The 72,089-nt window shown below is 40.0% G+C and overlaps 2 protein-coding genes across 2 annotated transcripts; one reads left to right on the top strand and one right to left on the bottom strand.

Annotated features, from left to right (window-relative positions):
• Positions 1 to 55,315: 55,315 nt before the first annotated feature.
• On the top strand, positions 55,316 to 61,896 carry LOC131228820 (probable protein phosphatase 2C 78). Its single transcript, XM_058224678.1, has 4 exons — positions 55,316 to 55,783; positions 56,078 to 56,454; positions 60,434 to 60,670; positions 61,158 to 61,896. The coding sequence occupies exons 1-4, from the start codon at positions 55,528 to 55,530 to the stop codon at positions 61,419 to 61,421; spliced, it is 1,134 nt and encodes a 377-aa protein (XP_058080661.1). The 5' UTR covers positions 55,316 to 55,527; the 3' UTR covers positions 61,422 to 61,896.
• A 5,975-nt stretch (positions 61,897 to 67,871) lies between these two features.
• On the bottom strand, positions 67,872 to 70,830 carry LOC131229217 (pentatricopeptide repeat-containing protein At5g02860). The gene has a single exon (XM_058225110.1). It carries the CDS (start codon positions 70,799 to 70,801, stop codon positions 68,351 to 68,353), a length of 2,451 nt encoding a protein of 816 aa, XP_058081093.1. The 5' UTR covers positions 70,802 to 70,830; the 3' UTR covers positions 67,872 to 68,350.
• Positions 70,831 to 72,089: the final 1,259 nt, after the last annotated feature.

The following is a 72,089-nucleotide window of genomic DNA, read 5'->3' as shown; positions in this document are numbered from 1 at the left end:
GGGCCCCACCTTGGATCTCTTTCTTCTCTATTTCTCCTCTTTACTCTCCTTTACTCTCCTTCTCTCTTGGTGGTTGTAGCAAGTGGGAGAGAGAGTTATGAGAGATAGGGTTTATTCCCTAGACTTGGGCCTTTTGGTCCCAAGTTCCCTCAAATTCTCAAAATAGCCTACTAGGTATCCCCTTTAAAGTTGGAGTGGCCCTAACACTCCCTTGGCCACCAAATTCGGTGGGTAGGTGCCCTATGGCCTGATTAGGGCCGCGTAAAATTTGGAAACAAATGGATGGACGGTTGTGGGGTTTGAGTCAACAGTTTCGATCTTTAAACGGCCCTGTGTGGTCCATTCTAGTGATTTGAGTAATTATGGTGGTCCTCAGGCTATGAAATTTCTAGGATGTGTGCTTCATGGCCCGATGAAGGGCCACGCAAAATTTGGGGACGATCGGACCAGAGGTTTGATCGTACGGGTCCGATTTGTGATCGACGGTCACCGACCCACGATCAGGTCCCAGAGTTGGTGGACAGGTGTAGGAAAATCCATTAGACCTCCACGGTAAATATGGAAGAGATCCGATGGTCGGATAACCTGGAATCTTGGTTCCATTTACAAGCGCCAAATTTGGTCCTGGCATGGGTGGGGTGCATTTAGTCAGTGTCAGATCCCACTTCTAGGTGTCTGCCGGGTCCGCGGTCCGCGATGGACCACAAGCTCAGTGAACTCTATAGTTCCCTAAATTATTAGATTTTTCCGACCTTTCGGCGTCGCGGTATAGCCCGTACGGGCTGTTGCTCAGTGTAAATGGTCATCCAGCTTGGCGGCCCGCACTTGGTCTTACCAAGGCTTGTCTGGTTTATTCAGACGGGCTAATTCTAGGTTAATTAGTTTATGGTATCCCTGCCATGAATGTTTTAAACGTTCGGTCCTGCGGAAAATCCTACGTGGACGTCTCAGGACACTGTACCGATTGGACGGGATGTTACAGTTAAGAACTTGAGAAACAAATTAAGTTCAAGTTCTATTGATCGACGATTATTGGATCCTTAGTTATTTTTATTAATTGTTTTACACCCTTTTTATTTCGTTGGATTTAAAATCCAGAAAATTCGATTAGTTTTTATTATGTTCTCACTAATTTTCCTATGATTTAACCTCGGACTCCTGAGTTATTACTGCATCGCAGTCCTTCACTTAGGCTTGTCAACCATTGGGTTTGATCATATATATGGTAAACAATCAAAATTGTCTTTTAAGTTGAAAAAATATGTTAGTAAATGGGTGTTTGATTATATACATTCAGATGTGTGGGACTTGTCACCTATTCTGGAGGGAGTCATCACTTTTTATCTCATTCATATATAACTACTCTAAAAAAGTTTAGGTTTATTTTATGGAGCATAAATCCAATATTTTCACCACCTTCAAGATATGAAAGGCGGTGATATAAAAGTTGAAAATATGGAAGTTGAAAATATTAAGAATAGATAATAATAGATAATTCACTTCAAAGTAATTCAATCAATATTGTAAAAATAAGATGATGGTGCGATATAACATAATTAGGCATACATCATAGCAAAATGGTATGTCGGAATGTACAAATCAGACTCTCTTGGAAAGAGCCCGAAGTATGTCGAGCGATGTTGGATCAGGCAAAAAGCTATGGACTGAGGCGATCAATACGACCTGTTACTTAGTGAATCGATTTCCATTTACGTCCATTAGTTGTAAATTTTCAGAAGAAGTATGGAATGATCATGATGTGGACTACTCAAGGCTGTGAGTATTTGGTTGTGATGTTTATTCTCATGTACCGTCAATTGAGAGAGATAAACTAAACTAAATAGAGAAAAAATGTATCTTTGTAGGCTATAGTGAATGTGTAAAGGGATATAGGATGTATGACCAGATCACATAAAAAATCATGATTAGTTGTGACGTCAAGTTTGATAAGGATTCCTTGTTCCACAAAAATGAACATGAGGAAATAGAAAAATTAGTAACAATTGACATTAAAATTGAAAAAGGTGAGATATTAAAAGAAGCCATGCAGTAAGAAATAGTACATGAGCAAGTGAAATAGCCACCTGTGAGGAGAAATTCACCAAGAGATCCTAGATTACCGACGAAATACAGAGATGACTCGAATGTTACATTCGCTCTCATTACAAATGAAGGGGTTTCATATACCTTTTAAGAAGCATTAGATGACATAAATACTGATAAGTGGATGGCGGTGATACAAGACAAGATGAATTTTTTATACAAGAATGGGACGTAAGAGCTAGTGAAGCTTCCCATTGGATGTAAAGTGATCGATTGTAAATAGACCTATCCAAAAAAACAGGATTGGTATGGGGTAAGATTTGTTATAAATGAGTATGTTCATAAAGAAGTCATCGACTTTAGTGAGATATTTGTATTAGCTATCAAGAAAATATCTATTGTTAATACTGGGATCTAGTCATCCATGCTAGATTGTCGTGTACCTACAAAATCAAGTGACAATGGGGGCCTTGGTTGTAGCCAGGGACCCTTCGATGCCTAAGTCGAAATAAGCACACTCAGGGTCTAGTCAAATTAGAGTAATAGTGCCTACCTTCTACCATTAGTAGGGTTCTTATTTATAACCTTTATAGACCTCTCTCATGTATGGTAATGAGCCGGCCGTGTAGATACGTATCACACAAGGGATCTTCCCATGTGTATGTCGCTCTTATCTCGGCGTGATTCTCGGCAAAGTTCTCGGGAAGGTAATTCATTCCATATACGGAGGGGACATCTCCCAGTGGTCGGCATTCGAGGAGGTCATATTCAATAGTCGAAGCTAACCTCTAAGTCGCTTTGGTCGGGGTCATGCAGGATGATCTTAGTTGATGATCGAGGTCGGGGTTGAGGTCGGTGTCTATAGTTGTTCCTTGGTCACAACAATAAAATGCTGACTAGGCGAGCAAGGCCACCACTCATAGCTAGTGCTTGGATTAGCCATGGAGGTTGTGCTCGGCATTTGGGGTCGAGCTCTTTCCGGATCTCTCATCCAAACTGTCTGCCTTGTTTTCATCGGGTTCAAGGTGTTTGCTCAGTTCAATTTTACCCATGACATCTATTAAATTGATGTTAATGTTGGTTGCCCATTACAACTTAAAACTGAAACAGAAACAATGTAAATTATGATGATAGGACTATCCATGCATGAGGGACCAATGCCGTAATGCATGTAGATGATTTATAGTCTGGATGTCTACAAACAAAAATGATCATTCCTTATCCTCATGCCTGATTTACCCGTGCATAGGAAGTGATGTGGGGTCCGCATATTCCCGTCACAAATCCACCCTGTCCATAAGTTTCTCAATATCAAAATAACACATGAATCCAAAAATCAAGAAGATTGAAAACTCAAATGATCCACACCACACGAAGCAGAGAGTATTGAACGGCCACCATTGGAAACTCCGTGGGCCCCTATAAGTGTTCTATACAGACGATATTTGTGCCTACAGTTTATCTTGATGAACGGTTTGGACGGCATATAAACATTATGATCGGCTCCGACGGTTTCAATGGTTGATGTTTATGTTGATGTTCTCTCTGTTTCGTATATTGCGGCCCACCTAAGTCTTTGATCTGCCTGTCCTACTTTCATATTTAGAAACAGATGAACGGAGTGGATTCGTCCACAGAATCTGTGGACCCCACGTAGCTTCCGACCTCAGTAACTTCCTGTGCACGGCTCGGGCAATTCGCATCCTTTATTGTCAGATACATATGGTGAAGCCATTTCACCACCGTACACTTGGCTGGTGACCGATTCATCTAGTTACCCATTCTATGGATGGATATGGTTCGAACAATACATAGATCCAATAATCCTAGCCATCTGATCATATCCTTTAAAAACAACGGTGGAAAACCAAAATGCTTACCTGTCCCCATTAAACGGGAAACGGATTGGTTACTCCCCTTGCCACCAGCCAATGGCTGATGGTCGGTACTCTGTGGGAGCCACCATGATGTATGTATTTCATCCATGCCGTTCATTTATTTTTGTAGATCATTTTATAGTATTATGCTAAAAATGAGGTATATCCAAATCTCAAGTGGACCACATTACAGGAAACAGTGTTAAATGAACCTCAACCATTAAAAAAATTTTGAGGGCCATAAAAGTTTTGGATCAAGCTTTATCTTTGTTTTTTACCTTCATCTGGGTCTGTATGATCTAAGCAACAGATTGGATGTCAAATAAACAGTACAGTGGACCTTAGGAGGATTTTAATGGTGGATATCCAATCACTATTGTTTTCCTGTGATGTGGTCTACCTGATATTTATATCCCTCTTGTTTTTGGGATCAAGGACTAAAATAATCTGTAAAAATGGATGAACGGAATGGATGAATCACATACATCATGGTGTGGCCCACGGAGCACCGACCATGGCCTGGTGGGAGGGGGAGTAGCCAATCCGTTTCCCATTAAACGAGGTAAGTAAAGAAAAGTAACTGATAAGATTGTTTAATAGGTCTGACTTCTATAAAGTAATCCATCTATGATGAGGACCACTAGATGGATGGCTACAATTGATGTGAAACCCTAACATATACACTGTTTAGAGATGCCTCTACCACACTATGGTTCTACCGACTGTACTGTATCGTCAAAGAGAAAAGCTCTGATACTCTGACTGAGTATGATAGCTGATAAGCAGGCAGTAAGAAATTGTATACATGCATACAATAAACTCAAAACCAAATCACTCAAATTGTGGCCCACATTTCAGATGGATAGTAAACTAAAAATTACACTGATCTGGATTGTTTAAATAAGTGATTGGGAGCAATTAATGGACGGTTAGAATTTTATTTTTTTTAATCCAGTGGTCTGAATTTAACAAACATATGTTCACTAACCAGAGATTACGACTGCTCAACAAATATGATTTTTGGACAACGACCCATTCAAAGTGTGTCAAATTTCAATGGTGTAACTAGACAAAAATACCTTACATATATAACGTATGAGTGCCCGAGTGTCAGGCCCCGTACGCATGAGAGTCCTTGTAGAGGTTCTGTGGGGCCACTATGATGTATGTATTTCATCCACGCCGTTCATCCACTTTTACAAATCATTTTAGAGTATGAACCCAAAAGGGAGGGCGATTGAAGGCTCAAGTGGAGGACACCAGGAAGCAGGGGACAATGATGCCAGTCCGCAGATATGTTTATTTTCCATCCAACCTGTTCATAAGGTCACATAGACCTCGATTAATGTCAAATATAAATATTAGCTTGATCCAAAACTTCAATGACCTCAAGAAGTTTTCAACAATAGCCATTCAATCTCAACTACTTCCTTTGTTGTGGTCTATTTGAGTCTTGGACCTTTCTAATTTTTAAGTTCATACCCTAAAATAATCTTTCAAAATGAATGAACGGTGTTGATAAAACACATACATCACGGTGGGGTTAATACCCAATCCAGATCCTATGTAAAAGAGGCCGAACTCTCTAGTGAAAATGATTAGGACGTGTTCCATTTGTCATTTCATTTTCTTACAAGAAACATAGGAAGAATATTTCTTTTAACTCAAAATGGGTATCTTCTCATTTTATTTTAGATGGGATGCTTGCTTGTGTTGTATTGAAAAAGATAAAGGTATCATAGTCCATACACGGTCCAAACTAAGAAATGGATTTAAAATGGGTCCCATGATTTCCAATGTTTCAATCGTGACCAATCATCAATGTTGAAGGTAGGCTGATGGTACGGTAAAGCCAAAATATCCTGAAAATGATTGGGCCATCTGTCTACAGTAGACTTGGCTGAGAAAGGTGTCAATCCAGACCATCTTTCTAGTGGGCCTTGTTATGGATGGACTATATTTCAAAATTAAGTCACACTTATCAGACAACTACATCCCTTTCTTTTCTTCACTTCCCTGAACTTAATGGGAACCATTAACAGTTTTCTCCGCTGCAATTAATCACACACAAGGCCATTGTTCAAATGAATGGCTAGGATTATCATCAATGTGTATTTTAAACCATTTTCCATCCATAGTATGGCCCACTAGATGGATAATATCGATTCACAAAGCAACTTACTGATTGTACTATAATCAAATAATTTTATCTTAGTTTTTTTTTCTTTTATACATACATCACATAGGCACTCGAACCCATTATTACAGGGAGAGATGCACTTATGTGCTGATTCCTCCAGCTGTACAGGAGTTGAACCCTGTCAAGCATAGCAAAGCAAGACACGGCTGGGCTACTTGCTGACTTGAACTTAGCTCGGCTTGATCCTCGAGCTTGATTGGCCAACTTAGATCAATTCGATCAATAACTTAAGTAAGTTCAAGCTAAGTTCGAGCCAAAATCAAGCATGTGCAACATTTTCTCAAACACATGGAGTGTAACTTCAATTTCCCACGATATGTAAAATAGCAGCAATACTTTATGGGTATTTCATAAAACACTCGGTAGGCAACATCAAAATCAAGATACAAGGGTATTTGTTTCATATCCATACTTACCTCACTATCAACTGACACTTTGTTGAGTCATTTCATCAAACACTTGGTGAGCAACATCAATATCAAAATAACCGAGTCACCGAACTGATTCGATCCAATTTCGATTTGAGTTAGGGTTCAATCCAAGTCAAGTCAAGCTAGGGAAAGCTTGAATTCAGCTTAAAAAATTTTCCAGCCTAAAAACTCATCTCGACTCGGCTCGAAATCAGTTTCGAACCAAGCCAAATCAAGCTTTTTCAAGTTGAGTTGAGCGAGCTAACCGAGCTAACTCAGTTCGTGTACAGCTCTAGCTCATACTGTGGAAATTAAAAAAGTCTTTATGCAAAGCTCATGTACTATCCAAACTGGTTGTGCACTGATCCTCTGTCATGGCGAGTTGACTCAGCTTGCGTCATTAATAAACTTGGTTTTTGGAGTGACTTATATTAACCTATTGAATCAACTCGGCTACCTAGTCAACTCATCCCGACTTGTGATGACATTAGAGGAAGGGATTGTCAAGATGGTTTTAATAAAATCTAAAAGTTGTCGACAACAAGGAGATTCTAGCTATAATTTTAAAAAATAAATAAATAAATAAATTTAGACTTACTATCTAGTCTCTTCAAGTCAGCCTGATCGTGTCGAGTCAGTATAGTTTTTGGGTTTTAAAACTTTGGTCTTGTCTCAATTAGGCAGCAGCCTCATGCCTTGTATCAATAAATAACAGGGATCCTGTCTTACCATGGGCTTAGGTTAGGTAGCAGCTACCAGCTTATGAGAAAAATATATATACTCTGCTGGATCTCAACATTATACACATGCATCTAGGTATTTGGTTTTGTATATGTCATGTTGGAGAAGATTAGGATAATATTTATAAATTAGAATATTTTATTTTTAGTTAAGATGTGCATCTAATAAGATTTCTAAAGATCTCTAATCCTTCGAGGGGTTATTTGATTTTTCTTTTTTTCACTAAAAATGCTAGAGCATTGTTACTCATATGCAAGTTTGATTTTTATGAGTATTTCAGTATTGAAAATGAGAAATTTACGACTGTGGACCCCACCTTTTATCCAGCGGTTTTTATGAAACAATACAAACTTAGAATACGCACTTGGACCTCCTTGTACGGAGTCAGACTTTCAGGACGAAAATACCCCTCCTATCACGGCTGTGGCTTTTCCTCTCCCATTTCCACTGCTCGCTTTTCCTCTCCCTTTCCACCATTGCTTTCACCCTCCTTTCCTCCTTGCGTTTCCCGTATAAAGACCCTAAAAAACTCTTTTTGCGGGCCCCCCTCAATCGCATTTTGTCTTCTTCTGAAAATGGTCGGTAGAGTGAAGAAAGCACGTAGCACAGGTATATTTTAAACTTAGTTGGGCCCACATTTAATGTATGTAGTTTCATTTTTATTTTTGTATTAGAGGAAAAGGTTCTATACGGTCGAGCTTATGGGAACTCCCCATGAGGTTGAGCTGTGTGGGCCCCACCATGATGTATGTCGAACATCAACACCATGAACTTGATGGGTCCCCTTTAAATTATGGGATAGCAGAAAAATCAACCGTATACGGAACTCAGGTGGGCCATACCATCTAAAATCATGTGAAGACATGCCTAAAACATATAAAATTATTTGGTGGGGCCCACCTGAAATTTGGATGTGTCTGAAACTTGGTCTGACCCCTCATCCAAGTGGGACACACATTATGGATGGGCTGGATTTGTGAAACACATCTCGATGGGCCCAAAAAATAAATATGAATGTTTTAGTGGAAGGTAACCCCTCTCAAGTTTTGTACGTGGTGTGGCCTACAAAAGTCACGAATTAACTTGATTTTTAAGCTCTAGGCCCACCATGGAATGGTGCATCTGACTGATGGGGTAGATGTTTGACATACTTCATGATAGGGCCCACACAGCTCGACCTCATGGGTAGTTCACATGAGCTCGACCATATAAAACCTTTTCCCATACACACGTATATATACACTCGACACATGTGCATGCATGCCCGCGTGTCTATATATATACATAAGGCGTTGAGCCCCAAATTGAAGCATATCAAAAGATCAAGTGGACCATACCACGAGAAACAGTGGTCATAATGAATTTCCAGTTTGCCCCACTGAATTTCTAGTTTGCCCTACTAATTATCTAGTTTGCCCCGCTCAATTTCATGCTTGCCCCGCTAATTTTCTAGTTTGCCCCGCTGATTGTCTAGTTTACCCCGCTGAATTGTCTAGTTTGCCCCGCTGATTGTCTAGTTTGCCCCGCTGATTTTTTAGTTTGCCCCGCTGATTTTTCAGTACGCTCCCATTGTACTAAGTAAGCTCAGTTGGGCCCACATTGAATGTATGTAGTATATCCATGCTGTCCATCCGTTTTTCCATCTAATTTTAGCAGTTTAGCCCCAAATTGAAGCATATCAAAAGATCAAGTGGATCATACCACGGGAAGTAGCGGGGCATAATGATTTTCACCGTTGAAACCATAGTGGGCCCAACAGTGATGTTTGTTTGTTATCAAACCTATTCATAAGATCATACAGATATGGATCAATAAAAAAAACAATTATAAGCTTGATCCAAAACTTCTGTGGCCCCTAAGAAATGATCAACATTAGAAGTTCAATTCAAATTTTCATGTGGTGTGGTCCATTTGAACATTGGATACGTTTATATTTATCGGCTCAAGCCATGAAATTATCTGTTAAGTTTGCCCCGCTGAATTTCATGTTTGGCCCGCTGATTTTCTAGTTTCCCCCGCTGATTTTCTAGTTTCCCCCGCTGATTTTTCAGTTTGTCCCGCTGATTTTCCAGTTTGCCCCGCTGATTTTCTAGTTTGCCCTCCTCAATTTGTAGTAGGCCCACGTCTTAACAGCCTTAAAAAAGGGATGAAGAGGGCAACTCTCTTCCATTGAAACACAGAAACAGGTTGATGAAGAAATTGTGACCATTTCATGAAGAGAATGTGGAAATTTTGCTTACATTTTCATAACATCTGTAGAAGATGTTTGCTGGTAGAATCAACCAACATGGAATCTTTTCCAGCCCATAGGGCCAAAAATCTATTATTCTCAGATAGTTCTCTCTCTCTCTCTCTCTCTCTCTCTCTCTCTGAGTATATTGAGAGAGTTCACAATCCAGATGAAATTTACTGGTCTTATTTGTTTGTTGATACCATTTTTTTTAGATGGGCCCACGTCTTAGCAGCCTTAGAAAAGGGATGAAGAGTAAATCCAATATTTAAATCCACAGAGTTTAGGATCCATGTCATGACCTTAGAATTGTTAATGCTCTGTTCAATTGGTCCTTTTTTATCATAAGGTTTAACCAATGAACCATTTAGAAACCCAACCCCTTAGCCTTAATAAAGTGACGAAAACAAAAGGCCCATTGAATAGAATTTTTTGCCATATAATTTAATAAAAATTCTCTCTAATCACTAGCAGCCATTAAAAGAAAAAATCCCAAATGTTGGAGCAGAGAAAAGAAGATTTTCACCTATTGGGAGGAAGATAATTTTAGAAATCCAACCTCTTCAAGAAAAATATAATATAGATCTGAGTTCAACACAAACTAAATCAGTATCTAGTAAAAAAGGAGACTCTATCCACGAGCTAATAAGATCTAGATGTATATCAAGAAAAAATTACGCAGATCACACTATCCACGAGCTGACTAAGATGTGGATTGATATACAACAAAAAGGGACAGCAAATGATGGTACTTAATTAGAGTTCGTGTTTAATAAAATACTTCAAATTTTTCTTTATTTCTTATGGATTCAAGAGCCATTGCACGTTGCAGATTCAAAGTCCATACCTTTAGAGGAGACATTGTTCTTCCTCTTCACTTTCCCAAGCCCTTCCCTGCGTTATACTTGAAGAGAATTCACCACACATTACCCATTTGCAAGGCATTTACGAGGACTTAGAAAATCAAACAGGGCCTTAGATATTCTTAAAGCATATTTTGTCACTTTTTAAATGCACTTAACTATCCAACTCCCCTTATTTCTCCTGTCAATTTATTTATTTTTGAATAACACTATTTTTTCGATATCTATTAATTTCATTCCATTTCTTCCATCTCTTAACGTAAATATCCATGACCATTGACCTATGTTGTGTGGTGAATTCTCTTTAAGTATAACGCAGGGAAGGGTGTGGGAAAGTGAAGAGGAAGAACAATGTCTCCTCTAAAGGTATGGACCTTGAATCTGCAACGTGCAATGGCTCTTGAATCCATAAGAAATAAAGAAAAATTTAAAGTATTTTATTAAACACGAACTCTAATTAAGAATCTCTTTAGCATTCCTAATAGTCTACCACCCAAGCGTAGTAAACATGAAAATGAGCGGGGCAAACTAGAAAAACAGCGGGGCAAACTAAAAAAACAGCGGAGCAAACTGAAATATGAGTGGGGCAAACTGAAATATGAGCGGGACAAACAAGAAAAACAACAGGGCAAACTGAAATATGAGCGGGGCAAATTAGAAAAACAGCAGGGCAAACTGAAATATGAGCGGGGCAAACTAGAAAAACAGTAGGGCAAACTAGAAAAACAATGGGGCAAACTGAAATATGAGCAGGGCAAACTGGAAAAACAGCGGGACGGACTAGAAAAACAGCGAGGTAAACTGAAATATGAGTGGGGCAAGCAAGAAAAACAAAATGGCAAATTGAAATATGAGCGGGGCAAACTATCTGATTTTGCTGATGAATTTAGAACTTTGAACATCTTTTTTTTTAGAGTAATGATCTCCTACAACCAGTTGTTGGATAGCTTACAATACAGTCCATCTAACCTGTAAACCTATCATCTGCTTGGGACATGAGGGTCATGCTAAAGGAGGGACTCACCTTGAAGAATCATTTGGTGAAAAAACCAAGCCATTGTGCATGAAAAAATATCTACATACAATTGATGCAAACGAAAAAATTACAAAAGAAAAATAAGAGATAAGAAGCACAAAAATCTACACGGTTCAATAATATTCCAATATCAGCTATATTGTAAGATAAAACTTACTCTCAACATAACAAGAGTAATTAAGAGTGCAAGACTTGCACCATTCCCGCGGTCTTGCACTGTAGAAGAATATCACATCAAAGAAGACACGCCTCTCTATGGATAATATTCTCCCTCCTACCGTTAACATATATAGATAGAAATCAATTACTCAACGCCGATAAAGTTAGACTCCATAGGTATTAAATAAGATAACTGAAAAGAAGTTTCCTAACATGGAAACACCTTACACATTCTGCACCCGAACACAACCACCACTCTAACAAAAAACAAAAATAAAAATCATTGCCTTTGGAACAAGTATTTGCGGGTAAAAAAAAACTGTCCAAAAGCTAACTACATTGTGTATAGATAGTGCTTGGCTAGAGATTCCCTTCAGTATACTCTCAATTTGCACGAGTTGGTCTAATCAAAATCTTTGATATACTGGGCCCACTTTTGATTTTGGACTTCTACTATTTTCCTTCTTAATTGGCTATCGTAAGTGGCTACAACTTTCTCATATGGATCATACCACGGGGTATTACATATTGTGATGAAAATAGAGGGGTATTACATAATCCGATGAACATGATGTATTACAAATAAAACACATTATGGGGCGTAGCAAGTGTAATCGGATTGCGTACTGAGTTAGTCAATACGCTCCCATTGTACTAAGTAAACTCAGTTGGGCCCACATTGAATGTATGTAGTATATCCACGCCGTCCATCCATTTTTCCATTTATTTTAAGGGGTTTAGCCCCCAAATTGAAGCATATCAAAAGATCAAGTGGATCATACCACGGGAAACAGTGAGAATAATGATTTCCACCGCCGAAACCATAGTCGGCCCAAAGTGATGTCTGTTTGTTATCAAACCTATTCATAAGATCATACAGATATGGATTAATAGAAAACACAATTATAAGCTTAATCCAAAACTTCTATGGCCCCTAAGAAATGATCAACATTAGAAGTTCAATTCAAAATTTCATATGGTGTGGTCCATTTGAACATTGGATATGTTTAGATTTTTTAGCTCAAGCCACGAAATTATATGTTAAGTTTACCCCGCTCGTTTTCATGTTTGCCCCGCTGATTTTTCAGTTTGCTCCGCTGATTTTTTAGTTTCCCCCATTGATTTTCTAGTTTCCCCCGCTGATTTTTCAGTTTGCCCCGCTGATTTTCTAGTTTGCCCCGCTGATTTTTCAGTTTGCCCCGCTGATTTCCTAGTCTGCCTAGCTGATCTTCTAGTTTCCCCCGCTGATTTTCCAATTTGCCCCGCTGAATTTAATGATTTGCCCTGCTGAATCTCATGTTTCCCTCGCTGAATATCAAGTTTGCCCCGATCAATTTCATATTTTCCCCACTGAATTTCATGTTTGTCCTGTTCAATTTCATGTTTGTCCCGTTGAATGTCTAGGTTCCCTCCCTCAATGTCTAGGTTCCCTTCCACATATGAGTTTTGGTGTATACATATTGCGATGAAAATGGAAGGGTATTACATAATCCGATGAACATGATGTATTACAAATAAAACACCATTATGGGGCGTAACAAGCGTAATCGGATTGCGTACTGAGTTAGTCAGTACACTCCCATTGTACTAAGTAAACTCAGTTGGGCCCACATTGAATGTATGTAGTATATCCACGCCGTCCATCCGTTTTTCCATTTATTTTAAGGGGTTTAGCCCCCAAATTGAAGCATAGTTGACCCGCTCATTTTCATGCTTGCCCCGCTAATTTTCTAGTTTGGCCCGCTCATTTTCATGCTTAACCCGCTCATTTTCATGATTGACCCGCTCATTTTCATGCTTGCCCCGCTAATCTTCTAGTTTGCCCCGCTCATTTTCTAGTTTCCCCCCCAATTTTCTAGTTTGCATTGCTCATATTTCATGGGAAATGGGAAATGAGATGTTTTGATCTTTCAATAAAACAGATTTTTTAAAAATGATTTCTTGAAAAATATGATTTCATGGGGTTTACAATGTTTAGACTTCAATTATCCGTTAAAACTCTTCTTCAGGAATTCCAACGAACGAAAGAAGTCTAACCACAACATTTTGTGGCTAAATTAAAGAAGTCTATGCTTTTAGCTAAGCATTCAAAATAGCTCACAAGAACCATCTATTCAAACTCAGTTGTATATTTATCCAAGTCATTGATACGGAGGAAACCATCATGAATGGGTCATGTCTAGTTTACATGTCTTGTTCCTCGTATCCATACCTTATCTGAATTACACAAGCAAGACATCTAGAGCTTGTAGTGCTAGATGAGCCCGCTAAGCATGCATGCAAATATGCCACTATCCAATACCAAGTAAAATAGGACATTTTCGAGTATTTATTGCCGAGAATAGGGCATAACTCACTGATGCATGATTACACCACTCACGTGCCAGTAAAATTATGCATAAACTGGACTTGAGGCCTAACTATTGCACATTATCTATAAACAGGGTTGTATATCGAGCCAAGTCGAGTCGAGGTGGTCAAGCTCGGCTTGACTCGTCCATGCTATACTCGAGTTTAAGCTCGAGCTCGAGCTTGAGGCTTGGCTTGTTTGCCAAAGCTTTCGAGTCGAGTTTGACTCGAGCTAGTGGTTTGAGTCGAGTCGAGTTTATCTTGAGTTTTGAAACTCAATTGAGCCATATATAAACTAAATTGTCTAAAAGTTATGCAACTTGCCTGCAACCTAGGGTTAGATGAATTCCCTATAATCCAAAGAGATGTAGATTGCCCACAACAACTTAGGGTAGGAATTCCTTACTATTGAAAGCTATGTGGGTCTCATGTTAATTCATTTTGACTACTCTCGTTATGATATAAGACAAAAAATGAGACAAATCTAAAAAAATGAATTGATTACTCTCATTATGAGATAAGAAAAAAAATTAGACAAATCTAAAAAAACAAGAGGGCAAGACAACCAACCCGGTCGACCGGGTCCCAACCCGGTCGACCCCAACTAGCTGACCCAGTTTATCAAGTCCCTGGACCAAGGTACCTATGGCTACGGATTCGTGGTACCTATGGCTACGGTTATAATCCGTAGCCATAGAGGCCGCTAAATCTGTAGCCATAGGTTGCCTTACTTAAAAATAAAACCAGCGAGTTGGGGTCGACCGGGTCAGAGCTTGGCCTATCACTACGGATTATAACCGTAGCCATAACTATAGTGCTATGCACTTTTTTCTCTTTTCTCTTTTTATTTTTTTATTTTTATTCTTTACATGGAGAACATTTTCCCCCTTACATTTTTCTATAATACATAATTATGTATATATGTATATATAAGTATGTAAAAATATTTTTCTATCTTTTAATTCATTTCTTTGTCTATTTATTTAACAAGCATATCTCCTAAACTAGAATGATTTACTTAACTTACCACATATGATTTTGGGGTAGGAGAAGCTAATTTAGCCAACCAACCTAGTTATTTTCCAAGATTCCATCTGGTCGACAATGGTCATAAGGTTTGTGATCATCCTATTTGTATTTTTCCGAGCATGGATCATCTAAATGGAGCCCATCTGGCTAACATTCTAGATCATAAGACCATAGCCTCCACTTATACGAGCTCATGACACAAGGATACTACTGTGAAGGAGATTTTGCTAACAACATTTCATGGGTCTCCTTTGATTCTCATTTGGATGTTCTATTGAAATACAGAAACAACTTGATGTTCATTAGGATATTTATGTTAAAAGATGCCGTAAGAATGCATATTCATTTAGAGTGTATTATTCCAAACCTTACTCATTTTCTAAACCCATACCTAAAGACATATATTACCCAAAACCATGTACATTGAATATGGGGCCCACCAAAACTAAATTTCATGAGTATGGGGCATACACAAACCATGTGCATTGATTGTGGGGCCCATTGAAATTAGGCGGCCCACTTAAAATGTGGTCCGGCTGTAGTGCCGCCGCTGTTTGGAGGTCCGGGCGGTAGTGCCTTGGCAGCTGGTGGCCCACCTCCTCCACTTGGAATCCTTCACCAAAACATGATTGCGACCCTTTATCTTTGAATCAATGGAGTAACATACCTCCAGTACATTACCATTTCCTTCTGCCCATTCAAAAAAATCAAGATTCTTGATTAATGGAATAACATACCCTTTAAATCACTACCGTCTCCTCCCCCTTCATGTAAATAGAGATTCTCAATTGGAAGATGGTGGCCCACCTCCTCCACTTCAGATCCTCCAGCAGATGATGAAACTAACTCTTTCTCTATTGATGAAAATGATGTCTCTAAATTCGCTTCAAAATAAGAAGCTCAAGTTAAGCCTCAATTCAAATTTAAAAATCCCAGGATTTGGACCTATTAATAACTCGGTGGGGTCTGCATTCTCGACCAGACAAAGGGGAAATAAAAAATAAAGAAAAGGGAGGGTTTTACTGGAAGGAGGACAATCACAGAGGGGGAGAAGTAATCGGAGAATCAGATCTGGTCGGATAGGATGAAGGAGCAGGGAGAGGAGAGAAGAAATAATTAGATTTTTGGTGGAGATGGGGCTGGCAACATTGGAAGGGGCATCTGTTTTAGAGCAGGGGCATTTTCATCATGTACAAGGGCGTCCGTACGTCTGGGGAGTATTCTTGGCAACTAAAAAGAAATGGGCTTTAAAAGGTTGTGGGCCATATACTGGTCGTACAGTTAGAAAATTCTCTTTATGTTTTTCACTTGGTTAGGTATGTATGGGAACAATGGACTAACTCAGATTATCAATGAAAGTGTTTCTGCTTTAGTTTATGATGTGCAGTAGTGTATGGATGTTCTCATTTTATTACTCTCAATCTCCTTCATCATGCATCTCAGATTGATTCTGTCATTCCTCATCCCAAGCATGAAAATGAGTTAGGCAACCATGAAAACAGCGGGGCAAACTAAAATATGAGCGGGGCAAACTAGAAAAACAGCGGGGCAAACTGAAATATGAGCGGAGCAAACTAAATTATGAGCGGGGCAAACTAGAAAAATAGCGAAGCAAATTGAAATATGAGCCCAACAGCGGGGCATAATAATTTCCACCGTTGAAACCATAGTGGGCCCAACAGTGATGTTTGTTTGTTATCAAACCTATTTATAAGATCATAAAGATATGGATCAATAGAAAAAATAATTATAAGCTTGATCCAAAACTTTTGTGGCCCCTAAAAAATATTCAACATTAGAAGTTCAATTCAAATTTTTATTTGGTGTGGTCCATTTAAACATTGGATATGTTTATATTTATCGGTTCAAGCCATGAAATTATATGTTAAGTTTGCCCCGCTGAATTTCATGTTTGCCCTGCTTATTTTCATGTTTGCCCCGCTGATTTTCTAGTTTCCCCCGCTGATTTTATAGTTTCCCCCGCTGATTTTTCTGTTTGTCCTGCTGATTTTCCAGTTTGCCCCACTGATTTTTCTGTTTGTCCTGCTGATTTTCCAGTTTGCCCCACTGATTTTTTAGTTTGCCCCGCTCAATTTGTAGTTTGCTCCACTGAATTTGTAGTTTGCCCCGCTGATTTTCCAGTTTGCCCTCCTCAATTTGTAATGGGCCCACGTCTTAACAGCCTTAGAAAAGGGATGAAGAGGGCAACTCTCTTCCATTGAAACATAGAAACAGGTTGATGAAGAAATTGTGACCATTTCATGAAGAAAATGTGAAAATTTTGCTTGCATTTCCATAACATCTGTAGAAGATGTTTGCTGGTAAAATCAACCAACATGGAATCTTTTCCAGCCCATAGGGCCAAAAATCCATTTTTCTCAAATAGTTTTCTCTCTCTCTCTCTGAGTATATTGAGAGAGTTCACAATCCAGATGAAATTTACTGGTCTTATTTGTTTGTTGATACCATTTTTTTTAAGATGGGCCCACGTCTTAGCAGCCTTAGAAAAAGGATGAAGAGTAAATCCAATATTTAAATTCACAAAGTTTAGGATCCATGTCATGACCTTAGAATTGTTAATGCTCTGTTCAATTGGTCCTTTTTTTTATCAGAAGGTTTAACCAATGAACCATCTAGAAACCCAACCCCTTAGCCTTAATAAAGTGACGAAAACAGAAGGCCCATTGAATAGAATTTTTTGCCATAGAATTTAATAGAAATTCTCTCTAATCACTAGCAGCCATTAAAAGAAAAAATCCCAAATGTTGGAGCAGAGAAAAGAAGATTTTCACCTGTTGGGAGGAAGATAATTTAAGAGATTCAACCTCTTCAAGAAAAATGTAATACAGATCTGAGTTCAACACAATCTAAATCAGTATCCAGTATAAAAGGAGACTCTATCCACGAGTTAACAAGATCTAGATCTATATCAAGGAGACTCTTTCCACCGTTGAAACCATATTAGGCCCAACGGTGATGTTTGTTTGTGATCAAACATGTTCATAAAATGATTAAAACGTTGAGTCCCTGTTAAATTCAAGAGCAACTAATCAAATAATAAGCCTTTCTTGTTACATGATAATATGGAGGAATGTTACTGAAAATTCAAAATAACTTGAAAGAGTTATGGTGTAATATGCATACTTTGGCATATCACATCTCAACTTGATAGGTATCATTTTTACATTAATTAGTGGATATTGTTAATACTTCTCAACTTGATTCGGAATTTTTTAAAAGAATTTTGCAATGGAATTGGATGGAATGTGTTGTTTGGAATTGGATTGAGTCCACTATCTAAATCAGTCCTATATGCATGCGTAATTTCATTTTGAAATTACATTGATTCATGAGGTGTAGTGGGTTTTTACTTTACATCGTATCCTACACTATTGCTACTGAAATGATGTCTTGGGTTTGTTGCAATTTTAAAAATAAATTGAGGACTTTTTCTCTTTCATGGCAAGTGATAGGTCTTAGGTGGCCATGATTGTTGGCTATGAAAAAGATGGACTTCTCCGGAATTTCAAGAATTGCATTGTGTGATCGCCATATACAATCAAAACTGCATGCCTGTATTTGTATCTGTATGTGCATATGCATATCTATATATTTCTATAAGTATGTATGTTTGTATATGTGTATGAATTTACAAATGCATCATCATCACCATTATTATCTTAGTCTTCTCCTAAGAATTTGGGTTGGCTTTTAGGAAGTACATGGCTGAGGTTTCTACATGGAGCACTCTTTATAACCAACTCCAACCATGTGAACTACCAAAGCAACCAGAGCAACATTCATCACATTGGGCATTTATTGAAGCCAGGCAAATGGAAGTTCGAAACTGAGCTATTTCGAGCATGATTCAAAACATTCTTCAGAAAATCCATAAAGTATTCTTTTGGGACACCTCCATAGTTTAGTAGTAAAATTAAAGTCTTATTTAGGTACGTTTTCCTTGGTATCGATCCCTAGTGGGGGTGGCTAACATAGAGGGTGTGTACTGGCATGGGTGTTTACTAGCAAGCTAACCCACATTTTCATGCATTTCATGGTCAATTTGCTTCACTTTCTGATCATTTCCATGCATTTCATGCTTGCCCCGCTCAATTTCATGTTTCCCCTGCTGATTTTATAGTTTGCCCTGCTCAATTTCTAGTTTGCCCCGCTCAATTCCATGTTTGCCCCACTCAATTTCATGTTTCCCCCGCTGATTTTCATGTTTGCCCCGCTGATTTTCTAGTTTGCCCCGTTCATTTTCATGCTTACCCCGTTGTTTTTCTAGTTTGCCCCGCTCATAATTCAGTTTGCCCCGCTCATATTTCAGTTTGCCCCGCTGATTTTCTACTTTGCCCCGTTCATTTTCATACTTGACCCGCTCATTTTCATTATTGACCCGCTCATTTTCATGCTTGCCCCGCTGATTTTCTAGTTTGGTCCACTCATTTTCATGCTTGACCCGCTCATTTTCATGCTTGCCCCGGCGATCTTCTAGTTTGCCCCGCTCATTTTCTAGTTTCCCCCACTGATTTTCTAGTTTGTCTTGCTCATATTTCATGGGAAATGGGAAATGAGAAATGAGATGTTTTGATCTTTCAATAAAATAGATTTTTTTAAAATGATTTCTTGAAAAATCTGATTTCATGGGGTTTACAATGTTTAAACTTCAGTTATCCATTAAAACTCTTCTTCAGGAATTCCAACGAACGAAAGAAATCTAACAACAACATTTTGTGGCTAAGTTAAAGAAGCCTATGCTTTTAGCTAAGCATTCAAAATAGCTCACAAGAACCATCTATTCAAACTCAGTTATATATTTATCCAAGTCATTGATACGGAGGAAACCATCATGAATGGGTCATGTCTAGTTTACATGTCTTGTTTCTCGTATCCATACCTTATCTGAATTACACAAGCAGGACATCTAGAGCTTGTAGTGCTAGATGAGCCCGCTAAGCATGCATGCAAATATGCCACTATCCAATACCGAGTGAAATAAGACATGTTCGAGTATTTATTGCCGAGAATAGGGCATAGCTCACTGATGCATGATTACACCACTCACATGTCAGCAAAATCATGCCTAAACTGGACTTGAGGCCTAACTATTGCACATTATCTGTAAATAGGGTTGTACATCAAGCCGAGTCGAGTCAAGGTGAGCCAAGCTCGTCTTAACTCGTCCATGCTATACTCGAGTTTGAGCTCGAGCTCGAGCTTGCCCTCGAGCTTAACGTTGAGGCTTGGCTTGTTTGCCAAAGCTTTCGACTCGAGCTAGTGGTTCGAGTCGAGTCGAGTTTATCTTGAGTTTTAAAACTCAATTGAGCCATATGCAAACTAAATTGTCTAAAAGTTATGCAACTTGCCTGTAACCTAGGGTTAGATGAATTCCTTATAATCCAAAGGGATGCAGATTGCCCACGACAACTTAGGGTAGGAATCCCTTACTATTGAAAGCTATGTGGGTCTCATGTCAATTCATTTTGACTACTCTCGTTATGATATAAGATAAAAAATGAGATAAATCTAAAAAAAATGAATTGACTACTCTCATTATGATATAAGACAAAAAATGAGACAAATCTAAAAAACACAAGTGGGCAAGACAACCGACCCGGTCGACCCCAACTAGCTGACCCAGTTTATCAGGTCCCTGGACCAAGGTACCTATGGCTACGGATTCGCGCTACCTATGGCTACGGTTATAATCCGTAGCTATAGAGGCCTCTAAATCCGTAGCCATAGGCCGGCTTACTTAAAAACAAAACCAGTGAGTTGGGGTCGACCGGGTTAGAGCTTGGCCTATCGCTACGGATTATAACCGTAGCCATAGCTGTAGTGTTATGCACTTTTTTTTTTCTCTTTTTATTTTTTATTTTTTATTTTTTACATGGAGAACATTTTTCCCATTACATTTTTCTATAGTACATAATTATGTAAATATGTATATATAAGTATATAAAAATATTTTTCTATCTTTTAATTCATTTCTTTGTCTATTTATTTAACAAGCATATCTCCTAAACTTGAATGATTTACTTAACTTACCACATATGATTTTGGGGTAAGAGAATCAAATTTAGCCAACCAACCTAGTTATTTTCTAAGATTTCATCGGGTCGATGGTCGAAAATCCATTTAATTCAGTTCGTGGTCAATTTCAATCACTTCGCGGCCAAACTAAAAATTTGATGGGGCAAACATGAAATTAAGCAGGGCAAACATGAAATTAAGCAGGGCAAACATGAAATTAGTGTTGAAAGTCGGGCGGGTTGGTTCGGGTTGGTGCTCAAGCCTAACCCAACCCAACCTAAGTTTTATCGGGTTGGTGTTTGTATAGCCCAAGCTGGAGATCGGGCCCAATATATCCTACCCGAGCCTAACCCAATGTCGGGTCGGTCGGGTTGAACTCGCTCAACTTTCAGCCATATATGAAATTGAGCAGGGCAAACTACAAATTCAGCGGGGCAAACATGAAAATGAGTTAGGCAACCATGAAAACAGCGGGGCAAACTGAAATATGAGCAAGGCAAACTAGAAAAACATTGGGGCAAACTGAAATATGAGCGGGGCAAACTAGAAAAACAGCGGGGCAAACTAGAAAAACAGCGGGGCAAATTGAAATATGAGCGAAGCAAATTAGAAAAACAGCGGGGCAAACTGAAATATGAGCGGGGCAAACTGAATTATGAGCGGGGCAAACTAGAAAAACAGCGGGGCAAAATGAAATATGAGCGGGGCAAACTGAATATATGAGCGGGGCAAACTAGAAAAACAGCGGAGCAAATTGAAATATGAGCGGGTCAAACTAGAAAAACAGTGGGGCAAATTGAAATATGAGCCGGGCAAACTAGAAAAATAGCGGGGCAAATTGAAATATGAGCAGGGCAAACTGAAAAAGTAGCGGGGCAAACTGAAATATGAGCGGGGCAAACTAGAAAAACAGCGGGGCAAACTGAAATATGAGCGGGGCAAACTGAAACATGAGCGGGGTAAATTAGAAAAACAGCGGGGCAAATTGAAATATGAGCGGGACAAACTAGAAAAACAGCGGGGCAAACTGAAATATGAGCGGGGCAAACTAGAAAAATAGCGGAGCAAACAAGAAAAACAGCGGGGCAAACTAGAAAAATAGCGAGACAAAATGAAATATGAGCGGGGCAAATAAGAAAAACAACGGGGCAAATGTCGGGTCTCATTTGTCCACGTCATTTCTAAGGACTCAAGCTAACAAGATATGCCGGATTTCTCTCTCCCAAATAGACTGTGTGCTATGCTACATGACTTTTTAAAGGAGTAGTCCTATATTTTAGCTTAGTTTTTTAAAGAAAAAAATGAAGTTCTTTATGATGAATAATCACGATATAATTAATAAAATCATAAATAACAAAAATAACTCCTATATTGAAATATAATAAACTAATGTAATAACAAAAATATTAGCACGTAATGGATTGGCACGTAATTGAAATAACAAACTAATGTAATAACAAAAATATTAGCACGTAATTGAAATATAATAAACTAATGTAATAAGTCCTATATTGAAATATAATAAAAATGAAGTTCTTTCTAGTTTTCCCCGCTCAATTTCATGTTTGCCTTGATCAATTTCATGTTTGCCCCGCTGAATTTCTAGTTTGACCACGAAGTGATTCAAATTGATCATGAACTGAATGAAATGGATTTTCGACCAATGACCCAATGAAATCTTGGAAAATAACTAGGTTGATTGGCTAAATTAGCTTCTCCTACCCCAAAATCATATGTGGTAAGTTAAGTAAATCATTCTAGTTTAGGAGATATGCTTGTTAAATAAATAGACAAAGAAATGAATTAAAAGATAGAAAAATATTTCTATATACTTATATATACATATTTACATAATTATGTATTATAGAAAAATGTAAGGGGGAAAACGTTCTCCATGTAAAAAATAAAAATAAAAAAAATAAAAAGAAAAAAAAAGAAAAAAGTGCATAGCACTACAGTTTTAGCTACGGTTATAATCCGTAGCGAAAGACCCAGCTCTGACCCGGTCGACCGGGTCCCAACCCGGTCGAGCCCAACTCGCTGTCTTCCTTTTTCTTTTCATTTTTTTTTTCCTTCTTTTTCCCTGTTGTAATCCCCTCCGATTTTTGTGGGTTCCATTATGAGCTATGTGTTATATCCAAACCGTCCATCTATTTGGCAAACTCGAATTAAGGCTTGAGGTGAAAAATAAGACAGATCTAGCTATCACGTGGACCACACTGCAAAAGGTAGTGGGGAATTGAACGTCTACCATTGCAACCCTTTTAGGGGTTACACAAGTTTTGGATCATTATGAAATTTGTTTTTCCTATTCATCCAGGTCTTTGTGACCCTATGAATGAACTTAGACGAGGAGGATTTCTCACAAACATCACAGTGGGCTCCACCTGAGTTTCTAATGGTTGACGCTCATTCAAAATTGTTTCCTGTAATGTGGTACAGTTGAGATTTGGATATACCTAATTTTGGTCTCATACCATAAAATGATCTGGAAAAATATATGGACGGCATGGATGAAAAGTATACATCATGGTGGGGTCCACAGACCACCGACCGTCCGCCATTAGCTGGTGGCAGGGGGAGTACCGAATCCGTTTCTGTCAAAAGGAGGGGTATTATCGTCCTGAAATTCCGACTCCATACGAGGAGGTCCAAGTGCGTATTCTAAGTTTGTATTGCTTCGTAAAAACCGCTGGATAAAAGGTGGGGTCCACAGTCGTAAATTTCTCATTGAAAATTGGTCTAAAAAGGATTGTCTTAAATTTGTGAGCCCCACCATGATATATGTGAGATATCCTCTCAAGTGGCCCACACTATAAGAAACATTGACAGTAGAACTGCTATCCCTGAAATATTTTTTCTTCTTAAGGTCTGGAAGATTGTTTATATATCATCTAATATGTTCACAAGGTTATACAAATATGGATAATGGGAAAAACGCAAATATAAGTTTGATCCAAAACTTATGAGGCCTTAAAAAGTTTTTAATAGTAGACCTTCATTTTCCACTATTTCATATATGTGGTCCACTTGAGTTTTAGATCTAAATTATTTTTGAATTCATGCCATAAAATCAGCTAGCAGGAATGGATGGCCGGCGTGGATAAATCATATAGATCACTTGCTACTCTTCGCTCTTGCCGGGCACAAGAAGGAATCGGTATCCATGATATTTAAAGAGGCCGGATTATTCATTGTAACTGGCATGGAACTTTCCTTTAATGCACTGTACCTGCCCGTGGTTGATTTATCCAAGCCATTGACTTCACCGAACCTATCGTGGATGGACAATACACCTCAAATCTCCCAAATTAGAAAATCCCATCCATTGAATCTGGTCCTTGGTCTATTGAATGGGGCTTGTTGATGCGTCTCTTCCTAAGCATGTATTTGCAATCCTGAAAGTGGAAAGATTAAGGTTGATTTTTCAGGACATTGCTGTCCATGGTATAGGCCATCGGATCAACGGCGCACCGCTCAAAAGCTCCTTTTCGTTACTAACAGGGAATTCAACTTCATATCCACTGCATTAATTACAAAATATCTTCAACTGTGTTGCCTTCTCGGAAACTGCGCGGATTTTGGAACTCTCGAAAAATAACTATATATATTATATTTATTAGGGTTTGAATTTAATTCTTAAATTAACTTTAACATCTCTGGTTAGTGCCCATAGGTAGTGTTTGATATAGTGGTTTTAATAAGCCCGTTAAATATATATTTTGCACCAAACGATGAAATTCCAAGTCTCTTGGATGAGCCATAAGCACAAAATCACATTTGAGTAACTAATCAACTATTTTTAACCATTAATTTACATGAACAATGTTTAGAAGGCATAGATTATCATGTTGAAGTAATTATAGTGATGTAATTGATAATCTAAGGGCAGGTTTATGCGGTGGGATTAGAACGTATTAGGTGGGATGGCATTCATCTGATTCCGTACCAACTTCACTTCATGTTTGAAAAGAATGGAAAAGCTTGGAATTACATTAAACGGAATTGCACGGGTCTTGTGCCAATTTCACTCAATGTTAGCAAGTTGTGTAGGTCACACTATGATGTGCGGGCTATATCTACACCGTTCACCCATTTATTGAGATTATTTTAGAGCATGGGCCAAAAAATCAGGTAATTCTAAAGCTCAAGTGAACCCTACCATAGAAAGCGACAGGGATTGAATACGTACCGTTGAAAACTTCTTTAGGGCCACATAAGTTTTGGATCTACCTCATTTTCAGGCTTATGCAATAAAATGAGGTTGCAAAACAAATGAACGGTTTAGACATAACGCATGTATGTTATTCTCAATAATTTCAATGTACCACCATATTACGAACATGCATGGCATTAATCTTATCACATGGCAACAGGGGACAATCCATGCCAGGGGTTATGATTATGTTTTTTAATCTCATCCCACCTAATCCCTTCTAATCCCACCGCACAAACAGATTAATGTCATGCTTTGTTGGTAATATAGTGGTACATTGAATAGATATACTAGGTGAGGCTGGTGGGGACGCAACTAATCCTCTCCCCTCTAGAACGTGCCATCTCATGCGTTTGTGGACGTGATAAAGGAGTCCCTTAGCTTTGAAGCAGTTTGGATTGCCGGTTAAGAAATACGTTTCCCAAAATGGATTAAATTGTCAGATCCGAGTCATCAAATGAAAATGACTCATACTCCTAACGATATTTGCGTGTTTACCCAGAATGGATTTTCTACGGGGAAGGAGATAAGAAAAGTATAATAAAGGAAAAGAGATTTCTTTACATTTATTTTTGGAACGTTGACTTCTTTGTTCGTTTCATTTACGTCGAAAACATGAAAATCAAAGAAAAAAGACAAAAGCGGAAAATGTTCAAGTGCCCCCATTGCATCTATAGCTTAGACAATCAAATCCTTTGATCTGAACCGTTTATCAAGTCCAGAACACATTTTTACTGGGGACCATTAAAAAAACACACTGACTGCATGATCCAGTCCATTCCTAATTTTTACTCTTTTGTGTCCATCCCTTTTCTGACCCATGGACGAGACGGTTAGGATTTCTTGAAAAAATTTATTCTATAGAATCATAGTCATGCCATGATGGGATTCAACAAATAGAGAGATCAAAATGTTTATTAGACTTATTTTTGTGTAAATGATCTGGACCGTCCAAATTAAAGGCTAACGATTGGATGGTTAGGATTGTCTTATTGGTGTGATATTTGTATGGTGGGCCAAAAAATCTGCTTTGGACCTAATGTACAGTCGAGATCAAGAGCTTGTAATGTCTCTATGTCTTAGTGCAACTAGGAGCACTATAACTTATACTGCTTGAGAGCACCGGAGTATTTGTTTGGTGACCAGGACGCGGATTGGCTTTTGAAAGTAGAAACGCGGGCCGCCTAATGAAGACCTAATCGATTGGGGGAGGACGACGCCCGGTCTTGTAGCCCGCGGAATATGGAACTGAATACTCAGTATTCGGACGGTTAGGATCATCTTCACAAGTGGGCCACAAAAGTCTTATTCATTGTGGGCCCACTTGCCCAAGTGGTCTTATTTTAATATACATGGCCCAGATGCGATCTATGTTTTCGCCTCGAATGAGATCCTGAACGTTCATTAAGGTAAGCTGTATCCTATAGGATTCACAGCTCTAAACTTGACCATGATTGGACGATCTTGTTCATCCATTCAGAAGAAAGCCTTTCCCATGAAGTTCCTGCGCTGGAAACCTAGTTAGGGCCCACCGTGATGTTTTTGAGAAATCCACACCGTCCATTCGTTTGTGAGCTCATTTTAAGGATTTAAGGCCAAAAGTTAGAAGAATCCAGGACTCAAGTAAGCCGTACTAAAGTAAAGGGTGGTTAAGGAAATTCTTACCGTTGAAACCTCCTGGGTGAACAGTAATGTTTACATGACATCCACACCGTTCATAATGTTTACATGACATCCACACCGTTCATAACGTCATTCCTACTGGTATGATCTGAAAACACAAATATTAGCATGATTCAAAACTTCTGGGCACCTTGAATATTTCAACTGTAAGCGTTCAATTCTCACGTTTTCGGCCCACTTGCGTATTGGATCCAGCTCATTTTTGGTCTCATAAACTAACATGAATTCAGAAAACGTATGAACGGTATGGATTTCTCACAAACATCACAATGGGCCCCACCTAGGTTTCCAGTGCAGGAAATCCGCGTCTCATCGTAACGGTTTGGATTTCATACACGTGTGCCACATTCGCAACCACGAGAAGGAGGGGAGGGAGCAAATTATCCAGTAGGCCAGGTGCTTGGTAACCTTTCCATAAACCTAGCTGTAGACTCGTTGGCATATACATCACCTACCTGGATCGTCTACTATTTTCAGTCCACACGTCCTAGGCCTCCTTGAAAAATGACCAATCCAATAATCTAGACCATACAATCAGTGGCATGCAAAAAAACGGACGTAGGAGATTGTTCGTATTAATACATGCTTAAGACTATCCGATTGTTGTGATTTTTAAACGGTAGTGGAAGAAGAGTGAAATGAATCTAATGAACGGTACGGATAGGTGATGTGAATGCCAAAGAGTTCAAAAATCACATCACCCTTAAATTGTACATGTTACATATATCAGCTCATACACCGCCGTGCCAGTTAATTTATCAAAAATGGATTTTATAAAACACTCCCTACTTTATAGAATTTATTTCTGATACTTTTTTCTAAAAATAATTTCATTAAGCTACGTCACTAAATTAAGTTTCATTATGCTACCTTCCCTAATATTTTTCTAACATGAGTTGATATATGTCACATGTACAATTTAAGGGTGCCTGTGTATCATTCCTTGTGCCACGAAGTAACTAATAACAGAGAAAAAAAAAAGGTTAATTTCCCCTCTTACGTAGAGTTGGGCATCAGCCCGAGTCGGATCGGATTGGGCTCAACTCGACTCGGACTGGATTCTATGTGGCCTGATCCGAACTCGATTCAATCCGGAACTGAGTTCAGGTCATCTGACTCGATCTGATCTGATGCACTGATAGCCTAACCCGAACCGAGTCCGACTCGATCAGGAAAACTGAATTGAATCGGGTTGGGTATCGTTCGGATTGGAAGAGAGAAGAGGGTGATACAAACCGGAAGTGAATGGGCTGGTGGTGTATCGACGTCAGCAAGTTCTTTAGGTCAAACTGTGAGGTATGTGTTATATCCAAATTGTCCATCCATTTGGAGAGCTTGTCTTAAGGCTTTAGTCAAAAAATAAGACGGATCTAAAGATCAGTTGGACCACACTGCAAAAAACAGTAGGGCATTGATCGTTTACCATTGAAACCTTTTTTCAGATCATAGAAGTTTCGGATCAACATGAAATTTGTTTTTCCACTTTATCCAAGTATTTTTAACATTAGTAACAAATTAGATGGAAAATAAACGTTATGGTGGGACCATCTAACTTTGATCTCATTAGAACCGTTCGTACAACTTGGAGCTCGAGGTGCATACACGCTCGTCTTCGCACGACACGCATCTACACCAGCCTATCATGGATGTGTAGCTTGCGTGGGATGCGGATTAGCTACTGACAGGTTGAGTACCTAGACTCCCTACTAAAGTGACGTGACCAAGTTCTATGAGACCCGCTATGATATATGTGTTGTATCCGCACCATCCATTCATTTGGAGATATCAATTTAGGGCAGGAACCAAAGAATGAGTCAGATCCAAAGTTCAAATGGACCCCACCATAGAAAACAATGGAGAGAGTGACGCCCACCATTAAAATTTTTTAAGGCCCATGAAAGTTTTTGATCAAACTGAAATATGTGTTTTCCCTTCTTTCATGTTTGTCTTAACTTGTGAACATGTTGGATCTCAGATAAACATCATAGTGGACCTTAGGAAGGTTTCAACGATAGGAGTCCTCTTCCCCACTGTTTTCTGTGGTGGGGTCCACTTCAAATCTAAATTTGACTCATTGTTTGACTCATTGCCTAAAATGATCTCTACAAATTGATGGACGGTGTGGATACAACACATACATCATGGTGGGTCCCACAGAACCTAGTGACGTCACTTCAGTAGGTGGTCTTACTAGCTACTCAACTTGTCACTCGTCAACAAGTATCTTGCGTGTGATACAAGCCAATTTGAAGTTTATCCATCTACACATGCTAGTATAGTTGGCGTGTGATGGAGCTTGAATGCACGTGGGCCCACCGTGAATTCATGTGGTTGATCCACATCGTCCATTCGTTTGTTCAGATCATTTTAGGGGTTGAACCCAAAATTTATGCATATCCAAAGCTCAAGTAAACCATACCATCAGAAAAAGTAGAAGTACTAATGATGCAAACATCCAATGGCTCTATTTTAATCTCAGCCATTTATTTCTCAACAGTTAATGATGAAAACATCTAATGGCTCTATTTTAACTTCATACTATATGACCGGATCGAATTTGATCGGATTGAATCCAATCGGATCGAATTCTGGATCGGATTGGTCCAGATTAGCATTAATCCGAACTCAATCCGATGAACGGTCGGATCAGCCTAACCCTACTCAAATCGCACCAATCTAGGCCGTCGGGTCGAATCTGGTCGGATCTACCGGATCGGGTCAGATATGCCCAGCCCTACTCTTACACCATGGTACCTAGATCCTCTTCATCACTTATTTTAAAATATGTAAAAGAATTTTGATCTTCTGCTTGCCACGAGTAGAAAAATCATATTTTTTTACATTTTGATTGGTCCACATATTCACTAACATTGTCAGAACTTCTACATTAAATGTAGTTCGTGATGATGTAGCACAATTAGATTGGAACAAGTATGATTTCCTAGTTGTGGCAAGCAGAGGACCAAATTCTATGTGAAATACTTAAGCTCATAGGGCTCACCATGTTGTAAAATGTAAAATCAACTATATTCATAAGTTTAAAAGCATTAGAATTCTTCAATATATTCATAGAAATATATGTGATATTCCAATAAAGTGTACATATGTGAAATTTGATAGAATTAATGTTATATCATATGTTCATTGGAATGTATATTTTAACTTAAAATGAGGAAATTTCAAGCATCAAATGAGCCACAAATGTAAAGATCACAAACAATCAAGTTACCAACATTTTTTAACCATCTTTTTAGATGACTAACCTTTAGACACTATGGATTATTTTATTAGTATAATTTTAGTGATATAGCCTATAATTGAATCGTTTCGGAGTATCATTAGTGGGTCACATGTACAATGGATATGTTTGTAACGACATCTTTATTAACTTATGTCATTCTCCGAAGGAGCCCAAAAAGGCATTCCATGCATTTATTCTAATTCAAATACACCTCAAAGACCATTTACCCCTATGTACTCCTAATTACCTCTGTTTGCTCCAATCCAAACGGCCTTTGCAAGAAATATATCACTTATTTAAAGAGGTAGTTTAATAAAAATATTTTTAAAAAGGGCACCAGAATATAAATTTCGTAAACAGTAGTGTTTGTTTTATTAAATTCCCAAAAAAAGAGGTTTTCCGCGATGTCCAATGTCCGTAAATTCACTGATGGGTCTTCGCCAATGGTATTTCGTCAATTCAAAGCCATTTCGGTCAATTCAACGAATTCGCTTTCTAAACCATCGGGTCTTCGTCAACGGCCGTTACTGTCCCACGAAGAAAATAAAGTGGTGAGGCAGGTGAAAAGCGCGGGAGTATAAATTAAGGTGGCCACCTGTAAATGAGTGGGCCCATTCTTTTTTTTATTTTTAAGCATTTTTCTTGCGTGGACCTATTGACGAATACAGGTGGGCCCTACGGTTTTCACATTTCACCAATCGGAGCCTGAGTTTCTCTGGAATTGGTAGTCCGGTAGACTACCATGATAAAATAGGAATGAGAAATGAAATTGTTGGCCCGGAATTTGTGGAAACGATGGGGCCCACCATGTATGATTGCGTGTAAGGTGGGCCATCTTTTCTACTTCCCATAGCCCAAGGTACCAACTACTAACTACTTTGGTGGTCCGGACCAGGAAAGGGTATTATTTGAAATCTGAGCAGATTATGGCCGTCCATACCACTGTGCATCTCGCATATATTCACCACAATCAAAACCGTCCATTTCGTGGGCCTCGCTGCAGATTGGTCATATCTGCAAAATATGGCTGATTGGACGATCTTAACCTCATATTGGATACTTCTTTACCATTGATTTTTTTTAAATTTTTTTTTGGTTTGCAAACGGTCCAAATTTTGGGTGGTGACCTATTTGTAGTGGGCCTTTACTTTTGTACGGTTTGGATTGGTACGCCGCATGTACGGCTATCTTCTGCCTATGGATGATCATACCCTGCCAGAGTATAATTAAGGAGAGGGAAGATGGTGTACGGATTCCCATTGCATGAAGCCATCGTGTTCTTATTTTGAATGTTGAAGCCATGCAAATCAAAGGTCAGGAACGTTGCTTCAGCCAAAGTGTTATTTCAATGGAAAATTAGGTCATTTGAGGTCGACCAAAGAAAAGTAGTTCTCAGATTCCATTGGATGAAGCGATGGGCCCCACAACACCGTAACTAACTCGTGTATCTTTTTTGACTGGGGTGAAAACTGGGCAACGCATATCTACATCATGCCAATATGTTAAGGGCCTGATTTAGCGTGGCCCACCTGATGGCCTAAGATCAAATCCATTTTGTTTTTATGGCCAAAACTCAGACCTGTATCCTACCGTCCATCCGTTTTGCCAGCTCATTTTAGGGAATGGGCCCAAAAATGAAGAGGATCTAAATTTCAGGTGGACCACACCACAAGAAACAGTGATCATTGAATGCCCATCATTAAAGACTTCACAGGGTCCACTGTAATGTTTATTTGCTATCCAGCCTATTTATAATGTATAGCAGACCTGGACGAAGGGAAAACACAAATTTTAATTTTGCGCCCGTGAGAAGTTTTTAATGGTTATTCACTATTGTTTGCTGTGGTGTGGTCCACCTGAGATTTGGATTTACTTCATTTTTTTTGTCATACCATAAAATGAGCTGACAAAATGGATGGACAGTGTAGATATATAACATATAGTTTTTAATGGTTAATCACTATTGTTTGCTGTGGTGTGGTCCACCGGAGATTTGGATTTACTTCATTTTTTTGTCATAGCATAAAATGAGCTGACAAAATGGATTGACGGTGTAGATATATAACATATAGACAGAGGTGGGCTCCACAGAAAAGTCCTACCGGCACTTGGGAGTGCTCTAGGCCATTTATCTCCTGGACCCAAGCCTCTGTCCTGAAATTGTCCTGGTTAGGAAACCTTTCGTTTTTTTTACTTGGAATTCTACGGTTGAGAGAGAAAGCAAATGCCTGCTTTTTGGTGATTAAGATCATTCCACCTTGGAGATTCGTCCGGTCTGTAGAGTTATATATATATATATATATATATATATATATATATATATATATATATAGAGAGAGAGAGAGAGAGAGAGAGAGAGAGAGAGAGTCATGCTCCCCTGCGCACCTATACACGTGCGTACCTTTGCACACATGTCATGGGTGTCTAATATGAACGGTCCATGTGATGCAGAATCCCATGAAAACCCCTGTGACAAATTTTCACCCTGATATAAAATTCTGGTGGGCCATAGCAAAGAGAAATGCAAATCAAGGGAGGAAACTGTTTTTGTAAAACCCATATCTTAACCGTACCGTTCCGTAAGCTTCCGCGGTCCTCCCGGTCGAATTCTGGAGACTCACGATCTGTTATCGGTGTTTGCGTGTAACCCTGAGTCGAATCCCGTATTCTAGAGTCGGATCAACCCAAGACTTATACCCTTGTGACCGCGCCGTCGCCGCGGCTCCGATGTCGCGTATTACGCGCCGAGGCGATACCCGGGCCAGAAAATGTGGGCCCGCATTCAGTTCAAGAAAAACGCCGCGCGTTGCGAATTCCAAGAGAATCTCTACAATATGTCCCATCAATCACCTCAATCATAAGTCAAGTACATCCCATCACAAGCCATCACTCACCCTTACCTCTCCTTACCCAAAGTCAAGGCAACCCATGCTTAGCCTTCCTTTCTTACCAACAAGTCAAAAGAGCCAATGCCTTCCATCCCATCTCCCTTACATCTCCTCCCTCTTTCTCATTTTCTCATTTCAAGCAACCATGAGATCCCAACGTCCATGGCTTCCATGGAGGAGCTAGTATGGCCCACCTTCCTACCACCCGATCCCATCATCGTAAGCCCATCTCAACCGTCGAAATTGTCCCTTTGGAGCTCTATCATGCATTGGCGGAAGAAGGAAGAAGAGATCAAAGGTGGGTGTATCTTTTTGAGTTGATTTGTGGAATTTAGGGCCCACATGGTGGGACCCATCTTGATGTATGTATTGTACAGAGGGGCCCATAGTGGCGGGGCCCCTCCTCCATCCGTCCCTCTCTCTCTTTCTTTCTCTCTCTCTCTCTTCCACCCTTTCTCTATTTTTTTTTTCCTTTTGATGGATGGCCCGCATGATATCCACACCATCCATCACGTTGGGCCCACTTTGATGAGTGTAGTGTGTCCACACCGTCTAGCAACTTGGACGGTGAGACCCTCCGTGGCACATATGTATCATCCATACCGTCCATTCACGGTGGAGGCCACTGTGATGTGGATTTCATCCACGCCATGCGTCTGTTTTGCCGCAACAGCAGCTGCTGCTGACATCAGCAGCCCTGAGGGTCTGATCGTGAGGTATGTGTTATAATACAGACCGTCCACTCATGTGGACTCCACCTTGATGTATGGACTTGAACCACACCATCCATGTGTATGGGATGGTGGGCCACACTGTGATGTATATGTTTACATCCATTCATCCATTTGTGGCCCCCACTCGTTGCACGTGTGCGACCTCTAGGCCGTCCGTCATGCACTTCTGGACGCTGGACGATGGCTTTATATCTATAAATGTAGATATATACATATTATAGATATTATTTAATATCATCATATCATGTGGGCCCCACGTGGGACCCACCTGGATGTATTTTTCATCCACACCGTTAGGCCCCTTAGACGCACGTATTCTATATTCATGCCATCCGTCCATCTCAGGGCGTAGGGCCCACCTTACATGCGTTATCCAGGCCGTCCGCCATCTGGACAGTCCAAACCGTCCGTCCCTCTTGCTGACGGTAGGGCCTACCTCCACACGTGTGAACCCACCTACTCTGACGTGTGCATTTCATCCATGCAGTCCACCGTCCACACGTGGACGGTGGGACCCATGTGATGTATGCGATTTATATCCTGGTCGTCCGTCCACTGTTGGGACGTGAGGCCACCTTGATACATGTGCTGTGGGTCTCCATGATGCGTGTGTTGCGCCTGAACCGTCCATCTGCTAACCTTAGCTGGTCCATGGGACCCCTGACCATGATGTTTGTGTTTCAAATCTACACCGTCCATCAGATTGTGACGGTGGGAACCCACGAGCAGTAGTTATACTGCTGTGTACATCAGCAAGCTCGGTGGGTCTGATCTGCGGTGTGCCCGATCTTGTCCATCCATATGTGGCCCCACCAACAGCAGATAGCTGCTAGTCTTAACGTCAGTAATTCTGTGGGCCACCCGTGATGCATGTATTCATCCAGGCCATTCGGCCATGCACCCCACCTGGTGTGTGCTGTTCACACACGTGGATTGCACGTGATGCTTGTGAGATAATCCACACCATCAAATCTCTGGACGCGTGGACAGCACCATGATGTATGTGTTCTCCAAGCCGTTCATTTGTTTTACTAGCATGGGACCGCGGTGATGTATTTATTTCATCCCCACCGTCCAGATGGTGCTGGACCGTGCTGGATCATGTTTGACAATACAGAATTACATGTCCAATGTTTGGACAATGCTGATCATCAGTAGTGGCCATGCGTCCCATGGATTGATGTGTACAGTGATACTCATGTTGCACTTGCAACTATTGAAATAATTTTGATGTAATCCGAGCTCACATATGTGAGGCCCATCTTGATGTATTTTTATGGCCCATTTGTAAGGCCCACTTTGATATACTTGTGGTCCATTAGTGCGGCCCCTCGATACAGCCCATTATGATGTATATACAGCCATGTTTGGGGCCCAATGAGATGCATTCGAGGCCCATATATGAGGCCTAGTGTGATGTATTCATGACCCGTATGATGGGGCCCATCTGCTTGTATTCGAGGCCCATGTGCAGGGCCCACCTGTGGCTTATGATGAGGCCCATTGATGCGGCACACTTGTTGTATTTGAGGCCCATGAGTTGTGGCATGTATGATGTATCTGAGGCCTATGCGTGGGGCCCACCTGTTGTGTATATGTGACCCTTGAGTAAGACTCATTGTGTTGTATATTAGACCTTTGTGTGAGGCCGTGGGTCCATTATATGTTTGGCTCTATGTGGGCCACTCCTTGGGAGCAATGTTGGTTAAATGGCCACATTATTGGGCAATGATGGTTTAATGTCCACGTTGTCATGACCGATTCCCGATTCCGATCGATGTGACCGATTTACCGATTCTGATTATCGATTGATTTCGATTGTCGTGACTGATTTGTCGACTCAGATTATCGATTGATTCCGATTGTCGTGACCGATTTGCCGATTTGATTATCGATCGATTCGATTGTCGTGACCGAATTGTCGACTCTGATTATCGATTGATTCTGATTGTCGTGACCGATTTGCCGATTTGATCATCGATCGATTCGATTGTCGTGACCGAATTGCCGACTCTGATTATCGATTGATTCCGATTGTCGTGACCGATTTGCCGATTTGATTATCGATCAATTCGATTGTCGTGACCGAATTGCCGACTCTGATTATCGATTGATTCCGATTGTCGTGACCGATTTTCCGATTTGATTATCCATCGATTCGATTGTTGTGACCGATTTGCCGACTCTGATTATCGATCGATTCAATTGTTGTGACCGATTTGCCGACTCTGATTATCGATCGATTCCGATTATCGTGACGATTTGCCGATTTTGATTATCGATCGATCCGATTATCGTGACCGATTTGCCGATTCTGATTATTGATCGATCCGATTGTCGTGACCGATTTGTCGACTCAGATTATCGATCGATTCCGATTGTCGTGATCGATTTGCCGATCTGATTATCGATCTATCCGATTATCGTGACCGATTTACTGACTCTGATTATCGATCGATTCCGATTGTCGTGACCGATTTGCCAATTTTGATTATTGATCGATCCGATTTGCCGATTCTGATTATTGATCGATTCGATTGTCATGACCGATTTGCTGATTCTGATTATCGATCGATCCCGATTATCGTGACCAATTTTGCCGATTCTGATTATCGATCGATTTCAATTGTCGTGACTGATTGGCGATTGACATGACCGATTTGCTGATTCTGACTATCGTTCGACCTCGATTGTTGTGACCGATTGCCAATTGACGTGACCGATTTGTCGATTTTGATTATTGATCGATTCCGATTTGCCGAGGCCAATTGTATTGGCCGATTCTGATTACCGAGGCCGAGTATCAAGGCCGGTTCCGAGTGTCGAACCTGATTGCCAAGGCCGATTTCGATTGCCAAGGCCTATTGTTGATGCCTACATGATGCATATGCAACCCGTAGTTTAGGCCCATTGTGATGTATTTAAGGCTCATGGGTAAGGCCCATTGTAATGTATTCGAGCTCCGTGGGCGTGGCCCATTGTGATACATTCGAGGCCCTTGTATGGAGTTAGATGTGATGTATGTGAGGCCCATGAGCAGGGCTCGCCTGTTGTGTATATGTGTCCCTTGAGTAAGGCTCACTGTGTTGTATATCGGGCCTTTGTGTGAGACCGTGGACCCATTATATGTTTGGCTCTATGTGGGCCATTCCTTGGGGGCAATGTTGGTTAAATGTCCACATTGTCGAGGTCGATTGTCGATGCCGGTTGTGGATACCGGTTATGAGTATGTGACAACATGGCATCATGATACATGCCCATACGCATCATCTGCATGTTTGTTATGAGAGGTGGTTGATCATTGCATATGTCATTGAGCATGTTGTGTTATGAGTCTCCCTGATAGGTGGAGCTTATCTCACATGAGCACGCGGTATGTGCAGGACTGATGCATGACTGGATTGTATGACTCATGCATCTCGCATTATGATTCTGTATGCCCTAACGACATCAGGGCCGTAGCCTCCACAAGCATGTCGTGGATGGCCAAATAGGACACCGGAAATGTTTGATTCTAGCATACGGGCGCCATAGATGTCCCTGGGTGAAAATTCCTAAACCTCCGTGGCCAGGAGACGCCCCAACGTCGAGACCGAGTGGATACATGAGCGCCGTAGTGCCGAATACCAGGAGGCCGCGTCTCCCACTGTGTCGTGGTCGGTTGGGAGGGGGTGTGGCCTTACTCGCCCGAGGGTAGGGGGCAATACTAGGCTGAGTTTGACTAGCTCGTGAATGGGTCCGCTATCGACGTGCCGGATAGGTATTGGCAGACTATTGGCAAGGCGGGTAGTGAGGTTTCTTATGCTCACTTGGACTGTGCGGCTGGGAGAGCGACAGTGTCATTTGGAGTGTACTAAACCCCGGTGATGATCCTAAAGATAAACTGTACTGATATGTGGATTTAGTAAGTAGGAGTTGCATACTCATTCATGCATTCATTCATTCACTATCCACTCGGGTTGGTGGTGCGCAACTATTTGTTACGTGTGCTTTCGCAATGGCCAGGATTTTGGTTAGGGCGCGCGACTAACCTGAGATAGGAGTTTACCACATTGAGTCTAACTATCCAAATTTAGGTATGAGACTGGTTTGGATAGAAGTCCCTTGTGATGGACCCCATAGCCTGCGATACTACGTACTATCATCCCGACTTCACACTCCAGTATGGTCATTCCATTTGCACCGCATATTGCATAACATTCGCGGTATACGGCATTTTTGGGCTACTGTGTCTCTGCATTTATATGGTTTAGGTACGGCTGATGCTATTTGTGTTACTCATCAGGAATATATATTGTATTGCATCCTCTGCATCTGATATTTGGCTATCTATAATTCCTCATTTGCATAGTAGTTCTATATTGCGTATTCTGACATTGATTGATTCATGGACTTGTCCGTATTTTCGCTTACTCTGTTATCGTATGATCTTGTTAATATTCCTGCTTACTCTGATAATTCATGATCTTATCAATATTTCTGCTCATTCCGATATTGTATGATTTATGGATTACCGGTATTTCTGGTCTTATATGATGATGTCATTATGTTGAATACTTGACACTTACCCTATACACACACTTACACCACCTTCTAAGCTCTCTATAAGCTTATGCACGATAGATGCGTGCAGGTGTGTTAGATTGCAGCAGTGTTGAGCTTGGAACGTGCAGCGATCTTCTGGAGCTTGGTTTTTTATTTATGTATTTCCTTTCAACATTGTACTCAAATGATTATATTAGTGGATATGTGATGATGATGTTGCATTTGTAAATTGGGTAATCTTGTGGTTATGCTTATTACGAGTTAAATGTATATATATATATATATATATATATATATATATATATATATATATATATATAAAAACCTCCTTGTAGGACCCCAGGATCGGAATCTGGCGTATGGACGCTAGGAGCCGAGAATGGGGTACTACGGAGGCTGTCAGCACTGGATTCGGCAATCGGGATTCCTGTGAATTCGATTTTCGAGTTTGGGGCGTGACAGTTTTCATTTTTCATGGCTCATCGAAGTTTTAGATCAAAGTAAAACTTGGTCTTAGGGGGTTTCACGAGGTGCTTCTTCACATGAAGAGTTCAGATTTTGGATCCACATCATGTATGATGGGTTCTCAAAAAAGTTTGTATGTAGTACGTACGAATTGGTTCGCAAGTGAGCGTTTCCGTGTGTATATATATATCCACTCAAAGGTAGAGTGGGACCTTCTGTGCTGTTAATGTAAAATCCACTCTGACCATCATGTGTGTCACATCATGTTAGACTTATGGATAGAAAAAAAAAAAACTCCATTGGTGGTTCAGATGAAACACAAAATTGGAAACATTATGCTAAAAAAGCTCACCCTCCAAAATGATTGTTTGATGAGGCCCACTTGAATCACATATGAATATTATTTTTAAGTCCCATTACCTAGCCTTTAATTTCGCATCTAATGGTTGGAGTGGATTTCACATGCTCATAATTAGGGTCTGCAAAAATCAAAGGTGAATGTCTATCCCTCAAATATTCTATTGGTGTGGCTCACCTTAATTACAAACCTACCTTATATTTTCTCTCTTAACCTACGATGAGATTGCGGTTGAAGTGGATCTTGCGTACATGATACAGTGAACATATATGAAAATCGAGGTAAGCTTTCTCTCGTACCATTAAACTTCTTCATGCTCCCGGAGAGGAAAGGTCCCTATTCCCAAAAAAGTGGGAGTACATTGGGTGCAGCCAATCCTCATGCAGTGCATCCCTGATCCTAGGCCTACCTTGATAAAGGTAATGCATATCCATTCTCTACATCTATATTTTTAGCTCATGATAGGATAGGATTCAAAAAATGAAATAGAACATATTTAAGGCCGACCACACCACAAAAATAGTGGTGATTGGCCATTAAAAACTTTTTGTGAGCCAAAAGCTTTGGATTAAGTTGAAATTTATTTTTATTTTTATTTTCCTTCATCAAGGTCTTTGTGACCTTATCAATAAGTTGGGTGGCAAGCAAAAAATCACAGTGGATCCTAGGAAATTTTAATGGTAAAAGTTCAATTTTCATTATTTTCTATTTAGTGTGGACCACTTGAGATTTATTGATTGCTTGCCTCCAAGTGCAGAGGTTCATAAGTAATATCCTATGAATACAGGGTCGATCCCACAGGGAGATGAATTGCAAGAAGAAAAAAAAAATCAAATGCAAAACAAACTAAGTAATAAAAATTAATCTGATGATTTGATTTTGGGATTTTTGAATGGATGTAATTCAACTGAATAAAAAACACCCAAGCTTCAAAGTTCCACACATAGGTTAATGTTCTAAAATCATGATGACTTGGATAACACAACTAGGATCTGAGCACTATGGTCAGCCTAATCGGAAAATAAAACACTTTAAATATTTTAATAAATGATATAAAAGATTAAAAAATAATGGATTTGCACCATTGACATATATTCTCAAGCGCCAATGATTTTAAGTATTCAATATCTATAGGATAATGAATATCAAAGAAATATAACAGGTTGAAAACATCTCATATCTAGGAAATCTGATTAATCTAGGGTAAGCCTATCCATCAATGTGGATCTCATATGATGGAAACATATGGATCTTACAAGAGGATAAAAAATAAAACATAAATAATAGATAACATGCATACACCATTCTTCTCGTCATTAAAACAATCAATCATCATAACTTAAAAAAATATTAAACCCATGTGCTTCCCTTCTAGTTTGGGCTAGAAAGAACTTAGAAAAACATAATTAAATTGCAGAAATAAAAAGCAACAAGAAAAAAAGAAGAAAAAAATACAAATAGAAAGGATCTAAAATAAAAAAAACAACTTATAAAGCTTTAATAAAACTAAAAACTCTTAAAAAACCTTAAATATTGCTCTTGAATGCTTCTAATGATGTTTTAGAATGCCCTAGGAGGCCTTATTTATAAGTAGGGAACTCCAATTTTCGTATAAAGTTGAAAACCCTAGAAAACGCCTCAAATATACGTATTTTCTCAAAATAGACTTCTTGCTGCATAGTTCGTTTAAAACAGACTTCCTGCTGCGCAGTTTTTCAAAATATACTTCACAGCGTCAGAATATACTTTTTTAGGACGATTTCAGGATTATTCACTTCAAATCTTCGATTCTCTTCATTCCTTGCTTAGTTTTCTTGGATCTTTAGCATGTGAATTCTTTAATCTTGATCTCCTAAGATCCATCCCTTGCCTTGGTGATTTTTTAGCATTAAATTCTTACTTTTTAACACTTTTTTTTCAATCCAAGCTCTTAAATTCACCTTACAACACATACATGAGTAAAATAGAATATTAAGATGATTTGTGTTCATAAAACCAAAATATAAATGGGAAAAATTATGCAATATTTGAGTCTCAACATTTATAATTGCTTATTTTTTCGATCAATGTTCTAAAATGAGCTGAAAAAATCAATGGACCGCATGGATATACAATACATACATGAAGGTGGGCAGCATGGTTAGGGACAAACTGTGTTGCATAAGCAATGGATCGCACTTAATCCACTCTTTATATTTTTACTAACATGGCTCTTTTTATCCTATAAGTAAGCTGGAAGAAGCTCAACGGTGGAAGAGGAAAGTCTAACCTTATTTTTATTAGGCCCACCATGATGTCTTGATGTGCATGTGAGATCGATTCACTGTGACCATCATATGTGTAATCTTATTCTACATTTAGAGACAAAATTTAGGTTGACTTTTGATTTATGTAAGACACACCAATAGAACAGTAGAGGAAGATACATCTACTTTTGATTTTTACAGGACCCACGATCATAAGTAAGTAAAATCCATTCCAACCATTAGATGCCACATCAAAAGCTAGGCATAGAACTCAAAAATCAGGTCCATACTTGATTTAAGTGTGCCTCATGAAAGGAATTATTTTAAAAGGTGAGCTTTTTTTTAACACTATTTCCAATTGTGCAGTCTACTTGAACCATGGATGGAGTTGATTTTCGGTTCTTAGATGTAACATGGGGTGACACATGTGATGGTCAAGGTGGATTTTACATTAACACCATAGTGGGGCCCACCCAAGTCAGAGATCATTTTCAAAAAATCTCTTAAAAGGCTAACGTGAAGCAAACGGCCCCCTCCCTCTCAACATTAATTAGCATTAGAGATTTTATTTTATTTTTCATTAAATGCCCAGCTCGTTTGACCAAAATATACGGTCCAACTAGTTGTGTGTGAGCATCTCTCTCTCTCTCTCTCTCTCTCTCTCTCTCTCTCTATATATATATATATATATATAAGTTTAAATTTTTTATTTCCCATTAAATAAAAAAATGGGGTTTCTTTAGGGCCAGTTTGGGAGCATAGATATGACACCCCCTGATTTAAAATCCTCCTATTGGGTTTGGCACCCTGGACTGGGAATCAACTTTAATCCAAAAGTAGTTATGCATTATATATTTGCAAGGGTTTGAATTTATTAGTAAATCAACTTAATATCTCTAATTAGTGAACGTGTGTAATGTTTGACACAATGGTTGTAATAAGCCCTCTAGAATATATACTTTAACCGAAAATGATGAAATTTCAAATCTTAGATGGGCCACAAGCACAAGATTATGTCTGAGTGACTAACCAATGATTTTTAACCATTGATTTAAATGGAAAATGTTTGGATGGTGCTAATCATCATATTAAAGTAATTATAGTGATGCAATTGATAATTTAGTTGTTTTGGGATATCATTAGTGGGTCATGTACCCAATAGCTTAATAGTCTGGTGACATATTTTACGTGCAACTCTTGAAAGGATTTTAGATATAATCTAAGCTCTCACTTTAGATTTCAAACCCCTTCTTTGAGCGCCCCCAATTACTTTATTGTGTCAAACAATCAAAGGATTTGAAATCCCTCTAATCCCCCCAAATCCATGGTGCCAAACGACCCTTAGTCTCATGTCGAATAGATTGGAAGAATAATTTTGATTTATAAGCTAGCTATTGAATATTGAGTATTCTTACTTGGGGAAATAGAGAGAGATGTTCGATTTGCTACGCACTAGAACACACGCGTGCGCTCAGTCAGAGGCGAGGGCATGGGTAGGGCTGTACATGAACCGGGTTTGCTCGGTTAACTCGCCTAACTCGGCCCAAAAAAGCTCAACTCGGCCAGACCCGGAACTGAGTTCGGGCCGGGACGGGACATTTTCTTCAACCCGAAACTGAGTTCGGGTCAAGTTCAAACATGTCCTAGTTCGGCCCGACTCGCCCGTTTATATATATATATATATATATATATATCCTAAATCCTTATCCTAATCATTTGAGACAGAGAAGTGAGAACGCCTTCCATCCCTTTGTAGATGGAGCAGGCTCAAAATTGGCCCGAACTTGCCCGATTGCTAACCGGGCCAGGCTGGATGTGGCTGGTGACCGAGTCGGGCCAGGTTGAGCCCAGTTCGACTCAGATCGACTCGTGTACACCCTTAGGCATAGGCAGTGTGACTCTAGTAGGAAATCTAAATACATAAATCTGAGACATGATTATGTAAAACAATTGATTTAAGATGGAATCATTACAAACTCATATGTGAAGTTAAGTAATATCTTGACTAATCCTTTTACTAAACCTCTAACAAGAGAAATAGTAAGGACAACATCTAGAGAAATGGAGTTGAAACTCTTCAACCAAAGTTCTATCAATGATGGACACCCAATCTAAAATTAGAAAATCTATCAAGTTTGGGTTTAATGGGTAAAAATAAATCAGGGATATGTAAAATATTTCAGTACTAAAACTATGAATGACCTCATATATGATGAAGAGTACTAGTCGTTACAGATAGAGAATTGAGTCTTGAAACTCTTAATGAAATTCAGTTTACAGGACAAGTGTTTTAAATAACAAAGAAAATACTTGAAGAATCTCACCTATATGAACATATAAGTAGTACCGCCTCTCATGAGAGTTAGAGTTTCTCTCATGAGAGGCGGTACTATGTGTGTAGTATATTTGATTGTGTTATTAAAGAATAATTGGTTTAAAGCCGCATCTACCATAAAATTCTACAAAACTTTAAAATACTTATATTAAGGAAAGATTCGAATCGTAAAAATATCTTTCTCTATATATAAAAGCTGTCTTTTATCTCTAGCAAAAAAAAAAAAATTTACTATTTATTTTAAAACCAAGTAGGAGATTGTTGAGTTTTTTATTTAAAAAAATATAAATAAAAGTTTGAAAAATTCATTTCCATACGGGACAATTTTGAAAAACCAAAGGAAAAAAGAGGTCTTCCTTAGTCCCACATTGAATAAAGTGGGAGAAATTTTTTGGTTTATAAGCTATCAAGTATTGAGTGTTCTTACTTGGGAAAATGGAGAGAGATGTTCGGTTTGCGTGGAACACATGCACGTGCCCACTATAACTCGGGCATGGGCAGTGTGACCATAATAGCACAGTTTGCATTTTACACGTGCAGAGTGGTTGCTAAACGTCTGAAAACGAACAACCCTTTATAATCTAACGATTTGAAATGTACGGAATTTAGTGTCAACGGTAAGAAAAGTTTCACAAATACTCTAAACCATTGATAACCACCTAGCAACAGTCCACACCCCACATGCTATATAAATTGGACCCTCTAGGTCTAAAATCATCAAAGTCCAATAAATCCAATTAAAATTTGATCTTTTTTCTTTAAATAATTTTTTCCTTTTAAGACTACTCAAGAACTTTTGTTTGAGTCATTGAGGTCGAGCACTCAACAAATATATTAAAAAAATGAATTGCGTTAACCAAGTCCTCGTGTAGATCCTTCCGTGATTGCTGCATATAGGACCTTACAAAAGGCTTGTCTTCCTTCCATAAGCAATTTACCTATAACCTACCATCAATCTCGATTCAAAGGGAGAATGAGTGAATTAAGCTTTAAGAATAGCTTGTTACATAGGTGATTAAGCCTGGTATTAATTTTATTTTTTATAGTTTTCAATAGCGTCCAATCCATCCAACGGTGGCATGCAATCTATCAACAGCCTGGATTTTTTAGTGGATTATGATGCTGTAAATCCTTTGCAGTCGGTTAGCCTGTAATCCATACGCACCTGGACCGCATTAGTTAGATCACCTACGGTGTTTTCTTTTTGTAAAGCTAATAGTAGCCATTTAAAAAAGTGGATTTGACAATCCATGGATTGAATGGTTAAGGACTTTTGTTGAAATGGCCTCTTCATAGTGGGACCTACTCCTCGAACGGTTCCGATCATCCAAACAAGCGAAAAGGGCGGCTACCTATCAACTTCAGTTTGATTCTGCCTCATTTTTTAGCTGATGCCCTAAAATGATCTGAAAAATGGATAGACGGCGTGGATAAAACAAATACATCATGGTGGGCCCCACATAATTGGAGGGGCCACTACCGAATCCGAGTCGAGAAATTTCAGCCGAAATAATCGCCTTTACAGCCGAACTAGTTCTCGAAACTTAACGAGAAAGAAATGCTTTTATTACATTTTGACCCGGATTATTCTTAATCACCCGTTTGCACGCAGCGCGTTTAACAGCTGAGTTAAGTGGGGGCCACCATATTAAATTTGTAATATCCAAACCATTGAATCTACGGTCCAATTTATTTACACCGCATATATTAAAAATAAACTAAATCCAAAGATCAAATGGGCCACAACATTGGGAACAACGTACAAATCACGTTTAAAACCTTTAATTTTATGCAGTGTGGCCCACATAAGTTTTTTCTAGAATGGTTTTATAATTTCACTTAATTATGATGAGGATGACCAGATGAACGTCTTGGATGGAATATAGACACCATGTTGGCCTCACATACGAACCTATGGTTGGCGTCCCCTCCACATTGTTCCCTGTCGTGTGGCCCACCTGAGTTATGTATCCATCTGATTATTTTTTTGTGATATATCATCGGGATTTGAACCTTATGAACGGAGTGAATGTCTAAAAAACAACACGGTGGATCCCACAGAGCTAGAATGTTGTACTCGCTGCGTGCAACAGGTGTTGCTGATGATGCCGGTCCGCTGAAAACGCGCCCTTGGGCCATTCGAGCGCTGTACTTTTCCAGCGCACTTTAGCATACAGAAAAGCACACGTTAGCACTTACCAAAAGCAACTAACGCGCTAAGACCAAAACGATTTAAAGAGAGAAATTATCCAGTGCGCTCTAAATGCAGTCAGACGCGTGAAGCGGATTGCGTCCGACCTTCAGTCGTACCTTCAACCGTCCAACCAGATCTGTGTGAGGCCCACCATGATGTATCTGCTTATCTAGACCGTCCATTCCTTTTTTCGGATTATATCAAAGTATGGGTCCAAAAAACAAGGTTGATCCAACGAATTAGGATTGCGCCCTACGCTCACCTATACATATTACTATCCAGGCAGATCTATGGAGGGGCCTACTGTGATGTATCTGTTTATCCATGCCGTTCATCCTTTTTCCCAAGTCATTTTAAGGTAATGAGTTAGATCCAACGCTCGTGTGTACCATACTAAACTGGGGATTTGGATTACATTAAATGCATGGAGCGCATTAAATGCAAGAGTAATCTGACTCATGGAAACGGATTGGCTACTCCCCTGCCACCATCCAGGTGACGGTCGGTGCTCTGTGGGACCTTCCATGATGTATTTGTTTCATCCATGCCGTCCATCTTATTTTCTAGATCATTTTATGGTATGGGACAAAAAACGAGATGTATGCTAATCTCATGTCGATCACATTACAGGAAACAGTGTTGAATGAACGTTGACCATTAAAATTTTTTTGGGGGCCATAAAAGTTTTGGATCGAGCTGATATTTGTTTTTTAGCTTCATCTGGGTCTGTATGACCTAATCAACGGATTAGATGTCAAATAAACAGTACAGTGGGCCTTAGGAGGATTTTAATGGTGGATATTCAGTCGCTACTGTTTTCCTGTTGTGTGGTCCACATGAGATTTATATCCGAGAAAGTGATGTACGACGTGGATGTACATATACATGATGGTGGACCCCTCGATAGATCTGCCTGGACGGCAGGCATGATGCAAATATGCAATACCCGTTCAATCCAAGTCCCAAGTCGACCTTACCAAATATGACTATTGCATTTAATGATTTGTGTATTTAATGTAACCAAGTATACTATTTGGTGTGGTCCACTAGATCATCTGATTTGCCTCATTTTTGGACCGATAATTTAACATGATCTGAAAAACGGAATGGACCGTGTGGATATAAAGATATATCACGGTAGCCCCATATACATTCGGACGGATGCTTAAAGGTTTCACAGGAAGTCAGACGCAGTCCGTTTCCGTCCGATCAAGCTTCTATAACCATCCGTTGATTCAAGAACATTTTTTTAAGCCACAATGCAGAATTATGCTGATGGGACGATCCTAGCCATCTGATCAAATGGTATAAAAATGGATGGCTAATATCATTTATGAAAAATAGGTCTAATCAACAATTTCAGCCATCAATTTCCTGTTGATCATTATGAGTGGGCAATTGCTCGTAAACACCCGGACCTACCTAGAGATGGACGGTCATGTCAGGGGCTTTGATGGGCCACAATAATATGTGTTTTATCCATATCATCCATCCATTTTGATAAATCATTTTAGGTAATGAGCCCAAAAATACAGTAGATCCAATGCTCAAGTGGACCACACTATAGGAAACAGTGGTATTGAATTTTAGCAGATGATCCTAATCATTCCATAATGGCTAAAAGAGGAAGTCCACGTTACCGATCTAACGGATCGCTCCAACCAGTGTGTATTTTACATGGTAGCTCATGGAACGTGTGTTGGATCTAATGGACGGTCAGGATCAATTATTTGGACTGTCCAAGTGTCCAGAGGCAAGTACGACCCACTCTAACTTAGGTGTCTTGAAATTGCACTCCTCGGCAGCTTGGGGGAGTGTGTACGGTGACAGGAACAGAGCAGGATGTGGGCCCCACCATGGATAGGCTGCGTGTCGAAATTTGCACCACAAAGATCAAAAGAATTCTGTCCGCTGAATGTGAGCCATTGGTCGGTTGATGGGTTAGTTGGGACCATTCGAGCCGAAATTGGAGACTTTCAGCTCGCTGAGATCTATGGTGGGCCATGTGTTGACCCTGTTACCCAGATGCGGATGGCTTCCGGCACCCCGTTTGCTGGGGACGAGGGTTTCGTGCAAGAACCTCTAGGAGGAAGCTCTTCACTGGGATGCTAGGTGGGGTACATCATGATGTTTGTGAGAAATCTGCCCGTTCATCCGTTTTGCTAAGTCACTTTCTGACATCCAACTAAAAATGAAGGGAATTTAAAACTTCGAGTGTGGTACATGAGAGAAAACAGTGGGGATTTATAACCCGGGTTGAAACATTCATTGGGCCACAAAATCTTTGCTTTTAAATAAGTTTTTGGTGATTTCACTGCGTGCCAATGATGACACATAACATATAAACATCTAAGAAAGTTTTAATGGTAGGAAACTTTTTCTACAATTTTTCCTCTAGAATAGCTTACTTAAGATTTAGATTTGCCTCATTTTTGATAGCATGTTTTATAATAATTTTGTAAAACATATGCAGGAAGTGAATTTCTAAGAAACATCATCGTGGCCCCCACCTAGCATCCAGTTCTTCTTGTGAAAGCCTTTAAAAAGAAATCTGCCTCCATTTGCGGGAAGAATCAGGGCGCTTTGCTTGCCACAACCACTTTTTATCTATACCGCGATTGGTCCACATCATTACCGACAATGTCAGCAATGCTGCATTAAATGCAATGACGTGGCTAATTACATTGCAGCAAACATGTTTTTTCTTTTTGTGGCAAGGATCCATATTCTTACGAGGAATCCATGGTTTTGCCTACTCAGGATCGTAGCAAAAATATGAGCCAATCCAAAACTCCAACAGGCCACTTAACAGGAAAAAGATGAGTAGAAAATCCCATGATAGAAACCTTCTTGGGTATTGTGATGTTTATAAGCTATCCAAACCAATCATAAAGTCATTCCTATTGGGATGAGTTGGAAAACATAAATATTAGCATGATCCAAAATTTCATTAGCACTACAATTTGTTTCAATGGTGGACATTCAATCCTTACTGTTACCTATAGTGTGGCCCACTTGAGTTTTGGATATGCTTCATTTGTGGGCTCGTGTCTTAATATGGGCTGGAAAAATATCAATTTAATATGGGCTGGAAAAATGGATTGACAGGGTGAATTTCTCACAAACATCACGGGGGTCCTACGAAGCTTCTGAATGACATGGTGTAGCAGGCAATCCGCGTCCTACCTATTGTGCATGCCTACCGACATTGAATGTCTTGACACTAGAGCTATACATGAGTTGAGTTAGCTAGGTCAGCTTAGTCAACTCGGAAAAGGTCAACTAATCTTAGTTTGAAATTGGCTTCAAACTGAGTTGAGTTGGTTTTTGAAGCTCGAATGAATTTTAAACCGAGTTTCGAGATTACCCGAGCTCAACTTGACTCGGATCCAACCAGCTCGGTGATTCGGTTATTTTGATATTGATATTGCTCACCGAGTGTATGATGAATGACTCAACAAAGTGTTGTTTCGGGTGCATACACTCTCCACGGGATCAATCGGTGGTGAAGAAGGAATTAATACAAAACAAATCCGTACAAAAACTTTACATCATGAGGCTACTCTCATATTTTGATTTTGATATTGCTCACTAAGTGTTTAATGAAATGCCTATAAAGTATTGTTACCGTTTTGTATTATGTGAGAAATTGAAAATGCATTTTATGTGCTTAAAAAAATGTCATACAGGCTCGAACTTGGCTCAAATTGGCTTGAGTTGTTGACCAAACTAAGCTGAACTGGACGGACATACTGGAGGACCGAGTTTGAGCTTAGCTATTGGCCAAGCCGAGCCGAGCTATGCCAAGCTCGACTCAGATCAACTCATGTACAAGTCTACATGACACGGATTTAGGGTCAAAGGCACACAAAGTTCCTTTAGCAGAAAGTTGTGTGGGGTCACAAATCCACTACGTCCATCAGTTTTGCAAGACTGATATGAAAGGAACTTGCACAATTAGGCAAATTCAAAATTCATAAGGGTCACAACATAGGAAACAATGGGATTGAACGCACACCATTGGAAACTTTGTGGGGCCAAAAAAGTATTGTATCAGATGATATTTGTTCATACAGTTAAATCACCCAATGAACGGTTTGGATGGCATACAAACATCGTGGTCGGCTCCAGGAGGGTTTGTACGATGGACATTTCTATTCTCACGATATCGTGTGGTGGGGCCACATGAGTTATGGATCTGCCTAATTTTTAGAATTTTGTCCTACTATTGTCTTAAAAAATTGATGGACGGAGTGATTTGTGATGGGTATCTCTATGGACCCCACGGAACTTCCACTGCATGAACTTCCTGTGCCGGGTGCATGGCAACCCACTCTACATGGCTTTGAGTGAGTACCATTTAAGGTGATCCGAAGTGTACATAATGTCTTGTTAGAGTGACTAGGATTTTACACGAACTGAGCGAGCTCGGTTAGCTCGCTCGACTCGACTCGAAAAAGCTTGATTTGACTCGGTTCGAAGCTCAGTTCGAGTTGAGTCGAGCTGATTTTTTGAGCTTGAAAATGAATTCGAGCCGAGTTCAAGCTGCCCCAGCTCAACTCTACTCAAATCGAATCCAGCTCGAATCGAACTCGGATCAAACCAATTCGGTGACTCAATTATTTTGCTATTGATGTTGCTCACCAAGTGTTTGATGAAATGGCTCAACGAAGTGTGGCCGGTGGCAAGGAAGGTATGTATATGAAACAAATACCCTTTTTTTTATTGGTTTTTATGTTGCTTAGAAGGTGTTCGATAAAATACTTGTAAAACCATTGCTTTTGTTTTATATTAAGTGGGATTTTGAAGTTGCAGCTCAGGTGTTTGTGAAAAATACTGCAATGGTGAACTCGGCTCGATCTAAGCTTGAATTGACTTGAGCTGCTGATCGAACCAAGCTGAGGCCAGTCAAGCTCGAGGAGTGAGCCTAGCTGAGTTCGAGCTATGGTCAGTTAGTGGCCGAGCCGAGTCGAGTTAAGGCCAGCTCGACCTGGTTCTAGTTCTATGTACACCCTCAAGAGGGGCATGAGAGTATCTAAATCCCAACCCTTCCATAGGTGTCCAACAAACAGAAGGTCCACCGAGAAAATGCATCAACGTTTAGGGGTCGTTTGGCACCTTGGATTGGAGGGGATTGGAGAGGATTAGAGGGGGTTTCAAATCCCCATGGTTGTTTGGCAGCATAAAGGAACTGGGGATTGCCAATCCAGGGGGTTTCCAATCCCCTCTTTGAGGGGGTTTGTAATCCAAGGTGAGAGCTTGGATTACACCTAAAATCATTTGAATAGTTGCATGTATAAATGTATGTCACTGTACACTATCGTTCTACTAGGCACATGGCCCACTAACGATGATCAGCACCGTCCAAACATTGTTCATGTAGATTAGCACCGTCCAAATATTGTTCAGCACCGTCCAAACATTGTTCATGTAGATTAGCACCGTCCAAATATTGTTCAGCACCGTCCAAACATTGTCCATATCAATCAACGATTAAAAATCGTTGGTTAGTCACTCAGACATGATCTTGTGCTTGCGGTCCATCTAAGACTTGGAATTTCATCACTTATAGACAGAACATATATTTTAGTGGGCTTATCACAACCATAGTATCAAAAATTATATATCTCACTAATTGGGGATATTAAAGTTGATTTAGTAATTAAAGTCAAACCCCCGTGAATATACCATGTATAGGTATTTTTGAATTAAGGTTGATTCACACTCAAGGGTACCAAACACACCGAGAGGATTGCCAATCCAGGGGGTTTCCAATCCTGGGGGTTGCGAATCCAGGGGGTTCCAAATCCACGCTCCCAAACAGGCCCTTAACATTGTACTAAAGTGAAACCGTGGTATGCCAGCTGGACCATGTGGATAGCGTGAGACACATTTCAGGAGGGGGAGCCATCATGGATATATCACCAAGAGTCCTCTTTTCTGTGAAGATGATTCTACTAGCTGAACCGTTGATCATTTTGTAACTTTTATCGTCCATCGATCGAACGGACAGGATTGTTCATTTTCTCATGACCTCTCCAAAATGGTACCTACCTCTGGAGCACTTCTGCCGATCCATAGCAGTGGACCACGAATTAATCGTAGTAATCCATGGACTACGGGACTAGTCCTCTCGCGTGACGGGGAATCATACAACGGACGCGGCCAAATCATTTCAGTGCAGTAGACTGACATTTTAGTTTTGCACCATTAGAACTGACAAGGAATCATACAACGCACGCGGCCATAACTTTTACAGCGATCCAGACCATCAAAGTGGTGGATACGCCACTGTCGATAGAGCATATCTCTAAAATCACATTGATCAAGCAATCTTAACCACTCAATTAATAGCTATCAAATGAATGATTAAGAACAAAAATTGTAATCGGTCCATGTTCGAAGAGCAAAAGTAGATAGCATGGGACGCGGATTGCGTCATACCCGTCTGTAGCCACGAAAGGGCACTTCTGTGGGTGGGCCACCATCATGTATCTGTTTATCCAAACCGTCCATCCCTTCTCTCGTATCATTTTAAGGTATGCGTAAAAATGAGTTAGATCCGACATTCAAGTGGTCCACGCCACAGATAAATCTTGCATTTAATGCAACAATTTTTTTGTGCAGGTAATGCAACCCAAGATTATTATTTGCTGTGGTCCACTTTATTGTTGGATATGACTCATTTTTGTAAACATACATTAAGAAGATATGAGAAAAGGGATGGATGGGGTGGATAAGAAGATACGTCATGGTGGACCCGCCCACAGAACTGCGCGTCCGTGGCTAGAGACGGACGGGGTAGGACGCAATCCGCGTCCGATAGCATCGTAGTCGCAGTGCCATTTTTAGGCGCGTCCCATCCGGAAATGGATTGGCTACTCCCCTGCCACCCGCCAATGGCTGATGGTCGGTGCTCTGTGGGCCCCACCATGATGTATATTTTTCATCCATTCCATCCATCTATTGTTATATATCATTTTATGAACTAAGACCTAAAATGAGATATATCCAAGTCTCAAGTCGACCACATTATAGGAAACAGTGTTGCATGAACTTAGACTATTAAAAACTGTTTTGGGGCCATAAAAGTTTTGGATTAAGCTGATCTTTGTTTTTTCCCTTCGTCTGGGTCTGTATGACCTAATTAACAGATTGGATGTCAAATAAACAGTACAATGGGCCTTAGGAGGATTTTAATGGTGGATATCTAGTCACAATTGTTTTACTGTGGTGTGGTCCACCAGAGAATTATATCCCTCTCATTTTTTATATCAAGCTCTAAAATGTTCTTTAAAAATTGATGAACGGAATGGTTGAAACACATACATCATGGTGGGGCCCGCAGAGCACCGACCACCAACCAGGGCTGTTGGCAGGGGAGTAGCCAATCCGTTTCCATCCGTCCCATCTAGGCCAGATATTTGGACAGTCCCGATTAGATGGCTGAAAATGCCAGTACTAACGTCGAGTCTAGCTCCTTTTTCGTTCTTAGTACCATTCGAGATTTTGGTACCGTCGTTCATGATTAGATGGGCCTCATCGTTGTGGCAGCAGGGGTGTACACGAACTGAGCTAACTCGGTTAGCTCACTCGACTCGGCTCAAAAAGATTGATTCAACTTGATTTGAGTTCGAGCCGAGTCAAGCTGATTTTTTGAGCTCGAAAATGAGTTCAAGCAGGCCTAGCTCGACTTGACTCAAATCGAATTCAGCTTGAATCGATCTAGTTCGGTGACTTAATTACTTTGCCATTGATGTTGCTCATGAACTGTTTGATAAAATGACTTAATGAAATGTGGCCGGTGGCAAGGAAGGTATATACATGAAATAAATATTTTTTTCTCTTTGTTTTTGTTTTTTTTTTTTTTTTTTTTTATGACTTTTATGTTCCTTAGAAGTTGTTTGAGAAAATATATGTAAAACCATTGCTGCTATTTGTATAAAGTGAGATTTTGAAGTTGCAATTCACGTGTTTGCGGAAATGCCTCAACGACGAATTCGGCTCGATTTTGGCTTGAAGCTGAGCCGAGTTGAGGTTAGCTCAACTTGATTCAACTTGATGTACACCCCTAGTTGTGGGACATGAATTGAACCTATCCTATGAAAACATCTCAACCCTTCATTAAGTAGGCCAAAAAATTAAAAGATGAAGAAATAAAAAAATACTGCAAAGATTGGCATCCAAATCCAACCAACGAAGAATCCAAATATTTTATAGATGGGATCTTTCAATTTAGATCGTTCTCGGTGAATCTGCAATCTAGTGTAGGGCTCATCTTCGCATGGAGCGGATTAGGTGCGGTCAAGGTGGTGTGGCCCTTACTATGGGCCCCACCTTGATGTATGTATTCTATATCCACACCATTCATCAGTTTTTCCAAGCGTTTTAGGGTATGAGCCAAACATTAAGGTAGATCCAATTCTCAGGTGGACCATACCATAGTAAACTATAGTGATTGACCATTAATGAGACAAAAGTTTTGGAGCAAAGTGATATTTGTGTTTTTTTTTTAAAAAAAAACTTCATCCAGGTTCATCTGACCTTATCAATCAGATGGATGGCAAATAAACATTACGGTGGGCCCTAAGAAATTTTAAATGGCAGGGCGTTCAATCACCACTTTTTCCTGTAGTGTGGTCAACCTGAGAACTGGATCTGCTTCATTTTTTGAATCATACACTAAAGTGTTCTGAAAAAACGAATGGACGGCATGGATACAAAATAGTTGCATCAAAGTGGGCCCCACGGAAAGGGCTGCACCGTTTTGGTGAGGCGGGCGTTTCACCTAATCTGCTCCCCTCAAAGCGCCAGTAAAATGGTCAATTCCTCCAGCCGAGCATTGTCTAACCGTCCGTCGATTCATCATGTCGTGGCAATGGATTGGCTCCAATCGGTTTTCGGCAAGGTCAAGCCCGAATCCTGCGCTTAGCTGGGCAAGAATCCGATATCTGACACATACCTAGCCAAAATGGATGTGGATTGCGTACTGGCCCCACCATATAAGTATATACATCTTATCCATGCCGTCCATCTGTTTTCCAGCTCATTTTAATGACATTAGCCCAAAATTGAAGCAATCCAAAGCTCAAATGGACCACACCACAGGAAACAGTGGGATAATGACATTTACCGTTGAAACTTTCCTAGAATCAACGGTGATGATTTTAATCCCATTTGTCACATTAAAACAGATAAAATAATCTAAATTGTCGCACCATAACTTGCTCCCGGTGGGGGTTGGACCGAAGTTAGCCCGTGCCAGACCCGTTTTCTGACAGTGGACCCGAAACGAGACCAGTAAACTACGCCCGAACCCGATTCTCATCAGATCCACCAGCGCGATCCATATAATATATTGTGTAATCCGGCGGAGCACTAAACGATGTGAGAGAGAGAGAAAGAGGGAGAGTGGGAAAGAGAGGAGAGAGAAAGAGACGCGCATTGGCCACCGTATTCTTCTCTTACGCGGCATCAGCACGACTTTCTTCATCAAAAACCCCTTTCCTCTCTTTCTCCTCTCTCTGTCTCTCCCTCTCTCGCTTTCTCTACCCAACACTTACCTCTCTTTCTTCCTTCTCTCTTCACAACAGCAGCAGCAGAGAATCAAAAGAGAGAGAGAAGACGAAGATATTACAGAGAAGAGAAGATGTTGCATTCATGTTTGAGGCCGCTGACCAGGTGCTTCGGCCGCAGAGGAGGAGATACGCTCCTCTGGCATATGGACTTGAAGCCTCATGCCTCTGGAGATTTCTCCATCGCCGTAGTACAAGCCAATTCCTCGCTCGAGGACCAATCCCAGGTCTTCACTTCTCCCGTCGCTACCTACATCGGCATCTACGATGGCCATGGTGGCCCTGAAGCCTCTCGTTTCATCAACGGTCATCTTTTCCCATACCTTCACAGTAATTTTCTTCTTACCCTTCCCTCTCTCCTTCTCTCTTCTTCAATTCCTCCGGCAGAATTTTTAACGTTATGATGCGGTGGATGATGATCGTTAGGCCTGATTTCTGATGATCGGAAGATCCTGACCGTTTGATCTGTGGCCAACAAAGGGTATACAGTAAGGGAGCAGGATTATGCCCGAGATTGGACGGTCAAGATCTTCCATCCTGGGATTGTGAACCATGGGCCCCACAGGCTGCATCTGGACCGGATAGTTCCTCTCCTTCTCCTTCTTATTTTCTTTTGTTTTGTAGAGTTTGTTTCTGAGCAAGGGGGTTTATCGGTGGATGTTATCAAGAAGGCGTTCGATGCGACGGAGGAGGAATTCTTGCATTTGGTTAAAAGATCGTGGCCTACCCGGCCACAGATTGCCTTGGTTGGGTCTTGTTGCTTGGTGGGGGCGATAACTAAAGATGTTTTGTATGTGGCCAATTTGGGTGACTCGCGGGCGGTTCTAGGGAGGCAGGCCATGGATGGCGGCCATAGTCAACATGTGGTAGCGGAGCGGCTTTCAAGGGATCATAACGTTGCTGAGGAGGACGTGAGGAAGGAGCTTGAAGAGTTGCATCCAGACGATGCGCATATTGTTGTACATACACGGGGGGTTTGGCGAATTAAGGGGATAATTCAGGTATAAACCCACACATTTTGCTTTAAAATTTCTATTTTTTGTTGAAAATGATTTCTTTTTATGTATTTGTTACATGAAATGCATAATGGTTTCATTTTTATTGGATCCTGAAAATGGGCTAATTGGAATAGAGAGGAGTAGAAAAGGAGGCCAATTAATCAAGAGATAGATGTCCTGTTATGAATATGAATTATTTAGGCTGTGTTTGGAATTGCAATTGCAATTGAATTGTGGTAATTAGTTCAATAGAGTAGAAATTACCGGATATTCTTACTGAGGACTAGATTCCAAATTGCAGTTGTTTTACTTTCAAGTTGGATTTGAAAGGGAATGTAATGGCAATCGGAGGGCTATATCCTCAATTCCTTATGATTGATAATTAACTAATTACAATCTGGTCATTTCCTCTCCATCAAACTAATTATTGCACTTCAATTTAATAGTGTATACAATTGCATGCTTAATTGAGAATGACGTAACTTGTATGGATCAGCTCAAAATGTTGTTTGTAGAAGTAAGGCGTGTGAGAGTTATATTGTGGTGTCTTTGGAGTTACCCTTAATCCACAGCACCAACTGGGGGGACCGTGGCAAGAAGAGCGATCATGATCTCCGCCTTGCAAAGTACTTTCTCTTAGTAGAATATGTTTTTCACTTTGTTGGTTGAACCCTCTACCGAGGGGTCAATCCCACTTCGAAGTCACCTTCAGACTTGTGTTCTGGCTTCTTGCTCCCTTGCGATTTATACTTGCAAAATTGTGAAACAGATGCTTTCGTGGTCCTGCACCCACTCAAATCTGCTGCTGCTTCTCTTTACGCTTTGTTACTCTATGTAACTATAGTTTTTCTAGTTGGCCTAGCATAAGAAAAGAAAAATGATCCTCTCTCTTTTCTTGGATGACTGCCTCATTGTTTTGTTGGAATGCATTACCTTTGCTGTTTTCACCCAAATTCCATTTCAATATCTTTTGCCAACTTAGTACAGTGTGGAAACAGCCCTTTTGAAAAACAATTGAATTAGCCTGTTGGATGCTCAAAATGGATGCCTGGGGCACAATGATGAGCTCTGTGTGTGTGTATGATCTGAAGCATGGTTCCAGTTCTATTATACCTGCGTAATGTTTTTTAGAGTATATGATGTGAATGTAAAGTCAGTTTATTTTGCACATCCCACCCAGAGTAATTCAAGTCATTCACAAATATACCATGCAAACAGTGGACTTGTATTGTATGTTCAGGCTCTCAATTGCACGATTACTTCTGGCTTTGAATTTTCATCTCCTTATTATTATTATTATTTTTTTATTGGAAAACCATTTTCATCTCCTTATTTGACCGACCCCCCAAAAAAGGGCTAGAAACTTTCTTTCTTTCCTTTTTTTTTTTGGGTTAGGGGTGGGGGGAAGATTATCTATTCTAAACATATTGGCAACATAAATATGTTCATTTTCATTTGCATTAAACATATGAAGTGTTTGAACTGGCAAACATTTGCAGTTCTTTTTTCTAGTTGCTATCGCCATTACTGCCGAAACAATGCCTTCATAGCCTTGTGAGTACCTTGCTTGAGAGAAATTTTGTATGGGGTTCTTGGAAGCTAAATTTTCATTGTCATGTAAGCCTTATCCCAAGGGTTGGCTCTTGGAAGCTAAAATTTTATGGTACTAATAAAAGAGGTTGGATTACATTGTGGCTTAATGATTTTGTGTGATGTCCATCACTCCATGTTCTCCTGTTTTGTTAGTGAGTATCTTGAGTGATAAAGTCGATCATTGTTGAGGGTTGGGTGCATTACAAAAGATCGATCCATGTCAAATATAAAGCCATATATCTATTCCCATCTTTTTCTTTCCTTCTTCCTTCCTTTTTTTCCTTTTCCTTTCTCTTTTTCTACCTTCCTTTCTTTGTTTCTTCCCCCCCCTCCTTTTTCTTTTCCTTCATTAGGAAGATTTCCGAATGCAGAGTACTTTTAATGTTCAGTTTCAATTTGGTTTGGTGTAGCCCTTATGACTTCCGGCCATTTTGTAAGGGTGAAGATGTCTTTTGGTGAATTTAATGGTTTGGAACCATACGAAATAGTATGGTGCATGGGAAGGTCCAAACGTCTCTGTCAAAGGAGCTGCATGTTTCTTATCATGTGTTAGGAAGAAATTGGTTTCTTTTTTCCCCTCTGATTTTATGAAATCACTTCTTTTCTTTTTTGGCAATATTTTTCGTTCTTCTCTTGGTTTCTACAAGTTCCTATGTCTCTACATCTGGTTGGCCATTTTTTCGGCTGATTGGATCAACTCGAGCACAAGCATATGCTGTTAGGTAGCTGACTAGCTTAGGACACGTTTGGATGTACCCCCAGATTGTAGCCTGTTTGGTAATTTAGGTGGAAGAGCTCTGCTTGCTTTTGGGGCATACTCTAGAAAGTGGCAACATGATGCGCAGGCCACCATTTCCCCATTTTGCCACCCCATGATTTGGATAGAGCGTATCTCGTCTGCAGCCCAAAGCAGGATGCAAAAATGTACCCTTATAAAGTGGTTTATGAGGTTTTGAAGTTTGAACAGATTTTGCTTAAGCAAAATTTGTCTTCATATATAAAGTCAATTATGGACATTGCATCATAATACCTAACCTTTACTGTAACTAAAGGCAATATTCTGTCACTGACAAGCTGTTTAATAAAAAAAAGACAAGAAAAAGAAAACTCTGTATGTGAGCATAGAGAATAGTTGGCAGCCCTCAGTTTAAACATATATATATATATATATATATATATATATTCACCTTTAGTTATGAAGCTTTTAGCATGTGAACTAGAATTCTACTTTTCCAAAAGCAAACATCTACAAATCATGCTTGAAGGAATATGATACCTTATCCAAGAAGGGAGCTATAAAACTTGCAGAAAATGTTTCCTTTTTTCTTTATTTCTTTCTATGATTCTAATCAAGCACAAAATCCACGTATTGTTCACGTAAAGTCTTCATCTATGTATTCTGTCTCCTTTTTTTCCCTTGTTTTCTGTTCTTTTCCCTTTCTTTGTCCCCCGCTTTCTTCTGCGTTGAGGCATGTCCTCTTTGTTTTTTTTTGTAATTCTTTGTCTGTCGCCCTTGGTTTACAATAATAGTGTTTTTACCATTCAGAGAGAAAAAAAAAAGGGTCTTCATCTTTGGTTATCCTCGTGACATTTAGTAAAAGTTTCGACCATATTTTCCCTATCTATCTCTTCAACATTTCTCTTAATGATCGCTTCTCCCACCTCTGGGGCAACATCTTCTTTCAACTTATTTAAGGGGGAAAAAACAAAGAAAGAAGAAAAGGATCGAAAATGAAAGCTTAATAAAAAAAAGAAAAAGAAAAGAAAAGGAATGAAAATGAAAGGAAAAGAATTTAGATGCATGCAAAACTTTTTCTTGCAACATTGTGTTTTTCTTTTTGCATCTTCTGCATTTCTGTGTCCACCATCCATATCTTCACATATCTGTACCTGTGAAATAGAATAAAATAAAATCTGTTTGTTTGTTTTATCTTGTAATTTACCAGTATTTATGTAGTTCTAATATGTTTTGGTTTATTATAGAACATTCTTCTATGTTTTATGCATTTAAAATTTACAGAATATTTCTTTTCAATATAAATATATATTCATGGGCACAGAGTTTTGCACCATTGGGTTTTCCAATGCATGTGCCGAGAACCCTTAAACCTTGTCTCATAAGAAGTTGCAGATAACGCTAACTTGGCTGCTGTAAACTCCAATAGATATTGCATTTCTCAACTAAGAAAACTACTGAAAGGCAATTCCTTTCTCTTCACTTTATTATCACAATGGTGATACCTTACGAGTTCCCTTTGCCTATGAAAGATGACCTTTTCCAGTTAATATCTATAATTTTCCATTTTACTTCAAGGTTTCAAGAATAAGTACCCCAGACCCTGATCCTATCATGTCTGAAACATTTCATTCTGATGTTTTCCTATTTTAGGTGTCGAGATCTATTGGAGATGTATATCTGAAGAAGCCAGAGTTCAGTAGGGACCCACTATTCCAGCAGTTCGGCTCTCCCGTCCCTCTGAAGCGGCCGGTGATGACTGCAGAGCCATCAATAATAGTCCGAAAGCTCAGGCCTCAAGACCTATTTTTGATATTCGCATCTGATGGCCTATGGGAGCAACTAAGTGATGAAGCGGCGGTAGAGATTGTCTTCAAGAACCCAAGAGCGGTAATCACATCCTTCACATCTTTCTATTTATGTAGTCTATAAGGTTTATCATATTAACCTTGGGTCCTCATTTTTTACCAGTGAGGCCTGTGGTTTAGTGATCTAGACCATTGATCCAACGGACTGACAATGGATTGATCGTGGCCCAAAATCTCTCAGATCGGATGTTTTCTATTATCTTACCTGTCTATTTTCAGGCCATGGATTAAAAGGTTAAGGTTGCTCCTTTCTGGAGATTTGATTCGTGGTCCAACCACTGTGGAGCCCATAATATCAATAGCCTGATACTTAAAACATGGGCCCCACTTGTGGAAACTACAAGCGGGTACCTGATGCATATTCTCAGGGGATCAATCATATAATTACTCAAATCTTTCAGTTGATTTCTTTCATTGGGTTTCTATCTGAATTCTGAACATTATCAATGATCAAATTGTCATTTGGCTTTCTTTTCATTTCTTTTCTTTTCCTTTTTATTTTATTGCAGGGAATAGCAAAGCGTTTGGTACGAGCTGCTCTCAATGAGGCCGCAAAGAAAAGGGAAATGAGATACGATGACATCAAGAGGATCGAGAAGGGTATACGGCGACATTTCCATGATGACATCACCGTGATTGTTATCTATCTTGATCACCACCAAGGGTCCTCTAGATTCAAGGGGAATAGCACTTTTGACTGCACGAGTGCACCTGTAGACATCTTCTCCTACAATGCAGATGAATCGGAGGACGCTCTTCACCCCATGTCCTAAAATGGTTGCCTTGTGCTGAGGGCACGCCTGAGTCCCCGACTACTTGTGAATAAAAAAAAAGAAAAAGAATGTGTTAGTGATATTTACACGTATATAGATCAAATGTGTCAGTGATATGTAAGAAGACATGAAGCTCCATGCGAGGAGATGGGTTTTGAATAATGATCTGCGAGATGATGGTGTAAATACATGGGGCGTAGAGGGATGATGCTGATTCATGGAGGCTTTGCCATGAGTACCCTTTTTCGGACCATCAAAAAAGAGTTACCTTTGGTCCCTTTGAAGTGTAGTTTCTCTTTATTTTTTTTCCTTAAATTTTTTTTTTTTTTTTCACTTTCCTTTTAGTCAAACAGGTTCTTCGATCTGATGTTCGTGTGTCAAAGACAGGTATTAGCATGGAAAAATGATGAATTGCAATCCCCAAGGGTACCATTTTTCTAGTTTTCATATACAGGGATGTGAAGGTGGTTGTTTCGTTTCTTTGTTGAAATCTATAATCGCACACATTGTTTTGAGGGCAATTATAGTGCAAATATCCTCTAGCCGAGATGGGTCCACCTGTAGTTATGGGCCGTTGGATTAGTGGGTTGCAAGTTACCTATAGCTTGGATGATTGAAAGATGATCTGGATCCCAGAATGTCTTTAAACTATACCTGTAATGAATGGGAACTGCTCACACTTACTGGTGTCGTTTGTGATTTACTTTTTTTATGATGGTCCACTAAATGGACTTGGTAAGCAGGCCAGGCCGGTCCATTCATCATGGCCCTTGGTCTGGCCTGGACAGTGGGTCTATATTTTAATTTGGGTCTGACCCTTGGGCTAAGTTTAGGGCCCAGTGGAACCTTCCCATCCAACGGCCACTAGTGATCGTTGGGGAACCTACTTGGCTGACCTACAGTATTTTGCATGATGAAATAGTAGTAGATCATTTCTCTGTTCTCTGGATTCAAATGATTTTGGTATCTTGATCATTTGGTTAGTAAAATAGGATGTTTACATCATGCCCCGTCTTTACCGTACATGTTTCTCCAAATGTCGTGATTAATGCTGTCCATCTTTAATGGTCACCTGTACCATTCAAACACGATTTCCCGTCATGAATATCACCCATCTTCAAAATCAGATTGATCCTCTCACTAGGTCGGTCTCTCCTGTATGTTGAGTCAGACCGTTAGTTGTGCGAGAATTCCAACTGTGGCCCCACCTGATGACCAGAATGGCCTGTTTTTGTGGCAGGTGATCTTCTCATGGTGTGGGCCCACCACTTGCATGGTACGACAGTTTCTGCACAAGTGGCATGTTGGCAAGTTGGTATATAGTCGGCTGTAGATTATCAGCTTGTTCCACTCTTTTGTTTATAGCCGTTGGATACCAGGCCGTCCAACCAGATAGGGCTGTCAGTGGGCCTGGCTCGGTCTTCAAAATCAAAGTTCTGAATACCGGCCTAAACAGTTCAAAATCCCCGGTCCGTTGACAGCTCTGCAAACCATTCAAAGTCCATGGATGCAAGTGCCCTCTTAATAAAGAGATGGACCAAAAAGATTTGCATGTTGGACACATGTCCAAGACCTGCGCCTTTCATTAAGTGGGACCAGTCCAATCAGCAAATGGCTGCACGGAAACATTGAATATCTACCTCTTTGAAAGGCCCACTTGTCCAAGTCTCAAATATCTTTGAAACCTATCCATCGAAACTCAATTTGGATTGAAAAATCTAAGTAAAATGAAATCAAAATTCTCCTCACCACCACCCATTGAATAAAGAGATACTCCCTCACTTCCTTGGCCTCTTTACACATAAAGCATCACAAAGCCGACCATCATGACTCAATCCTCACCAACTAGCTTCTCATTTGTACATAGAGACACGGAGAACTTTAGAAAATTTTATAGTAGTGTAGACATGTTTGAAAATTTCACAGTTTTCTATTAGTGTTTTAGAGAATGATATATATTATTCTACAAGGTTTCTAGACTGCTCTTGACCGTTAGATGATCGCCATCCTAGGCATCCATAAGGTTTTTCGGTCTATACAAGAAAGGGTTTGCATTTTAACCATTCAAGAAAAAGTCTTGTATAGTACATAAGCTTCATCCATTATACTGTGCTCCTATTGCACTTGATGTATGCACTTCGGGAAAGTGCTCACTCGTTCACAACGGAACTTTTGAGTTGAGCGTAGAGCTGAACACGAGCTGATCCGAGCGAAGCTATGCCGAGCTTGACTCGGTTCAGTCAGCAGCTCGCCTTAGCTCGAATTCAGCTCGGCTCGGTCCTCATGCCATACCAACCAGCTTGGCTCGGTTCGGTCGGCAGGTCGGGCCAAGTTCGAGTTCTAAAAGGGGCCGTTTTTTTTTTTAAAAAAATTATTATTACAAAAAGAATATACACACACACACCCGAGCCAAATTGAGGCCAGCTCAAGCTCCACTCAAAATTTTTTCAAGCTCAATTAAACAGCTCAGCTCGCCTGAATACAACTTTTGAGCCAAGCTAAGTCGAGCTTATCGGAGACAAGTCGAGAGTTAACTGATCTAGCTCGATCTAGCTCGGTTCGTGTCCAGCTCTAGTTGAGTGCCAATGCTTGGGGAAGCACTCGGCTGTAACACTATGATTCTTTATGTTATTGACCAAAAGCTACCTAGTGTGTTATTTATTTATTTATTTATTATTATTTTTTTAAAAGGTTCAACCTTCTTTGGAGACCAAAATCAACCAGATAAAATGTTACAAAATCAGTTAGGATTCGAGGGTGAATTCTACTTGCGACTGATTTCTAATTCCATTGCTCTTTTATTCAGGTTTCATAGCACCTTACCGCCAACACCAGCATCTGCAACTGCTTTCAGACAAAGTGAACCTAAGACATCTTGACTACTCAACATTTTCAGCAAATTTCACTTTAATTGAATTTGAGTGGTGTTTTAGGATTTTCAAGGGAGAAATTGAATTTTTTTTTAAGGTTTGGGTTATCTTCCACGATCCTTAGAATCAATTTAAGGCCCCATTTGTTAAATCTAAAGTCTAAAGACCGAATCTGAAATCTAAAGCCTGAATCTGAAATCTAAATGGCTGAAGTCTAAAAATTTAGTACTGGATTTGAAACAAACTGTTTGTTAACAAACATCTTAAATGTTTGAAATATGTTAATTTGACACATTTGCCCCCATCTCTCGTTTGGAAATGTTTTACATTATAAAGAAATTATTTTTTATTAATAAAAATAAAATCATTATATTTAATTCAAATAAACTAAAATACTTAATAAAAAACTAAAATATCATTATAAGCCCTCAATTCCTCTTAGTGGAAAGATTGTCACTATGTGTTGTATAGGATTGAACACCAGTAGCAACAAAACCTTCAAATAAGGCCCACCTTATATTTATATGCTATCCAAACCGTTTATAAGGTCATTCCCAATTGGATGAAGTGAAAACATATTGATCCAAAACTTCCGTGGCCTATTTAAATTTATTTTTCATTTAATATGTTCATAAAGTCACAAATACCTGTATGAAGAGGAAAATAAAAAATAAAAAATCATATTGATCTAAAACTTCTGTGACCCTAAAAAGGGTTTCAATAGTAGACGTTCAATCCCCCGCTGCTTTTTGCAGCTTATTTTTTGTCTCAAGCTTTAATACGAGCTCGCCAAAGGGATGAATGGTTTGGATATAACACATACCTCATGATGGGACCCACAGAACTTGCTGATATCAATACAGCAACTATGTAGCTGGTGTGAGCTACAACAACCAATCCGCATCCTACTTGGACGCGTATTAGCTACTTATATGTTGAATAGCGAGATTCGCTACCGAAGTGACTTCATCAAGTTCCATGGGCCCACTATGCTGTATGTGCTTTATCTACATCGTCCATCCGTGTGGAGATTTAATTTTAAAGCATGAGTTAAACAATCAAGGATCCAAATATGTAGTTGACCCCACCACAAAAAATAGTGGCGAGATTGATGCCTACCGTTAAAACCTTCCTAAGGCTCACCATGATTTTTATTTGAAATCCAACCTGTTCACAAGTTAACACAGACATGAAAGAAGAGAAAAAAACAAATATCAGCTTGATCAAAAACTTTTGTGGCCTATTTAACTTTTTAATGGTGGGTGTCACTCTCCCCACTACTTTCTGTGGTGAGGTCCACTTGAGCTTTGGATTTGACTCATTCTTTGGGTCCTTACCTAAAATTATATTTCCAAATGGATGGACGGCGTGGATACAAAACATACATCATAATGGGGTCCACATAACTTGGTGACGTAACTTCAGTAGCGAGTCTTGCTACTCAACCTGTCAGTATCCAATTCGTGTCCGCGGAAACAAATTGGCTACTTCCCTGCCACCGGCCATTGGCTGATGGTTGCTGCTATGTGGGCCCCACCATGATGTATGTGTTTCATCCATGCTGTCCATCTATGTTTCTAGATCATTTTATGATATGAGACCAAAAATGAGGTATATCCCAATCTCAAGTGGACCACATTACAGGAAAATAGTGTCAAATGAACGTTGACCATTAAAAACTTTTGGGGGCCATAAAAGTTTTGGATCAAGTTGATCTTTGTTTTTTCCATTCATCTAGGTCTATATGACCTAATCTACAGATTGGATGTCAAATAAACAGTACATTGGGCCTTAGGAGAATTTTAATGGTGGATATCCAATCACTATTGTTTCCCTGTGGCATGGTCCACCTGAGATTTATATTCCTCTCATTTTTGGTATCAAGCCCTAAAATGATATTTAAAAATGGCTGAATGGAATGAATGAAACACATACATCATACTGGGGCATAAAGAAGTTTCACAGGTTAAAAGTTAATTTTGTATTGCACAAATAATTTAAAGAGAAAAAATTGCGGTAGTAACTTGAAAATGGATACTTTTGGAAGCAAAAATTTTTGTTTAAGGAAAAATTCACTGAGCCCATTCCACATTCACCATCAAGCCAAATTCCTATCACGGAAAGAATTCAGTGAAAAACCACTCAGCGCTTTCCTTCTTCCGTGTTAACGATGCATTAACAAACACCACTAAACACGGAACATTTTCCAATTCCGCATTAAATGCAAAAATTCAGCATTAACAAACAGGACATAAGGCTCTCTTCAAATGCCAGAAGGATTTGAAAACCCTCTATTTCATGAAGGAACTGGTTGTGGTTTCACTCGATTAAGTCGAGCTTTTGTATGATGAAGAAAATACCACTGCATATGTTTGCTGGCCCCCCCACATTCGTGTTCCTTCCATGCGCAATCCCACAAATGGATTGTGGGATTCCACCCGTCAGGAACGATACGGCTCTATCAGCCTGAAACAGCCTGATAGAGGAACAAAACGGGGTGATATGATCCCGTAACAGTGGTGAACCATTACATATTCCAAAAACAATTTGAAAAACCTGGGACCACACTTGTTTATTACTGTTAAATAAATAATTGGAACAAATTATGGCCATCTCATTCTGTTATATGAAAGGTGCCCATTCATATGAATACAACAGGTGAATATGGAAAAGCGAAAAAAAGAAAAGAAGGGTGATGGTTTACCCTTCTTCCTATATTTCCCAAAAAGTCTATTCTGCTTCAATTCGTCTAATCCCACTCAAATCTTATGTTTTGATCCTCAAAATAGGCCTTGATCTCATCTAAAATTAATTTGTAAGCTTCCTTCATGGCTGAAATGTAAAAAATGTGGAAAAAATGAGAGAATTTTTTAAATTAAAATTTCCAAAATGGAGCCTTTAGCCTTTGTGACAGTGCCAATATTGGGTAGTATTGGCTTGCATAGGGTGATAGAAGCCAATACAGCCCACTTTTTCTTAATAGAACGGTTCACCCATTGTAATGCATAACATGTGTAACCGATATCATTACCAAAGCAGCCAATACGGCCATAATAATTAATATTAATATAATGGATATTCAAAACCATGGGCGTGGCCACCGATCAGGGCTCTGTGGGAAAAAGAATTCATTTCACAGAAAATTGCAGTTTTCTACTTTTTGGTTTTCAAAAAATAGTGAGGAATCCTCAATTTCTGAACTTATTGTGCTTCGGAAATCATGATGAATCTTTTCTGCGAAACTACTGTTTTCCATTGTTCAGATTGCAAGAAAAAGTGACGAGCCTTCTCTAGCATTTAATGAGGAGTTTTCTTGGAAGAGAAATCATGATCACCTTTTCCATGAAATCACTATTTCAAACATTCACAAGATCTGAACCACTCATTCATTGGGCCTCATCATAAATGGGTCATGGTTCAAAATAGGACCATTTCTAATCAATCTGTTAGGATGGATTGTTCAACCAGCATGATCTTTGGGCCACAACCCATGTACAGTCGACCTACACGCATCCACCGTCGTGTGGACTCATATGTAATTAATAATTCATCAATTCAAAAATGCAATTATAGACTCATATGTAATTAATAATTCATCAATTCAAAAATGCAATTATACTACACTTTTCAGGTAGAAATACAATTATAATACTTTTAAGTCTACCAAGTGTGGTAGAATGAAACAAAGAAGCAACAGTCAGTGCAGTTCTATTTGCACAGATTGATATTTATCGTATTGCTATACAGGTATACGTACCATTGAAGAGATTCCATTTTCTTCACCATCTTCTCCCTCGGAAATGTGCTAGGCTTGCACTCTTGACAGATATTGACAATCAGTATAAAACTCGATGCCTTCAAAACTCATGTATGTTTTAGATCATAAATCACCCAAAGCTTGTTAAGCTCCCAGCTGTTAAGGCTATCATGTACAAAGGAACCCAGTTCTTCTCATGTGCAACCATGCACAATAAATAACATAAGAATAAAGAATGGCAACCACGGATCTGATGAAGCATGATTTGATCTGTCAACCCATTCTCGAAAGATGACTCAAAGCTAGTTTTTTGTTATTCGGGCAGATAACCGATATTCTTCCTCCTTTGAAACATGTGGATCAAGCTTCTGAAGATTATGAACGAATGCAACCGCTTCATCTCTTCTACCATGCTTACAGTAACCATCTATAATTGAATTATATGTGTTCTCATTTGGCCTACAACGTTGTTTGATCATGTACCGCACCACATCAATAGCCTCCACAAACATTGAATGGGTTGCATAACTCGCGATGAAGGTGTTAAAAGTTATGATGTCAGGATGAAGACCCACAGCAGTCAGTTCCGAGAATATTCGTGAGGCATCTCGCATATGACCCCGCCTACTATACGCATACATGACAGTATTGTAGGAAATAAGATCGGGCTTTATTCCTTTTGCCTGGATTTCCCTGAGGATTTCTTCTGATCTCTCAAAATCACCCAACCGACCATACATATCCATCAAGCTGTTGTACGTTGTCAAGCTAGGTGTGAAGCCGCTTTCGTTCATGAAATTCACGATCTCATTTGCTTTCGCGACCATCTGCCTCCTCCCATAGATGGAGACCAGGGCATTGAGAGTCGTTATATCGGGGGAACAACCTCTTCTTCGCAACTCCAAGAAAGCACGCTCCATTTCAGATAGAAGGTTGCACTTACTATTAACTACAACTAGTGCCTTTAGAAGCATGGAGTGTGGTTGAATAACCCCTGAATATATGTCATCCGCAAGAGCACACATCCGTTTGATCTCCTTCCCATTGGCATAAGCATGTAACAACGAGCAGTAGGTAAGTCCGTTGGGCTTACAATGTCCATCCTTCATTTCAGCAAGTATCGTCTCGGCTTGTTTCCAAAGCCCCCCACGAGCCAAAGCAGACAAAACAGCATTGTAAGTTGAAAGATCTGGACCAATGCCAACAGTAAGCATTCTCTCATAAATCACCATGGCTTGGTCGAACAATCCACACCTGCTGTAAGCACTAATCAAAGTGTTGAATGTGTCTCTCTCGGGTATGAACCCCGCCTTCTTCATCTCCTTGAACACCCCCGACACTTCAGATTCCATCCCATTCTGCCCAAATACCGCCAACAGTGTGTTCCATGTTACAATATCTGGGGAACACCCACTCAACCTCAGCTCCTCAAAAACCTTCATCATCTCCGCAAACTTCCCCCGATTCCCATGCATCTTGATCAATGCATTGAAAGTGCACAAATTCGGTTTGCACTCCACACTCTTCATTTCCTCAAACACCCGGACTGCGAATTCATCTTTCCCAGCCTTTTCAAACCCCGACAACAGCGTTGTGTAAGTAAAAACATCAGGCCGAATCCCCTTTTCTGCCATCTGGGTCTTCAGCTCCATTGCTTCATCTAACAGCCCATCTCTCGCATATGCTGATATCAACGAATTATAAGTCACTACACTCGGAACAAACCCGTTAGCCTCCATTTCTTTCAAAACACCCATTGCCTCCTTGTGCCTACGGGACTTCCCGTATACATCCAACAAAGTATTGTAAGTGACCTTATCCGGAACAAAACCAATCAATTTCATCTCCTCAAAGATCGAAGCGGCCTCTTCATGCAAAGACCCGCGTCGGCAGCAGCTTATAAGAGTATTATACGTGTAAGAATCGGGCGAAATCCCATCACTCTTCATATCTTCTACAAGCGAAAGAATCTTATTCCATGGCATACCCATTTTCCCAAACACATTGAGGATGACATTGTATGTTATAATCGTGGGTTTGCATCCATCCACAATCATTTTATCGAAGACGGATACGGCTTCCCGATACCGTCCATTTCTCGAACAGGCTGTGATCAGGGAAGTATAAGCGTAGACGTCGATGGAGTGGCCCTCCTTCTGAAGGGTCTGAAGCAAAGATGCGGCGACGGAGACCCGTCCATCGCTGCCGAGGATGCTAACGATTACGGCAATTACAGGGCCACCCAACAACGAGTCGGGATGCGTTTGTTGCCGCATCCATTCGAAGATGGAAAGGGCGATTTCATGCTTCTTGTGGAAACCTAAGGCCTTGATTATGCCTAAGAGATCAGAGGGCAGAGATTGTTGCTCACCTTGAAGGATGAGAGTGCGGAGGATGCCGTCGATGTCGGGATTGGGGGTGTTGGAATTGAGGAGAGTGTGGAGGACTTGCTGGCCGTTGATGGAGACGCGCTCAGTGGACCAGGGCTTTCCACGGTTAGGATCGAGGGATTTGCCGAGACGAGGTTTTCGGGAAGTGGGTGTTCTTCTTTGGGGGATTGGATGGTGAGGATTGGGATTGGGTTTGGAATTGGGGTTGGTGGGAGGGTGGGGAAGGAGGAGTTCTTGGAGGAGAGGGGAAAGAGGGGAAGAAGGAGAAGGGTTTTGAGGTTGCTGGGCTTGGGCTTCTTGGAATATGGGCTTTGATGGAGGTGGGCCTGGTAGAAGAAGAGGGAGAGCTAGCTTCTCTGCCATTGATGAGAGAGAGAGAGAGAGAGAGAGAGTGAGTGTTAGAGAGATGATATCGTTGAGATCTTTTATTTTAAAAACGGTGGTGATACATACTCTGGTGGTAGTTAATAACCATTTTTAAAATAGTGGTGACTTATCCTTCTTACACGTGGCACACATCTACGGCTATCCACTCCTTCAAAATTGTGGTGATATGAGAAATACACTTAGTATGAAATCATAACCATCTAATTGGTGGTTATTAAATAGATGGTATAAGAAAAACAGTGGTGGTCTACATGTGGTGAACTATTATTAGAGCGTTTCTTAGAACGCAAGTTTCTCACGTGCCACTTCCAGTGTACTGCTTCCACACGTGTCAGATGTGTCTTGTGGGTCTGTCGGAACGAAATGGGTTGGATCTTCTTGCCTGGTAGGCACATGTGCGTAAGCGAAATGGATGGCTGGAGAAATATTGATCAATGCTCCAAATTCGAGTTATGTGTGTGGCCCACCAGATGGACGGATCAGCCTGTTTCTTGGGCAGGGGAATCTAGATGGAGACATCAATCTGATAAGCGGTTTGAATCTTGCGTGTTGTAATTTTTGTGCGGTTGCAGCATACTAGCTATTTTGTTGTCGCGAGGTGCACTTTACATTTCACTAGTATTCGCGGGGAGAGTTGAGGAGGGCATTTGGGCAGCACGTGTTTGATATGCTGCCGTTCATTAGATGAGGCCCACTTTGAACATTCCCTCATTCCCTTGCCACTCATCTGGCCGGCCACCTGTATGAGAAAAATCGAAGCTGAGAAGGTGATGGCCAAACGGCCTATATCAAACTTCCGCACCTCTTTTAATTATTTTTACATACGCACACATGCCCCCACACACTCACACGATAGTGGAATTTCACTACCTATGACCTATGGGTACTCGAGCCCTTGACCAGGTGTTGAAACTCATATGAGTCTACCACCGGAGAAAGAGTAATGACCCATCCAACTTCCACACTTAGCTCACCTGGTTTATACTCGTTTTCGACGATTGTGTACCAACGGTTGCCACTTGTTAACACTATGAGGTTGGCCCTGGCAAAAATCTTCTCATTATTGAGAGTATTTTCGTTTGATTTTACTCAGCATGCATAAAGTACATATGCGTGGACGTTTGGAGACTCTTTAGTGTTGAAAAAGTTTCAAATAATGAGAGATTGGACTAATATCCTAGCAAATCTTACTATGAATTGATTCCAAATTAGGAGAAATAGACATTAGATGAATGATTCAATCTTAACCTGCCGTTCAATTGGA

The sequence above is a fragment of the Magnolia sinica genome, chromosome 16, assembly GCF_029962835.1.
Source record: "Magnolia sinica isolate HGM2019 chromosome 16, MsV1, whole genome shotgun sequence".
Taxonomy (NCBI): domain Eukaryota; kingdom Viridiplantae; phylum Streptophyta; class Magnoliopsida; order Magnoliales; family Magnoliaceae; genus Magnolia; species Magnolia sinica.
The sequence above is the reverse complement of the archived record's forward strand: the minus strand, read 5'-3'. Positions and strand labels throughout refer to the sequence as shown.

Excerpts from the sequence above, each read along its gene's own strand:
- LOC131228820 (XM_058224678.1), top strand. The coding sequence starts at position 55,528 with ATGTTGCATTCATGTTTGAGGCCGCTGACCAGGTGCTTCGGCCGCAGA. Across the intron at positions 56,455-60,433 it reads GAATTAAGGGGATAATTCAG|GTGTCGAGATCTATTGGAGA; the intron begins GTATAAACCCAC and ends TTCCTATTTTAG. Across the intron at positions 60,671-61,157 it reads TCTTCAAGAACCCAAGAGCG|GGAATAGCAAAGCGTTTGGT; the intron begins GTAATCACATCC and ends ATTTTATTGCAG.
- LOC131229217 (XM_058225110.1), bottom strand. The coding sequence starts at position 70,801 with ATGGCAGAGAAGCTAGCTCTCCCTCTTCTTCTACCAGGCCCACCTCCA.